General features: G+C 51.2%; 2 protein-coding genes and 1 pseudogene across 4 annotated transcripts; 2 read left to right on the forward strand and 1 right to left on the reverse strand.

The window, feature by feature from the left end:
* Positions 1–20,631: 20,631 nt before the first annotated feature.
* NDST1 (N-deacetylase and N-sulfotransferase 1) lies at positions 20,632–47,892 on the forward strand (the record flags this gene model as incomplete). 2 transcript variants are annotated; one of them, XM_080698900.1, is made up of 14 exons in its annotated part: positions 20,632–21,144; positions 27,134–27,628; positions 33,080–33,167; positions 34,776–34,930; positions 35,572–35,757; positions 37,155–37,283; positions 37,968–38,150; positions 39,160–39,256; positions 40,352–40,475; positions 42,270–42,444; positions 45,078–45,248; positions 45,938–46,047; positions 46,983–47,085; positions 47,773–47,892. In XM_080698900.1, 14 exons carry the CDS (start codon positions 20,632–20,634, stop codon positions 47,890–47,892), a joined length of 2,649 nt encoding a protein of 882 aa, XP_080555026.1. The 2 variants fall into 2 exon arrangements, with proteins under 2 accessions (XP_080555026.1, XP_080555027.1); XM_080698901.1 differs by lacking the exon at positions 45,078–45,248.
* A 9,709-nt stretch (positions 47,893–57,601) lies between these two features.
* Positions 57,602–60,953, forward strand: LOC308265060 (S-adenosylmethionine decarboxylase proenzyme-like; annotated as a pseudogene). Its single transcript has 4 exons — positions 57,602–57,606; positions 59,543–60,183; positions 60,506–60,673; positions 60,860–60,953. The product of its transcript is annotated as an S-adenosylmethionine decarboxylase proenzyme-like (transcript).
* Positions 60,954–61,553: 600 nt separating this feature from the next.
* On the reverse strand, positions 61,554–62,416 carry LOC308265478 (26S proteasome non-ATPase regulatory subunit 8-like; the record flags this gene model as incomplete). The annotated part of the gene is given in 2 exon segments (XM_080699224.1): positions 61,554–62,365; positions 62,368–62,416. Coding segments are annotated over 2 exon segments (861 nt in total).
* Positions 62,417–70,207: the final 7,791 nt, after the last annotated feature.

The following is a 70,207-nucleotide window of genomic DNA, read 5'->3' on the forward strand; positions in this document are numbered from 1 at the left end:
AGCCGTGTAGGTTGGAGGGAAGGGCAAACTGCCAGAGGGCTGGGGCTGAGGACTGACTTGCCTCGCCCTATATTTAGAGGCTTCTTGGGGACTACTGTATGGAGAAGAGACTGGAAGGTGGCAGAGGGGATGTGGCATCAACCTGCCAGGAGTAGCAGATGAGAGAGATGGGACAAGAGTGTGGGCACCAGGGATTGGATTTTGGATTTATTTTGCTGGATGAGCTGACGGGATTTGCTGAGGGATTAGATGCGGGTGCAAGAAGCCGGCTGGAGGAACTGGAAAGACAGCCAGGGTTGCAGGACAAGCAGGTTTGGGAGAGAAATGGAGACTTGGGTCCAGCTGTTAGTTGGGGTATACACTGGTGGGGGGATCCCATGAGGATAGGACCCTGTCTGGCTCTGAGATTTAATTCTCTGAGAACAATTGTTTCCTGGCCCCTTTCATGTTCTTTTCTCTCTCTTCCCTCTTCCTCTGGACAGAGGGACTCACTGTCCTGGCAGAGGTCCTGGCCTTCCTGCCTGGCATGACTCGTGGGTGGGAGGTCCTCCTGGGCTGGGGCCTGGGGAGTTGGAAGGGGAGGCTGGAGCCTCAGGTCTTACTCTGTCTTTGCTGCCAGCAGAGAGCTCTGTGCCTTGGCTTGCCCTCCAGTGCATAGGAGTGTTGAGCCTGGCTTGAGGGGAGCAGGGAGCACTTGAGAGGTGGCGTAGCACAGTGGTTAGGAATCTGTGCCCAGAGCCAGTCATATAGGAGTCCTGCTTGCTTGTGAGACTCTGGGTGAGAGACACAACCTCTCTGAGCCTCAATTTCTCATCCAAAAAAAAAAAAAAAAAAAAGAGCCAATCAAGCCGGGTGTGGGGGCACACGCTTGTAACCCCAGCACTCGGGAGGCTGAGACAGGAGGATCTGGGTTCGCGGACAGCCTCAGCTACTTAGTGAGGCCCTCCGCAACTCAGTGAGACCCTGTTTCCAAATATAGAATAAAAAATAGGGCTGGGGGTATAGCTTGGAGGTAGAATGCCCCTGGGTTCCATCCTCAGTACCAAAAAAAAAAAAAAAAAAAAAAAAAAAAAGAGAGAGAGCCAATCCTAGTGCCTGCTTCACAGGGTCACCCTGAGGTTTAAATGAGAGATGTTCCGATAGCACTGGACAAAGGCCTGGGCATGTACCACTCCCAGTTAATAGGTTCTGTGGTCCACCAGGTTAAGGGGCTTTGCCCAGTGGGCGGTGGGAGCCAGGGATGTTACTGAGCAGGAGCATGTTAAGCATGTGGTTTGACAGGCAGCTGTGAGCATAGAAACTTGGGCTGAGTCTTCTTAGCAAGTCCCTGGCCCCTTCCAGCTTCCAGAGTAAGGCTCTAATGGGCTCTCTGCCTCTCTCCTGACTGAAGGTCTTCACTGACTTGGCCTGGCAGCCTCTGTCCTGCACAGGTGCCTTGGGGATGAAAGCAGTCATTTTCTTCCTGGTCTCCTATATAATTCCTTGTCTCTACCTCCTAGTGGTGAGCCTTAGGGAATTGTGAGTAAGGGTCTTTGGCAGGTAGATGTCTTTCAGGGGACTTAAGTGGCATATAGGGTTCTTTTTTTTTTTTTGCGGGTCTGGGGATGGAGCCCAGGGGCATTCCACATCCGAGCTACACTCCCTGCCCTATTTTTTATTCTTTTATTTTGAAACCGGGTCTCACTGAGTTGCAGAGGGCCTCACTAAGTAGCTGAGGCTGTCCGCGAACCACGATCTTCCAGGTCTCAGCCTCCCGAATGCTGGGATTACAAGCGTGCGCCACCACGCCCAGCATATAGGGTTCTTTTTAAAGAATCATTTTCATACTGAGGATTGAACCCAGAGGCATTCTACCTCCCGTCTACACCCTATGCTCTTTTTATATTTTATTTTTTATTTAGAATTAGGACCTCGCTAAGCTGCTGGGGGGGTCTCTCTAAGTTGCTGAGGTTGGCCTTAAACCCACAATCCTCCTGTATCAGCCTCCCAGTTACTGGCATTACAGACATGCGCCACTGTATCTGGCATACATAGCGTTCTTAGCCAGGGTCGGTGATGCAAACCTGCAATCCCAGCTACTCCAGAGCTGAGGAAGGAGGGTTGCTTGAGCCCTGAAGCCTAGACAACAAATGGAGACCCTGTCTCAAAAAAAAAAAAAAAAAAAATTAAATAAAGTAACACCTGAGGTTCTGGGCAGGCCTGGCAGGGCAGGGCCTGGAGTGGCATTCCACTGGGCACTTGGATGTGACTTTGACTCCTGGTCTGGGTCCAGGCTGGGTGGTGCCTGCTTCCGTGGAGCCATGGAGAGGTTGACAATGGTTGGAATGTGGCCCCCCAAGGACCCACACTTCACTGGTGCCCAGGCATGCCAGCCAGGCCCTTTGCTTCTGTGGGCCTGTTTTCTAGTAGTCGAGCTGTGCCAGGACAGCCAAGGACATATCAGAGTCCCCGGGGCGCATAGCCAGCGTGTCACTGGGCTTTGCTTGTTTTCCCAGGGTCCAAGGGTCAGTAGGGATGTCAGGAGCTCTGGAGATACTCCCGGGACTTTCCTTAACAGCTGGGTTAGTTAAGGGTTGGAGAGAGCAAGGTACTTGACCAAGGTCTCACAAGGCCCTTTCCTCATATCTCGTCACCTCTTCTGTTCCCATGTCCCTTGATCAGACTCCTGGCCTGCTGCCCGGCCAGACGCTTATACTAGCCTCCCTCTCGTGGGCTCTCCAAGAGCTTTGTTTGTCCTCCTATTATCGTAATCTTGCCAGGCACACACGTTATTTGATGTGTCTGGCCGCCCATCCCCTTCCAGTGACTGCTTGGGACAGAGCCTCCCAGATAGAGCTGAGCATCCCAGAGGTTCAGGCCGCAGGCTCTGGAGCCAGACGGCCTGGGTTTCAATGCCAGCTCTGCCACTGCCCAGCCGAGAGACCCTGAGCTGATGGCCTGCCTTCCTGAGCCTCAGCGCTTCCAAATGGGCAAGGAGAACAGCAGCAGCACTGATTCATGGTGTCAGAAGGGGCGACCAAGACGTGTGCCTTGTGCTGGCCAGGAGTGAGCTCCCCAGAGCGGTCGCTGCTGCCACTGAGGCCACCAGCGCCAGCACGTGGAAGGCGTGGGGTAGACCCCGGCCCACACAGGATGGCAGCGGAGCTGGGCTCCAGGTGCACCCTCAAACACTGCCTCCCTGGGTGCCCTTGGGAAGTCACTCAGTCTCTGGGAACCCTACTTCCCTTTCTGAGAAAGGGAGAAGAAAGCCCTACTATGCTTCTATAAAGCTGCCCCAGGCACCAAAGCTCTGCCTGTGAAAGAGCTTTGGGTGTGTGTAATGATTTAAAAATATCAGGTGGGGACTGTGGTGGGCTGATGGCCACGAGGATGTTGTAACAACAACGGTGGGTAGCTGGCGGCTGCAGGCTGGTCAGTCAGTGGACTTCCCTGTCCCCGCCTACCTGCTCCTGCTGCCTTGCAATTAGCCTGGGCATTAAGCTAGAAAATGTGGGAAGTGCAAAGATCCAGCCTCTGATGGGTTTTGGGTCTTCTGTGGCTGCTGCGAGGGAGTGTGGGGATTATGAGTCAGACAGACGCTGGTTCGAATCTCAGCTGAGCATGAGCTTGACCAACTTGCCAGACCTCCACGAGCTATACTTTCCATGCTTGCAAAATGGGGGCCAAGCAATTAGCAAGGGCCCAGTGCCCAGTGGGGATTGAACCTAGAGACATTTTACCTCTGAGCCACCCTAAGCCCTTTTAAAAATTTTAATTTTGAAACAAAGTCTCACTAAGTTGCTGAGGATGTCTCTTAGCTGCTGAGGCTGGCTTTCAACCTGCTATCCTCCTATCTCAGCCTCCCAAGTCTTGGAATTACAGATGCGCACCATTGTGCCCAGCTTTAGTTACACTTTCTACAGAATCCATCTTAGGGTTAGGAGGGTCTGCGGACTCTTCTGCAGTAATTCTGTTCCACAGGTGTACAGTGCAAGGCCCAGCAAGGGGCAGCACTTGCTTGAGGTCACAGGCAGTTCATCCCAAGGCAGATGGGGCATCAGGGGCAAAGACAGGACCACTCTCAGTGCGCCGTGTGCAGCTGTGGAGGGTAGAGCCTTCTTACTGTCCCTCCCCGACTCCTGGCTCAATCAGTGTGAGCACAACTCTGGCTCAGTGCCTGGTTTAGGGCTTATACTCAGGCCTCCTGACCCTGTGAACTGTAGAAGCTGGAGGCACCTTCTAGAGTCTCACCAAACCCCTGATCCCCTGTGTGAAGTAGGTCACCTGGGGCTTTGGTGCTGTTTCCTCCCTTGAGCTATCTGAGTTCTGGAGCCTCCTACCCTGGCCTGGCCGCCCCTCCCCCGCCGCCGCGCCTGCCCCCTATGTTGCAGAGCCCCCTCGCACCCCAGGCGCGTTGTCAACAGGCTCTTGTGTGACAAGCACCAGCAGGTCTGGAGGACAGGCTGCTTTTATGTGAGCCCTTGGTGGCGCCGCCTTGGTCTCAGCAGGCCCGTGTTGTGCCCACCAGGCCTTCGGGGGATTAGGGGGTCTGTGGCTCCGGATGCCTCTGAGCTCTTCCTTTCCTCCCTCTCAGCCCAGCCCACCTGGCTTCCCTTCGCTCTGGCCACCGGGTCTGGGGGTTTTTAGTGTTCCCAAGGCTTTGGTGACTTCGGAGTCAGCTGGTGTTGGGGTGTCCTTCTGGGTCAGTCTCCAGGTTACCACTGCTGGGCCTGACTCCCAGGCCTCAGGTGACTTCTTAAGAGGCTGCCAAAGCTGCCAGTCCCTGGAAGGAGCTGCCAGGACTCACCTGTGGCTGGCGGGACCCTGGGCCACCCTCGTGGGGTGACACAGAGGCTGGCAGCCCCGCCCTGTCTCCGTTCCAGGGCCCACACATATGAACACACCATCTTGTTTGGTTTACAGCCCTGTGTCTGGAGATTCTGCCACTAGCAAGGCGCCTTGTGCTCTCCTTTGGCATCCTGTAAAAAGGCAAATACCTCTTCAGGGGGACACTTATAAATGCTGCCAAGAAAAGGAAACCCAGGCTGGCCTGTCGTTTTCTGTCTCTGTGTGACCAGGGGTGAGTTGTTTTTCCTCTCCGGGCCTTGGCTTTGGAAGACAGTTTTCAGCTCCCACATTTTGACACTATCACAGACTTTAACACCATAACACCATAGGTCCCCTTTCTTCCTCCTCTGCAGCAAGGTGAGGTGGCTGAGCTGGGGCCAGGGCAGGGGCCAAAAGCCAACATTGTGGATGCTCGGACCACTAGCTCTTCTCAAGAGGGGATGTCAGTCTTTCCTCCTCTTCTTCTCTGGGCAGGTGGGGAACTGAGGCCTAGAGGAGCCAGGGCCTCGCCCTTGGTTATGTGGGAGTCGGACAGAGCTGAAACCCAGTTATCCTTATTGTCAACAAGAGCTCCTCTGCTCCTGGCTGCCTCCTCCCTTGAGAAGGACCAGAGGGCCCGCTAGTATAGGGTCAGGACCTTGCCTGCTGTGGGGATCCCTGGACCCGGGCACCCCTGGGAGAAGGCCTCCTCACTGAGGTCCAGGAGGGAGGGGCTGGCAGCCCTGGCAGGGGAGGTGAAGGGCGGAGGGTTTTGGGAATGTGGTTGGTGGCTCAGGGAGCCCTGGGGCCACGTTCCTCCCTCCCTCCTGGGGAGGAGACTGGGCTGACAGTATGCCATTCGTCCTGGCTCTGGGATTAGGTACAGCCTTGTTAAGTGGGAGTGCAGAGCCACTGCGAAGACGAGGGCGCAGCCAAGTTTGGAGGAGCGGAGCAGCCCTGCTCTGGACTCCTGGCGCTTTGGTGGGTCTCGCTTTTCTCTCTCCCTGGCTCCCAGTCTTTCTGGACCCTCCAACCACTGTTCCCCGTGCCCTGCCTGGCCAGTCCTTCCAGGTCTGTCTGAATGTGTGTGCGTGTGCGGCGTGTGTGCGTATGTCCCTGTGCAGGAGGGCCTGGGGGCACAGGCTGGCCCCTGTGCCAAGAAGAAGCAGGTTACTCAGGCGTCCCAGCTCCCAGGGCCGCTCCAGGAGCCCACTGCATGTGTGTAACAATTTCAAAATGACAGGTGGTGGCTGTGGTGTGCTGATGGCAGTGAGGACCTTGTAACCATGGTGGTGCATAGATTGCTGAGGACAGGAGGAGGAGGCTGAGGCGTGGGAAGGAAGGAAGGGCTCAGCTATCCTGAAGCTTCCTGGGACCCTAGGCAAGTCCATAAGTCCCCGGTCCACCTGAGGTCAGCAGGCCTAAGAGTTAAGACCTACTCCAGGGTCCTGGGGAAGGCTGGATGCCGTGCCCGTGCTACTAGGATGAGACGTGTGTGGCTTCAGTCCTTTCTAGACTCTGAGAGCCTGGGCTGTCAAAGACCAGGCACCCTGGGAGAGTTCCCATGTTCTTAACTTGGCTTTTGATGGGGGACAGTCTGATTTTGTATGTTTGGATTTGTATGCTGGGACCGGTCATTAGCTTCTCAAAGGTTCTGTAATTCCCAGAAGGTCACAAACTTCTGGTCCATATGCCTCTTTGTGCAGTTAAGGAAGCAAGGGCTCAGAGAAGGGAAGGGGCACCTCCCTTTTCCTGTGGCACGACCTCACAGAGCCTAACTGCAGGGCTGCACTATCCTCTTACCCCAGCCCCTGATGCTCAGAGCCTGGGCTGGGGCTGGGAAGCTGAGGTGGCTTGCACACTTTGCCTTTCACATCCACAAGCTATGAACCCCCCAGAGTGTCTGCTTCTCAAAATTTCTCTGGGGGTGCCTGGCAGCCCAGAGCTGGGCACTTGAAGCGGCAGGTGGCCAGCCCCTAAGGCGTTCTGCAGGCATAAAATTATTTTTCCTTCATTGGGAATAGATGATAAATAACGAGGTAACGATTGGGAAGTGCCTGGGATAGTGCCTGACTTGCCGAGCCCACGGGGCATGCTGGTCACCACTGCTCTCTGCCCCTGGTCTGCACTCTGCTGTCTCCTCTTCCTCTGTGTGAGGCTGCTGAATGGGCATGGAGGTGGCTCTGCTTCTTAGTGGGGCCCTGGGCAGGGGAAGGTGAGGACCCTCTGGCCGGTCCTGCCTTTCTGGAGGCCATGGTGCCCGCTCTGCCTGTGCCAGTTTTCCTGAGGTGAAGCTCACCATCACTGGACAGGCTGGCCCTGCAGCCCTGGGCTGGTCACCTGTGGGCACCTCCTCCTGGGTTGCGCACCTGGCTGAGGAATGGTATGGAGCATTGGGCAGCTGTACCCATAGGAGTTAAAACAGGGGCTCTCGGATGGGCTGGGCTGGGCCGTTCTAGCTCTATCTACACCCAGTTTTGTGCCTTACCCTCTCTGAACCTCGGATTCCTTGTCTGAAGGAATTGAAGGTACCTGAAGCAGCGTCGGCGCAGGGTGTGAGGATTGGGTGTGTAAAGCAGGAAGACCCATCACAGGCTCCAGCGAGTGAACTCAGCTCCTGCTGGTTGCTGTCAACCAGGGAGGTCCTGACAACTCTAAGGAAACGTTCATTTCCTTTGGAGTGTCTGTGATCAGAACCTAAGAAATAATTTGGGGTGGATTTGACTCTGTTGTAGGCAGCTTTAGGTGTGGTGGCGGAGAGAGCTCTATATTTGGAAGCCTCACGGGCCAATGCATAGCCCTCTTGCTGGCCTTAATCTGGCTGGAGCCTCCGTGGACCTGGTGGCAGCTTGTCCTGTGGTCTGGGCGGCAGCCAGTCCTGGCTTCCTGGTTCCCCGCGCGCCCCTCCCCCAGGTCATGCAGTTTGTTTACCTGGTAAACCCTTTCTTCAGAGCCGGTACAAAGGTAAACTCCCAATGTGGTACCTGTTGGAGGAAAGACAAATTCTCAACAGGTGGGGTTTTTAGTTCCTGAGGTTTTCTTGTGGGCCTTCTGGGCCTGCAAGTTCCAAACAAATCCCTAGGACAAGAACAGGTAGTATGCTCGGCCTTATGCTCTGGGTACTCCTTGATTCTTTTTTTTTTTTTTTTTGGTACTGGGGATTGAGCCCAGGGACATTCTAACTCCAAGCTACACCCCCCAGCCCTTTTTCAGCTACACCCCTCTCCCAGCCCTTTTTATTTTGAAACGGGGTCTTGCTAAGTTGCTGAGGCTAGGCTCAAACCTGGGATTCTCCTGTCTCAGCCTCCCACTGGGATCACAGGTGTGCGCCACTAGCCCGCCCTGCTCCTTGATTGATGCAGGTTTGTAGGGGTTGCTTCCAAGGGATCATTAGCTGCTGCTTGTGATGTCAAGACACACTCAGAATGGATGGAAACAAAAACAGAAAGTGAACCATTGAAGGGAAGCAGAGAATGGGAATGGCACACCTGGCACGCGACTGTTGTCTCTGGTGAACAGAGGAGCCCAGGCTTTGTGCTGAGATTCCTGGTCACCCACTCACTGGTGCCGGGGGCTTCTGTGGGCCTCAGCCCCTCATCTGTGAAATGGGGGAATATAGGTTTTCTGTGGGGTTAGAATAATAGCATGTGATGTGCTAACACATGCTGGCTTAGACATGGGGGTGACTGTTATGAACACATTTATCTTGGAGATTCCTTGAGGTGGATTGATTCATAAAGGGGAAGGCAAGTGGGTCTTGAGCACCTCCTGTGGGTGGGAGGCTTCTCTGCCTTGGAGAGCCCTTGTGGGGTCAGGAGGCCACCTTTCCAGCTAGAAATAGTGAAAGCTGGGCTTGGTACAGGCTTTGCATGCAGAGGAGTGCTCAACAGGACTTTTTTTTTTTTTTTCTAGTACTGAGCATTGAGCCCAGAGGCATTCTACCTCCAAGCTATACCCCCAGCTCTACTCTATTTTTTATTATTTTCTTTTGAAGCAGGGTCTCACCAGGTTGCAGAGGGCCTCACTAAGTAGCTGAAGCTGGCCATGAACCTGCGATTCTCCTTTTTTTTTGGTGGTACTGGGGTATCTGGATACCCTTCTACCTCCGGGCTACACTCCCAGGCGTATTTTATACCTTTTTTTTTTTTTAAATTTGGAAACAGGGTCTCTTAAGCCAGCATGGGTGGCTTCGAACCTGCGGGATCCTCCTGTCTCCGCCTCCCAAGCACGGGGATGACAAGAGTGCACCACCACGCCCGGCTGCAATTCTCCTTTCGCAGCCTAAGTATTAAGATTACTAGTGTGTGTGCCACCATGCCCAGCTCAACAGGACTTTTTTTTTTTTTAATGAAATAAGTATTTTTTTTTTATTCTTTTATTTTTATTTTTGAAACAGGGTCTCACTCGTTAAGTAGTGAACTGCGATCCTCTGGTCTCTGCCTCCTGAATGCTGGGATTATAAGCGTGAGCCACCATTCCCAGAATTCAGCAGGACTTTTGAAATCCTCAGCAGGCAGAGTCTGACACCCCCATGAGCTGGCCTTGGAGGAGCGTGGGCTGGGGTTTAATGGCCAAGAAAAAGGGCTGAGGCAGGTCCCGGCCTGCACGTGCTGGGGGTCCTTTCCATTTACTTTCTCTGGCTCTTAGCCTCTGAGTACTCCCTGCGGGGTGGACTGTACTCGCTGTGGCCTGGGACTCCTAGCCAGACTGCTGAGTCTCCTGCTGGTGGTGGCCCTGGTGGCGGTGGGGTGACTGACAGGAGGCAGCCTGGCCCCTGGCCAGGCGGCACTGCAGGGCAGTGGGGGATGGGCAGGCAGCTCGTAGAGAATCCAGCAGAGGAAGGGATTTGCTTCTGGTCTGGCCTCCCAGGGGTGTAATTGCATGGGAGAAACATCTGCACAGCTGGGAAACAAATGTGAAGGATTTTCTGTGCTGCGCCCAGGCGTGATGGGTGGTTCAGGCCCTGCCCGGGCAGCTGGTGGAGCTGGGTGGCTGTGGGGTGTGGCTGGGTGGTGCGTGGTGGGTGGTGGCCTGATTGTGCTGGGGGTGTGGCAGGCTGGGAGGGGCTGGGGCAGCTGTGGGAGTGGCTCTGGGTGCTTGTAGGCTACCAGCTTCCACTGCCTCTTCCCAGATTCCTTTCCAAACCCCAGGACCCATTTTTTTTTTTTTTTTTTTGGCATTAGGGATAAAACATGGAACCCGGGGGCATTCTACCTCTGAGCTACACCTCCAGCTTTTTTTTTTTTTTTAATTCTTTATTTTGAAACAGGGTCTCACTAAGTTATGGAGTGCCCCACTGCGTAGCTGAGACTGGTCACGAACCTGTGATCCTCCTGTCTCAGGCTCCCAAGTTCTGGGATTACAAGGGTGCACCACCACGCCCGGCTCACGTGCTTTTTGTTAATGCTGTTGTACTGAAGATTAAACTCAGGGTCTCACTCATGCTAGGCAAGTCTCTGTCATTAAACTATATCCTCAGCCATTTCATTTTATTTTGAGACAGGATCTTGCTAAGTTGCCCAGGCTGGCCTCGAATTTGAGATACTCATGTCTCACCTGTTTACATACTTTCAAGCCTGCCTGCAGGGCTCTTCCTGTACTGACCTCTTGTGAAGTGTCTTGTGGCCCAGAGGCCTGTGATGATGCCTTTTGTACATGTCAGTGTCGTGTGAGTTTGCTTGTGTTGTTCATGTATGTTTGTGTGTATGTGTGTGTGGGGGGGAATGTGGTTTTTAGGGAGCATTGCCATGAAAGATCCAGGCTGGCGATAAGCTGTGTGATGGGAGGGAAGACCTGGGGCTGAGAAGATCTTGCCACATTTACCCTGAAGTAACATCTCACCAAGATATCTGAAGGCCTTTAGAAACCTTAGTTTGAAGGTCTGGGTCACTACCGCCTTTGGTGCCTCGTGCTGTGTTTGTTGCCTAGTGGTGCTCAGTAAACACAAACTGAGGGAACAGGGAAGACCACCTGCTTTTGCAATTCCCGTGGTGATAGCAAACCTAAGAGTCCTTCCTGGAGCCCATTTTCTTGCTCATTCCCTCTGCCCCGAACGCCAGCTTTCCCTCTTTCTGGATCCACTATTCACATGTGGCTGTGAGCCAGTTCCTTTCTGAGCCTCAGTTGTCAAATATGTTAAATGGATAACCACTTTAGTAGCCTGTATTATCATGAGCTAGGCTCTGAGCTGAATAATTTCTTTTTTCTTTTCTTTTGGTACTAGGGATTGAACCCAGGGGCATTCCACCTCTAAGCTGTACCCTCAAAACCCTCTGCCCCTTTTAAATTCTGAAATAAGATCTCACTAAGCTGCAGAGAGACTTGCAGAGGGGTTGGCCTCAAACCTGCGATGCCCCTGTATCGGCCCTCGAGTACTGGGCATTACAGGTGTGCTTGGCTGAGCTGAGTGTTAAACATGCATCATCTCTCTTAGTTGTGGCAGCTGGTCCTCAAGATAGAGAAGCAGTATAAGCTGGGCGTGGTGGCGCACGCTTGTAATCCCAGCATTCGGGAGACTGAGACCAGAGGATCATGGTTCTCAACCAGCCTCAGCTACTTAGTGAGGCCCTCTGCAACTTAGCGAGACCCTGTTTCAAAATAAATAAGGCATGGGGTGTAGCTCAGAGGTCAAAGAAGCAGTATAAAACCATTTTAGCTGGGCATAGTGGCGCACACTTGTAATCCTCGTACTTGGGAGGCTGAAACAGGAGGATCACAGGTTTTCTGCTAGCCTCAGCTACTTAGTGAGACCCTGTTTCAAAATAAAGGATAAAGAAATAGGGATTGGTGTGTAACTTAGAGGGAGAATGCCCCTGTGTTCAATCCCCAGTATTGCAAAATAAATAAATAAATAAATAAATCCCATTTTACAGTTGAAGAAACTGAGGCTCAGAGAAGTTGGGAGATTTGGGCAAATGTCTCAAGGCTAGCAAATAATAGAGCCAAGATTCAAGCCCAGGTGCTGGGTCCAGGCCAAATCTTAACAGACACAGCACTGTGGTCTCCTGGGATGTTAGGGTCAAACAGGATGAGCCTGTAGCCCTTCCCAGGAGCCCGTCAGCACACAGTAGGTGCCAAGCACATGTGAGACAGGCTGTCAGGCACACTTCACTGTCACACGCAGAGCTAGCTCAGTCTCCGTGTTACTCTGAGGGTGCTCTCAGTCTCACTCCTGGAGCCTACTCATTTGTCCAGGGCCCGGCCCCAGTCTCTGGACAGAGACTCTATAAGAAGAAGGCCCCCTGAGGGGCCTTAAGGTCCTGAGCAGGACTGTGGAGATCAGAGCACTTTGGGGTAGGGTAGGGAGTGACTTTCAACTCCAGAGCAGTGGCCACGGTTACCGTGGTATTTCCCGAAAGTGCAGCGTTGCCATGGTGTCTCCATGACAACCAGAGCATCTCATTTATTATCCCCAGCACCTTGGCAGGGAAAGCTGGGGTTAGGGCTGGGAGAGCACAGTGGGAGCCCGGCTGAGGGCTAGAGGCCTCAGTGGCTGAGGGTCCCCTTCATACTCCCCAGCCAAGGTCCCCTTGCTGGCTCCGGAACGCTCCTTCTCATGGGGTTTGGGTTCAAATTTCAGCTCTGCCTCAGATGAGCTGTGTGACTTGGGCAAATGAGTTAACCTCTCTGATCCTTATTTCCTTAACTGTAAATGTGGATAATGACAGTATTGGTTGTAAGGATTTGATGAGATAATGTATGAGAAGTGCTTAGCATAGTGCTAGGCTCATAGCAAATGCTCAAGATGTGGTATTAGTATTAATACTGATGATAATTATACTGGTGTTGTTGTTATTATTACTTTATTATCGAAAACCCCTGGGTTTATGGAGAAATAAAAGAACAAACTCAAAACCAGGAAGGAAAACCATTTGAACCAAGATTAGTGTTTTTCATGTGACCATGCAAGTCAGTTTACCTTGGAATCTTCTTTTAATCTAGAAATTTGGTATAATAGCAGCTGTCTACTCATTTATATCCTGAGTCCTCTATAAGAAGCTGGCTCTAGGGTCAGTGGGAGCTTTTGTGATAAATCAGACTTGGTTCTAGCCCTTGAGTGGCACCCAGGGCTCAGGGAAGAAGGAAAAAAACAACATTGTTTGCTGGGGACCTCTGTGTTCTGGGTGCCTGGCAGACCTGTCCATGCAGAGGTAGTGAGTCCTGGGTCTGCCCTGGGGATCTGTGGGCTGTGGGAGGCAGAGTGGTATGGAAATGCCTGGGTTTAATCAGTACAGAGAACAGGCCCTTGTGCCCCTGGGCATTGACAGGAAGCTGAAAGAGGGAAGGTTGACTGTGAGACCGTAAGGGAGATGTTGACTGTGTTAACTGGGAGACACATGGCCCACCCGAGGCAGGAACTGCACCTGCCTCAGGCCACAGCAACTATGGGGATGTGAGCCTTTTTTTTTTTTTTTTTTTTTTTTTAGTGGTACTAGGGTTCCTGGAAACCCTTCTACCTCTGGGCTACACTCCCAAACCTATTTTATATTTTTTATTTGGAAACAGGGTCTCTGAAGCCAGCACGGCTGGCTTCGAAACTGTGTGATCCTCCTGTCTCTGCCTCCCAAGTTCAGGGATTACAAGCGTGCACCACCACGCCTGGCTGATGTGTGCCTTTTTTAAAAGAGAAGTTAGAGCCAGGCATGGTGGCACACACTTGTAATCCCAGCATTCAGGAGGCTGAGACAAGAGGATTGCGGTTCGAGGACAGCCTCCCCCACTTAGTGAGGCCCTTTGCAATTCGGTGAGACCTGGTTTCAAAATAAAGAATAAAAAAATAGGGCTGGGAATGCAGCTCAGAGGTAGAATGCTCCTGGGTTCCATCCCCAGTACTGCAAAATAAATAAATAAATAAATAAAATGTTAAACTTGGTGGCGCATGTTTGTAATCCCAGCATTCGGGAGGCTGAGACAGGAAGATCATGATTTGCGGACAGCCTCAGCTACTTAGTGAGGTCCTTGGTAACTCAGTGAGACCCTGTTTCAAAATAAAAAATAAAAAAAATAGGGTTGGGAGTGTAGCTAGGAGGTAAAATGCCCCTGGGTTCTATCCCTGGTACCACACACACACACAAAGTTAAGAGTGTGTGCAGTGGCACATGCCTGTAATCCCAGTTCTTGGGAGGCTGCAACAGGAGGATTGCAGGTCTAAGGCCAGACTCAGCAACTTAGCGAGAACCTATTTGAAAATAAAAAATCAAAAGGGCTGGGGGTGTAGCTAAGAGGTACAATGCTCCTGGGTTTTGTTCCTAGCACCAAAAAGAAAAAAAGAAAAAAGAATTAGAAGTTCTGACTTTAATATGAATTCTCCTCATTTTAAAATGTCAATAACTAGCCAGATGTGGTGGCGCACTCTTGTAATCCCAGCATTTGGAAGGCTGAGGCAGGATGACCCAGGTTCCCGCCAGCTTCAGCTACTTAGGCCCTTTGCAACTCAGTGAAACCCTGTTTCAAAATAAAGAATTTTAAAAACAAATAGGGCTGGGGGTATATCTCAGAGGTAGAATGCCCCTGGCTTTCATCCCCAGTACTGGAAAAAAAAAAGTCAATAAATCCCAAATTTAAAAAAAAGCCATGCAAACCAAAGAATGCACATCAGTATTCAGCTTGGCCCCAGGGTCCTGGTTCGTCCCCTTGCACTGTGAGTAGATTGGGCAGGAGCCTGGGGGTGAGACGGGATGGAAAGGGGCTGGAGATGACTTCAGAGAGGTGATGACGTTGGAACTGGGTTGGTGAAGACTGTGTAAGTGTCCTGGGGGCTTGGGAAACATCCTGAAAGCCTAGGTGCAGGACCAACTGGGGACTGGTTGGGCACAGCTATGGTTTAGGGGAAAGTGATGGTATTTCACAGCCCGGGGTGATGGGGGATAAGGCCTCAGCCAAGCTCCACGGGATTGGAAGCGCCTGGTCCTTCCCCCTCAGAGCTGCGGGGCTCTGGAATGTGTTGAGTGGAGTGCACACCTATAATCTCAGCACTTGGAAGGCTGAGACAGGAAGATTGCAGGTTCAAGGACAGCCTTAGCAACTTAGCAAGACCATCAGCCACTTACTGAGAGCCTGCTTCAAAATGAAAAATAAAATAGGACTGGGGATATAGCTCAGAGGTAGAAAGTCCCTCGGTTCAATCCCTAGTTCCACCAGCAGGTCAAACTAGCCAACCAAAGAACTAACCAACCAACCACCAGAGAAGGGCCAAGACAGGCTGGCGGAGGGCTCTGTGTGGGGTGGGGAGGCTGTGGGAGGCCCCCTCACCAGCCAGCTGGGTGGTTGGTGCTGTGTTCACAGAGCCTTCCCCCACCCAGGACACGTGGCTTTCTCGGGGGGGACAGGGCTATTCGGCCTGCTCTAGGCCTGGATTTGGCTATGGCTGTATCCCAGCTTCTCGGGAAGGGCACACCCTGCAAAGATGGGATTCTTCTCAGGTGCGCGGTGACGGGAGGCGGTGGTGTTGGAGCCGCTGGGGCCTTCGTTATGCTCGGTGACATCAGCCTGTGGCCACTGCCTGGTTCCCACTGTCGGACTCGGCCGGGAGGTGGGCTCTGAGGCACCTCGTGAGCTAAGTTGTCCACATTGTGAACGAACCACAGGGTCCAGGGTATAGCAGCAGACAGGTCACCAGTGCTTTGGGCATCAACTCGCTTGATTTTCACAATCTTAGGAAGTATGTAAAACTGCTGTTTCACAGCCTAGGAAACTGAGGCACCATTAAATAACCTGCCCCAGGTGCACAGTTGCTAGGTGGTGGGGTGTGGGTTGGACAGAAGCCACCTGGCTCCAGCCTGCCCGGGTAGCCAGCGGGCTCCACTGGTTACTCTTATAGGACTCTGAGGCCACGGATGGGCTTGGGGACAGGGTCTGAATTCCTTGAAATGGTCACATCTTCCAGATATACACATATGTATTTTTAAAAAGAAGTATTTTTTTTCGTGTGTGTGTGGGGTACTGGGAATTGAACCCAGAGACATTTTACCTTTGAGGTATACCCCTAGCCTGATTTTATTGTTTTTTTGGAAACAGGGTCTCACTAGGTTGATGAGAGTCTCACTACATGCTGAGGCTGTCCGCAAACCTGCCATCCTCCAGTCTCAGCCTCCCAAGTACAGGGATCATAGGTGTGTACAATCACACTCGGCTTCTAAAAAGAAGTTTTTAAAGAGCAGTTTTAGGTTCCTAGCAAAATTGAGAGAAAGGTTCAGAGAGAGACAGAGAATTCCATATCATGTCAACACTGCCCACCAGGGTGGTCCATTGTTACGCTTGGTGAGTCTACATGGACACATCATTGTCGCCAGACCCCATAGTTTATTATAGGGCTAACTCCTGGTGTTAAGCATCCTGTAGGTGGACAAATGCTAAATGACATGTATCAACCATTCTGACTTCATACAGATAGCCTTAGTAATCCTGTGTTCATCCCCTCAACACTTAGCGTCTGGCAGTTATATAAACTTCATTTTGTTTATTTTTATTTTGGTACTGGGGACTGGACCCAGAAGCATTCTACCTCTGTAGAGGTATATCTATACCCCCGGCACTTTTTTGTTGTTTATTTTGAAACAAGGTCCTGCTAAGTTGCTGAGCGTCTTGCTAAGTGGCTGAGGCTGGCCTCAAACCTGCACTCTTTCTGCCTCAGCCTCCCAAGTACTGGGATTACAGCAGGCCTCTGCTGCTGTGCCTGGCTAACCATGTATTTTTTTTTAATGTACATATTTTCATATCTGAAAATGTTGTCATATTCCCACAAGGGTCCTGACCCCCAGATGCCGGAGATTCTATGGACCGCTTTATTAACACGCTGAAAGGCTGTTAGTGTGATGGAGGGTCATTGGCCGTGGTACTCAGGCTCTCCTCTTCTGTGCGCAGGGCAGCACTATGGCATCCCTACTCCTTATCCGCTGTGCTTCTGTCCTGGCCCCAGGCCAAGGGGTGGGGATTGGCGCGGCTGCAGGCAGCTTCCTTATCAGTGGTAAGTGGGACACAGCGCACCCTGGGAGTAAACAGGACCAGTCACTCCAGTCTTCCTGGCTCTGCCCAGAACACCTGCCCTTTCTTGCCCTCCTGTCACCCACATTGCAGGGAGTCCCTGGAAAGTACCCCACACTTCCTTATCTCCTGATAGTGTGTGGCAGGGCCAGTCCCTCTTACTTCATGTTCTGCAGTGCAGGCTCGGCACCACTTCCTTCAGGAAGCCTTCCCTAGCCCTGCTCTCGCCACCAGAGAGCTCAGGTACTTCTCAGTTCTCCAGATACCTCTCCTCCTGGCCCCACGCTGTAGATGCCTGCGCTCTTGCCTTTGGTTCCCCTGGGTGCTGGCTGGCACCCAGCTAGTACCCAGGTAGTGAGTGCTACAGTGTAGAGCGTCAGAGGTGGAGGAGCCCCAGAGATCATCTGTCTGGGAGAGGGATTGTGATCACTGGGGATCACAGTGGGACCAAGTGGGGATCGGCACAGCTGGGACCAAACGTGCTGCCCATTCCTCTTTTCAGAAACAGAAAGCAAAAACCAAAAACCACCCAGACAAGCGGGTGTGGTGGTGCATGCCTGTAATCCCAGGACTGCAGGTTCAAGACCAACCTAGCAGCTTAGTGTGTGTACAATCACACCCGGCTTCTAAAAAGAAGTTTTTAAAGAGCAGTTTTAGGTTCCTAGCAAAATTGAGAGAAAGGTTCAGAGAGAGACAGAGAATTCCATATCATGTCAACACTGCCCACCAGGGTGGTCCATTAGTCAGCAACCTAGCAAGACCTTGTTTCCAAACAAAAAATAAAAAAGGGCTGGGGCTATATCTCCGAGGTAATATGCCTGTGGGTTTAATCCTCAGTAACAACAACAAAAACAATCTCCCAGACATATTCACTTGTTAACATGTTTTTAATTTTATATTTAGTAGTAGCTTCTTTCCTATGCATAAAAATGTTTAGCAGAAATATGACCATACATACAAACTGTTTTATAAATGTTTCCCGCTTCAATAATATATATGGTAAATGTCAGTAATGTCCTTCTTTGACATATTGTAAGTGGATTCTGTCATATGCTTGCATTATAATTTACAGTCTCCCATTGTTGGACATTTGCCGTTATAAACAGCAGAGGGATTTGTAGTCTTATGGAGAAATCTTTATATACTTCTGTGATTATCACTTCTAGGATAAACTGCTAGCCGTGCAGTGCTGGATCTCGGTCACATCATATAGTCTTGGGACTGGGAAGGGTTCAAAGATCTTCACCCCCAAGGCCCTACCTACCTAAGACTCAAATCCCCTCGCTGGCTGCCTCAGCCCAGGGGCTCATACGTCCCTGGGGTTTGGGGAGCACTCTTGCCAGCTCTCACCGCTGTGACTGACAGAGGCACTCCTTGGGTAACTGGGAAATCTCACTCTGTATGTCATCAGCTCATGTTTAGGGAGACTGGCGGGCTGTTTTGGGGTCACTTCTGGGCAAGGACATCAGTTTAAATGGAGCATGTGGGTCCTTCTCTCTGCGAGACGGGGCAATGGCATGACCTATGTAGGGCCTTTTTGCTGAAGGAGGAAGAGGCTGGAACTCAGAGTGCTGGCTATCTTGGTGGACACAGGCCCAGGGTGGGAAGCCTCCTCGCCTATCCCTGGGCAGCATGGAGTCCTAGGCAGGGGTTTGCTCACTTGGTGTCCTGGGTTGCTGTGCACACCTGTAAGCATGTGCCCAAGGGGAAGAGATGTATAGTTGCATCAGGAGCAAATGATGACATCTGCCTTTTCTGTGTGTTTCTTGTGCCAAGCCCCCTGGACACATTGGGTCAATTCACCCTCAGCCACTGCCTTGTGCAGCGGGGTGCTGACTCTACAGAGGGGCACCTGGTGCTCGAGGCGAGTGATTCCCCTGGGTTTGTCTCACACAACCAAGGCACAGAGCCTCATGGCCCTGGGTTTGAGTCTTGCCTTGGCTGCTTCTGCTGGACACTCAGTCTTTTTGTCTGTTGGATGGGGCTGCTGGAGGCTTTCGGAGGGAGAGAGAAATGGATGGGGAAGGGAAGGATGTGCTATTTGGTTCTGATTGAGAATTCCACTTTTTTTTTTTTTTGCGGTTCTGGGAATGGAACCCGAGGCATTCTACCTCCGATATACACCCCAGGCCTGATTTTTTTTATTATTTTTTATTTTTTGGTGGTACTGGGGTTCCTAGAAGCCCTTCTACCTCCGGGCTACACTCCCAGACCTATTTTTACATTTTTATTTGGAAACAGGGTCTCCTAAGCCAGCGCGCACGGCTGGCTTCAAACCTGCGCGATCCTCCTGTCTCTGCCTCCCAAGCACGGGCATTACAAGTGTGAACCACCACGTCCGGCTTATTCTTTATTTTGAAACAGGGTCTCACTAAGTTGCAGAGGGCCTCACTAAGTAGCTGAGGCTGTCTGTGAACCGCGATCCTCCTGTCTCAGCCTCCCAAATGCTGGGATTAGAAGCGTGTCCACCACGTCCAGCTAGTAATTCCACTTCCTGCTCTTAGGCTTTGCAACTGTTTAGTGTCTCACACTGTACTTATTGCTTCTCTGTTTTTCTCAGTCTAGTCTATTTTTGTGTATGTAGAACTGAGAACGGAACTCGGGGCATTCTACCTTTGAGCTACACCCCAGCCCTATTTTTTAACTTTTTTTTTTTTGTGTGTGTGTGTGTGGTACTGGGGTGGAACCCAAGGGCCTTTTACCTTTGGACAATACCCCCAGTCCTATTTTTATATTTGATTTATTCTTTTTTTTTGAAACCGGGTCTCACTGAGTTGCAGAGGGCCTCGCTAAGTAGCTGAGGCTGTCCGCGAACCTCAATCCTCCGATCTTGGCCTCCCAAATGCTGGGATTACAAGCGTGCACCACCACGCCCGGCTTCTATTTTTATATTTGATTTAGAACCAGGGTCTCACTAAGTTGCTGAGAGCCTCACTAAGCTGCCAAGGCCAGTTTCGAACTATGATCCTCCTGTCTCAGCCTCCCAAGTACTGGGATTACAAGCATGCACCACCATGCTGGGCTATTAATTCTCTTTTTGAAATAGGTGTCAGTAAGTTGCAGAGGGCCTAAGTAGCTGAGGCTGGCTGCACCCTGCAATCCCCCTGTCTCAGCCTCCCGAGTACTGGGATTACAAGCATGAGCCACCACGCCTGACTCAGTCTGGTCTTTGACTCAGATAATAATGAAGCACAAGACCCACCTGTGGATACTGTGTGTTAGGCGCTTCTCTACGTGACTGATAAACATTGTTGGACTAGATCCTCTGACCCCTGATGAAAGGGGTGCTATTTATTGTCTACCCCATTTTACGTATGGGGAAACTGAGGCTCAGGGAGTTTAGAGAGCCTGCTTGCCTTACATTGTACCACCAGTTGAGCTGCAGTTCTTGCATTTGGGCCCCCCTGGTCAGGACCTGTTTGTCAGCTCACCCCCAACGTCCCAACTCTGACTCTGTGTTTTCTCCACAGCCTTCGCCCCGTGGGCCCTACCGAGTGAGCGGCATGTGGCCTTCCTGGGGCTGCCTGATGTCCTGCAGTCTGCTGCCCAGCCCCCCCAGGAGGCCCTGACGTCCTGGGGCACTTCTGCTCTGTACAGGACCACGTGGGGGTTTGCCATGGTGACATAAAGGGGCGCAGAGGAAGGAAGGAGCGAGACCAGCCTCTAGACTGCGCCCCTGGCTGGGAGGAAGGCCGGGGCCGGATCCTCAGCTCCTGCAGCCCACCGAGGGCCTCGCTTCCTGAGTCTCCGTGAATTGTTGCCGGTGGACATCTCAAGTCTCCTCTGTGAGCCTTGGGGTGGCCGGGCAGGCCGGGCCTCTGGTGGCTGGGTCTGGGGGCCAGGATGCCCGCCCTGGCGTGCCTCCGGAGGCTCTGTCGCCACGTGTCCCCGCAGGCTGTCCTTTTCCTGCTGTTCATCTTCTGCCTGTTCAGCGTTTTTGTCTCGGCCTACTACCTGTACGGCTGGAAGCGGGGCCTAGAGCCCTCCGCCGATGCCCCTGAGTCCGACTGTGGGGACCCGCCTCCCGTGGCGCCCAGCCGCCTGTTGCCGCTGAAGCCTGTGCAGGTGGCTGCCCCATCCCGCACGGACCCACTGGTGCTGGTGTTCGTGGAGAGCCTCTACTCTCAGCTTGGCCAGGAGGTAGTGGCCATCCTGGAGTCCAGCCGCTTTAAGTACCGCACTGAGATCGCGCCAGGCAAGGGGGATATGCCTACCCTCACCGACAAGGGCCGTGGCCGCTTTGCCCTCATCATCTACGAGAACATCCTCAAGTACGTCAACCTGGACGCCTGGAACCGTGAGCTGCTGGACAAGTACTGCGTGGCCTACGGCGTGGGCATCATTGGCTTCTTCAAGGTATGCAGGGCAGGGCCCGGGCCACTCACAATCTGTCTGCGTGCTCACAAGTGGGCATCAGACTTTGCTCACCTGAAAAGTGGGGTGCAAGCTCCCTGCTTGTCAGGAAGGTTAAGTGGTGAGTGCCCAGTGCCTCAAGAGTGCCTTATAAACATTAAGATGCACAGCCGGGGTACTTCCTGCTACACTTGCCTAAAGACAGCCTGGGGATGGAGCCAGGTCAGGGGAGCATGCTCTGCTAGGGACTCTGAAGCCTGTCATGGCACCCTCTCAGGTAGGGGACGTGCCCCTGTTTGGGTTTGGCAGACACATGAAGGCTCAGGGGGTGGAGCCACTTACTTGAGGCTATGCAGCCTGGGTGCTGGGAGCCAAGATCGGCACCCTGACCTTGGCAGTTTGAGCTCGCGCTTGCATCTCTTTCCTCCTGGCTGCTCTGGGGGTTTATGTGCCTCTCCAACCAGAGCCATTTGCATTGGGAAGAAGAGGAGAAAGAAATCCCAGTGGCGGGGGCTGGGGGGCTGCTGCTCTGGGCTCTGGGCTCGCAGAATGACCACTGGGATTGGGCTCCTTGCTGAGAGCGTGTCATGGAGAATCTGCCCCTGGAGAGGGAGGAAGGAACAGTGGAGGGATCCAGGCCATGGTTAGGTAAGATGAAGGCGAGCACTGGCTGGGATCTTAGTTGGGTGTTTGGGGGACATTTGTTTCTTCATTCAACAAATGTGTACTGATCACTTCAGGGCTCCAGGTCCCGTGCTGAGCGCGGGGTGGAGTGGTGGTTAGAGGGACAAAGCTCTGCTCCCGGGAGCTGACATTTCCCCTCAGTGGGAATGGGGCGGTGGCTGGTACTGGACAGGTAAACACAGAACTCAGTGGGTGATGATGAGCACAAAAAGCAGCAAAGCCGGTGTGGGGATGGTGGGGGCATATCCCTGATGGCCGGCCTGGAGTCGTCTTGGTAAAGCCTGTGGCTTTCTCTGGGAAGAGGCCTGCAGAGACAGCACCCGTGTGTCCTGTGTGAAGAGGGGGGCGCAGGGCATGGTGGGGAGCAGCCGTGCCCGCCCTCCCTGGCACCTCTGTGCTGGGCCCCGCGCTGCGTGCTGGGAGGGGCAGGCTGGCCCTGCATTTCCCACGGCATGTTCTTTCATGCACTAATACAGCAGGAGGCTCTGCCACTAAAAAGGCATTGTGAACCGAGAAACAAGGCCCTTGGAAGTCCTGCAGTAGAGCAACCCGGAGAGATTTGTCCCCAGCTGGCTCGTTCTCTTTCACAGCGTTCCCCTCTGGGGAATGCTGGCCTGGTTTATGGCTTTACAGAAGCGTAAAGTCAGACTGCTTCCATTGTCTCCATTGTCTGGTTTTTTTTCTTTTCTTTTCTCCTGGACTTTGTACCCTTTCCTGCCACGAACTTCATTAAGTTTGATTCAGAGCCCCAGGCCTGAAAATTGTCAGAATGTCCGACATTTATTGAGAGTTGCTCGGTGCTGTGCGGCACCTAATATGCTTTACACAAATTAACTCCTTCACACTAATAACCCATCTTCCAAGCAGGTGGACAGTATCCCCGACTTAAGAGGGTAGGAAAGTGAGGCAAAGAGAGGTTAAAAAACATGCCCAGCCTTGCACCTCTAACATGTCATCTAGGATTTGAACCCCAGAAGTCTGACTCCAGAGGCCTTGGTCTCAAGCTCTGTGCAATGACCCTGCGAACCGCACTACACTTATTTATTAGAAGTCTGCATCAGGGGCCACATGCAGAACACAGAACTCCTGAAGTCTCTGGCCGCAGGTGGTGGGTGGGGGTATTGGACAAAATTAGTCCAACAGAGCGTGGACCCTATTTAGCTTCAATTTCCTACTCTACAGAAGGTGGACACAGGGTCAGTGAGCGGCAGGAACATGCTCGGCATCCCCTATGGGGTCCATGGCCATTCGGGCCTTCATGTGCTCCCTACCCTATTGCATAAGATGAGTTGGGCCTGGGTTTTGGGCAGACGCCTGTGATTTTTCTGCTCAGGTGTATGCCCCCTGCTGGCTGAGGAGCATCTCCTGGCTCTTTCTGCAAGGCCAGCTTCAGTGCCGTGCCCTGGTCTTGTCAAGCTGGGAGGGCTGTGGACTGCAGGGCTCTGGAGCCTGGTTCCCTTTCCCATCGAGGCTCCAGTCCCAGTGCAGTGTCTTAAAGCCCCAGGCCCAGGGTCAGATTTTCCTAACACTGAGAAGCAGTGTGCCCTTAGGCAGGGTGCTCGATGCACCGTAAAGCGCAGCCAGTTCCAGCCGCTGTTTCCCTGGGCAGTGTTGGAGGTAGGACAAGGCTGCGGCGGGAAGGAAGCTCGAGCACCTGGCAATGGCATGGGGGCCCCACAGTAAAGGCAGCCAGCACATTTTGTAGTCAGGTTTTGTGAACAGGGCCGTGGCGGTGCTGGTGTTGTGGCTCTGACCAGCGTGTGCTCCTTTGCGGTCTTCTAGTCTGGCGATGGGTCCTCTTCAGCTGCAGCCCCCCCAGTTCCCAGTACTGCCATGCCTCATGCGAGCACGCCTGGCATGGGTCTGGTAAAGGCTGCCCGGCCACCTTTTTCCCTTTCTCTCCTTCTCATTCCCCTCCTTCTCGTCCACTGGGAATTGGGCCCAAGGACATTGTATCTCTGAGCTATACCCCCAGCGCTTTTAATTTTTTATTTTGAAACAGGGTCTTGCTAAGTTGCTGAGGGTTTTGCTAAATTGCTGAGACTGCCCTTGAGCCTGTGATCCTCCTGTCTCAGCCTCCGGAGTACTGGGATTACAGGCCTGTGCTGCCGCGCCCCGCTCTGCCTGACCTCTTTTACTTAGCACTCAACATGTTCCAGACGCTGAGCTCATTGCTTTTCAGGCATTATCATGTTTAATTTCACAACTGCCTTGTGAAGTGGGCACTTTATTTTCAGATAAGTACCTGAAGCTTGAAAAGTTAAATGGCTTTACAGAGTAGCATAGCTGTAAGTCATAGACAGAGCCAAGGTTTGACAACCAAGCCCATTGCTTTTTTTTTTTTTTTTTTTTTGGTGGTGGTACTGGGGTTTCTGGAAGCCCTTGTACCTCCAGGCTACACTCCCAGACCTATTTTATATATTTTTAAATTTGGAAACAGGGTCTCTTAAGCCAGCGCGGCTGGCTACCGGGGATTACAAGCGTGCACCACCACGCCCAGCAAGCCCATTGCTTCTAACTCAACCACAGGAGACCATGTAAGAGCAAACCAAGCCAGGCATGGTGGGGCACACTTGTAATCCCAGCGTTTGGGAGGCTGAGACAGGAGGATCACGGTTTGTAGACAGCCTCAGGTACTTAGGCCCTTTGCAACTCAGTGGGACCCTGTTTCAAAATAAAGAATAAAAAATTGGGCTGGGGGTGTTGCTTGAAGATAGAATGCCCCTGGGTTCCGTCCCTAGTACTGCAAAAAAAAAAAAAAAAAAAAAAAAAAAAGCAAACCCACTAATGAGGGACCTGGGACCCGGAGTGGAGATGTGGGGTCTCCAGGGCAGCATCCAGTTAAGGATTAAGTCCCATCCCTGGCTCAGGGTTTCATCCCTTCTGCCTTCTACCTGGGTGACCCCTCCTGAAGGGCTGGTGTCTCTGAGAGGGTCCTCAGTGCTGAGGAACAAGAGCGCCTCCACCTGTGGATGGGGCATGCCCTTCCCCTGGTGCCACCACGGCGGCGTGGGTGGGCAATCAGTGGCCTGGCCCTCGTCCTTCCTCCACGTCTGGGCAGCTGGCGGGGCTCCCCACACCTGGCACTCAGCTCAAGGTCGGGGCTTTGAAATGGGATCCCTCAGCGCTCCTGGTCTTGTGTGGCTTCCAGGGCCTGGAGTGTCTCCGTCACCTCCCACATAGCCTGAGTGGTTCCCGTCCCAGTGCTCTGGGGCAGTGGGGAGGCTGGGGCTGGGAGGCAGCCTCTGAGGATGGGCCTTAGCACAGCAGCACACCCGGGGCTGGCTCAGGGCAGGGGGCACTGACAGGTGCTCCTTGCATGCGGAGCATCCAGTGTAGGCTCTTTATTGCGATTTATAAGGCCAGGGCCCTGCAGAGCCCTTGTGGGAATTAGAAAAAAGTACGACTATGGAGGAGATTAGCCAGAGGCATCTTCTGGGCAGGCACAGCTCTGCAGCGGGGACATGAGGTGCAGCTGAGACTTTCCCTCCACGTGGCGCTCTGCTGTGGCCTCACATGTGCTCACCTGAGCAGCCCCAGGTACACTGCAGGACCCACCTGCACTCACGGTGTGCCCCTCGCCACTCCTGCTTCGTCCCACCCACTCCTTCTCCATGAGACCGACACATAGGGGTTTGCGTCACTGGGGATTGAACCCAGGGACATTCTACCACCAAGCTACACCCTCAGCACTTTTTAAATTTTGAAACCGAATCTCACTAGGTTGTTGAGAGTCTTGCTAAGTTGCTGAGGCTAGTCTTGAACCTGCAATCCTTCTGACTCAGCCTCCCAAGTACTGGGATTACAAGCGGGCGCCACCACACCCGGCCTACATAGGTATTCTTAAAACATAGATTGGTACCCGTCATCTCTGTGCATTGCACAATGATTAGTTGTAGAATGACCAGACGAAACCTATAATGAAAAGCTATAATATGCTGGGTACTGGATAGCTGTCTGTTCCTTTTTCATTTTTTAAAAATCGAATTACTCATCCAGCATGTGCACTTTCCCAGGGCGTCAACCCCGTGCTGGGCACCAGAGATCCAAGGTGGAAACAACATAGCGCCTATCCTCATGGGGGTCCAGGCTGGTGGGAAAGAGACCCCGAATAGGCAACGTAGCACGTGAGAAGTGCGGCAGTTGAGGCTTTAATGTGCTCCTAGGGAGGTCAGTGCAGAGAAGAAGGTGTATGCATTGGGTTTTGAAGGATAAGCAGCTGTTTTCCAGGCCAAGAAGATATTCTATCTCAGGCTTAGGAGCAAGGACTGATTGTGTCATGTCCAGAGTCTGGTGGCTGGAAGGGTGGGGAAGCATGAAGCTGCTGGGGCTGTGGGCCTAGGGAGGAGGAGCAGGGCTGGTATGAGCCCTGTGTGCAGGCCCCAGCGGGCTGGGCAGTGACAGGCTCTGGGAGAGGAAAGGAGAGGCTTCTCCATCACCACAGTGCTTGGCTGGGCACAGGAGTGGGCTCCTGTGAGAAGCTGGCCTGGGCTGCATGGGAAGCTGGAAACGTTGTGTGGCAGAGCGTCTCTGCTTCCCACCCCAGAAGACACCTCCTCTTTGATCCTCCACACTGGTGGCCGTGGGAGCTGTCTCCAGAAGAAAGGGCTGCGTGGCCAGAGCCAGGGTGGAAACCTGGCCACTGAACCTGGTGCTAGGGTGCGTGGACCCCAGGGCCAGACCTCCCAGCTCAGAACTGCTCTCACTGTGCCTCGGGGCTGGGGTGAGGGTGGGGGTGCACCCCTCCCAGCCTGGGCTTCCCGCCTGTGGAGTGGGGTCACAAGGCTGACATGAGGCCTGGGTGAGCAGGGGCTTGTACCGCGGGCCTCGAGTGGAGCACTTTGCTGGTGTTAACACCGACCCTCCTCCGCCTGGAGTGCCCTTGATTAGCTCGTCTCCCAGCAGAGGATGCTGGGGCCTGGAGAGGTGACAGAACTCGCCAGGCAGTCTAGTAGCAGAGTCCGTTCTGTCAACTGCTAGGCTTTCCTCCGTGTGCCCTGGGCTCGCTGTCCTCAGTCTCCCTGTGTGTGAACTGAGTACAACGGCATCTCCATCGGGTGCCGCCGGGGATTAGCAGCATCCGGCACACAGCGCCCTCAGCACCCGCCAGCTGGTGTTGGCAAGCGAGTCACGCATGTTCAGCGGCAGATTATTGTGGGGAGAGTGGAGCACAGGGCCGGGGGTACGGCGAGCCCCACAAATGCTGTGGATATTGTTGGTGTCACTGTTATCAGTCCACGTCTGGAATTGCATATCCCTCGGAGCTCTGCATCTGACAGTTTCCCCTCTCTGCCTTCCCCCGCCGTAGGCCAATGAGAACAGCCTGCTGAGCGCGCAGCTCAAGGGCTTCCCCCTGTTCCTGCACTCGAACCTGGGCCTGAAGGACTGCAGCATCAATCCCAAGTCCCCACTGCTCTACGTGACGCGGCCCAGCGAGGTGGAGAAGGGCGTGCTGCCCGGCGAGGACTGGACCGTGTTCCAGTCCAACCATTCCACCTACGAGCCGGTGCTGCTGGCCAAGACACGCTCGTCCGAGTCCATTCCGCACCTGGGCGCAGACGCTGGCCTGCACGCCGCTCTGCACGCCACCGTGGTCCAGGACCTGGGCCTCCACGACGGCATCCAGCGTGTGCTGTTTGGCAACAACCTCAACTTCTGGTTGCACAAGCTTGTCTTCGTGGATGCTGTGGCCTTCCTTACCGGCAAGCGCCTCTCGCTGCCTTTGGACCGCTACATCCTGGTGGACATTGATGACATCTTCGTGGGCAAGGAGGGCACACGCATGAAGGTGGAGGATGTGAAGGTAAGGCGGCGCCTCCCCCAGGCCAGCTCTCTGTGGCCCTGTCATGACTTCCCTATCTGCCTTTCCCCTGTGCTGTGGTTGACTGATTGATACTGGGGATTGAACCTGGGGTACTTTGGGCTACCCCCAACCCTTTTTATTTTTTATTTGAGTCTGAGTTGCTCTGTCTGCCCTTGAACTTGCAATCCTCCTGTCTTAGCCTCCCGAGTCCCCGGGAAGCCACTGTGCCTGGCTTCTGTTGTTTATTTATATTTTGCAGAACTGGGGGTTGAGCCCAGGGGCATTCTACCTCTGAGCTGCACTCGCAGCCCTATTTTTTATTCTTTATTTTGAAACATCTTATCAAGTTGCAGAAGGCCTCACTAAGTATCTGAGGCTGGCCTCGAACCTGTAGTTCTCCTTGTCTCAGCCTCCGAAGTACTGGGATTACAAGCATGCACCACCACACCCAGCAGGCTCCTGTTATTTAATTAATGTATTTCTGATACTGAGGATTGAACTCAGGGGTATTCCACCTCTGGTTTACAGCCCTGCACTTTTTTATCTTTTATTTTGGAACAGGGCTCTGAGTTGCTGAGGGCCTTGCTAAGTTGCTGAGGCTGGCCTCTAACCTGCAATCCTCATCTCAGCCTCCCATGTACTGGGGTTGCAGGTGTGCGCCACCACACCTAGCTTTCCATTAGTTATTTAAAGCATAGTCCCATCCCCTACCTCACCACTTAGTTTATATTAGTTGTCTTATTAGAACCAGGTCATTTAAAATTTTGTTAATAAAAAGGAATTTTGCATCTGGGGGGAATGACCCAGTCACCAAAACTGTAGTGGTATTTATCTGTCTTTTAATCCAGATGTAGTTGTTGTTTTATACTGGGTATTGAACCCAGAGGCATTCTGCTCCTTGAGCTATACCCCCAGCCCATTTCATTTTTTATTTTGAAATAGGGTCCCACTACCCTCTAAATGGGGAGGACCTCGCTAAGTTGTTGAGGCTGCCCATGAACCTACGATCCTCGTGTCTCAGCTTCCCAAGTATTAGAATTACATGCATAACCACTGCACCTGGCTCAGATATGTGTTTTTTCTTTTTTCTTTTTTCTTTTGCGGTACTGCGGATGAAACCCAGGGGCATTCTATCACCGAGCTACACTCCCAGCCCTATTTTTTTTATTCTTTATTTTGAAACAGGGTCTCACTGAGTTGCAAAGAGCCTCACTAAGTAGCTGAGGCTGTCTGTGAACCGCAATCCTCCAGTCTCAGCCTCCTGAATGGGATTACAAGTGTGCGCCACCACTCCTAGCTTTCAGATATGGTTTTAAACTTTTAAAAAATGCTTATATCAACATCAAAATCCTTATAAAAATTGTTTTTGGTGGTACTGGTGGAACCCAGAGGCTTTCTACCTCCAATCTATACTCCCAGACCTATTTTTTACACTTTATTTGGAAACAGGGTCTCACCAAGTTGCTGAGAGCCTCACTAAGTAGCTGAGGCTGGCTTCGAACCTGTGCGATCCTCCTGTCTCAGCCTCCCAAGAACCGGGAGAGCTTGAGTTACACACATGGTATATTTTAACAGGTATATATAGATAGTGAATGCGTACATTGAATTAGAAATTGTTTGACAAATAAAACTATGTGAAAGCACTTTGCAAACCACAAGATTTTACACACATGTGAACCATCACCTTGAAAGGGAAGCCTACAGTTGGGTGTGGTGGCGCATGCTTATAATCCCAGTGCTTGGGAATCTGAGACAGGAGGATCACAAGTTCAAAGCCAGCCTAGCCTTTGCAACTTAGCGAGGCTCCAAGCAACCTAGTGAAACCAAACCCTGTTTTCAAATAAGAAACAGAATTGGTCTAGGGGTGAAGCTTGGAGGTAGAATGCCTCTGGGTTCAATTCCCAGTACAGAGAGAGAAAAGAGAGAGAGAGAGAGAGAGAGAGAGAGAGGGGGGGGGGGAGGCAGGCGCAGGCGCCTGCAAATTGTAAACAATCTTGAAAATGCAGTTTTCATCTGCTCACTATTTTAAAGCTACATGCAAAGGAGACAGCATCCTCCTCTAAATGAGACCAGCATTAGTTGCCATGCATAGAGGGCAACATGGCAATAAATCCCAGGAAAACAAAACAGGATTACATTCTCCAGAGAGCCTGCTGCCTGCTGACCGGGTGTCCTCTCTCACAGCAGATTAGCAAGCGTTAGAAACATGTAGCACGAAGCCAAGACTTCTCTTTGATGCTCCCAGCAGGTTTCAAGCTTCAAAGAGGCCAGAGGTGCACCTCTGGCCCTGAGCGGCACTGGACGGTTGGTGCTGTGTTCTCCATCCACCTGAGATCTCTATGGGGTTGGCCAGGGTCTGCCAGGAAGCTCCTGCAAGATCTGTGCCCCTGTTCTGATCAGAAGTGAACTTTCTGTCTTTTCCACCCCTAAAGGGGACCAGAGTACGCAGTGGGCACCCTGTCAGGACTGGAGACCTGAGTCCCAGAGTCACCCTGACTGACTTGGTGACTCAAGCAGGTCTCTTCTCACTGCTGAGCCTCAGCTGTGAAATGGCCAGGTTTTCGGGCTGTTCCACAGTGCCCAGGGTTCCACCGAGGTGCCTGGCTAGTTGGGGCGAGAGGCGTGTTCAGGTGGCCAGGGGCCACCCCCAGGCTGCCCACACAGCTGTGTGGAAAGAGCAGTGTGGCTTTTTTTTTTTGGTGGTACTGGGGTTCCTGGAAACCCTTCTAGACCCATTTTTTATATTTTTATTTGGAAACAGGGTCTCCTAAGCCAGCGAGGCTGGCTTTGGACCTGCGCGATCCTCCTGTCTCCGCCTCCCCAGGCGCGGGGATAATAAGCGTGCACCACCACGCCTGGCGCAGTGTGGCTTTTTTTTTTTTTTTTGCAGGTCTGGGGATGGAACCCAGGGGCATTTGACCTCTGAACTACACCCCCTGCTCTATTTTTTATTCTTTATTTTGAAACCAGGCCTCACTGAGTTGCAGAGGGCCTCATTAAGTAGCTGAGGCTGTCCGTGAACTGCAATCCTCCAGGTCTCAGCCTCCCAAATGCTGGGAATGCTGGGATTACAAGCGTGCGCCACCACTCCTGGCTGCAATGTGGCTTTCTGATCCGCCTTTAACACATTGTGTTTGCTCCTGAGACTTCGTTTCCTCAAAGGCTCTTGTTGAAAGAAAATTTTAAGATGATCCTTGTTGATCCTCCCATCTGCATGTCTCCATGCGATGCCCTGACTGACCTCTGGTGGAGGAGATTGTCCTGTTTCCTGCTTAGGATGCTCTTCCAGTGGCTCAAATGTTAGAAAGTTCTGTGGTGTCGTAAGAAAAGACACATTTTTGAAAGCAGCTCAGCCAGGCGAATTTTACTTTTTGCAAAATGGGATCCTGCCACTAGTCAAGTCAGGCGTGTGGGAGCAGAGTGGTGGAAAACTGCTGGTATTTTACTTCCAGCACAGGCTTCTGTTCTGTGCTCCTATTGGTGGGAGCCTGGCCTCACAGTCTTTATGCCATTGGCTGAAGGGGATACCTAGGGAGGGGTTAGCATTCACAATTTCCAGGAAATGCTATCCTTTTTTTTTTTTTTTTTTGTGGGTCTGGGGATGGAACCCAGGGGTATTTGATCTCCGAGCTACACCCCCTTCCCTATTTTTTATTCTTTATTTTGAAGCAGGGTCTCACTAAGTTGTGGAGGGTCTCACTAAGCAGCTGAGGCTGTCCACGAACCGCGATCCGCTGGTCTCAGCCTCTCAAATGCTGGGATTACAAGCATGTGCCACTACCCCCGGCTAAGAAAATGCTATCTTTACAAAAAATTGGAAGCACACACAAGGTTACACATGGCAGTTCTACATAAAGGAGCCTAAGTCAAGCCATTCCTTTGATAAACAAGATCTAAATATATTCCCACACAACCTTACTCTCTCCTGCTCCAACCTAGGTCCTTGCCGTCTGTGTAGGGAGTCCTTGTGTTACTGTGGTCCAGGGTTAGCCCATGAGGAAGTCACTGCATCTCCTGTGAGCTCTGGATTGCCTACTTTGGTTTCTTATTTTCCCCGTTTCTAAAATGAGAGTTTGGAGCAGTTTTTCTAGAACAAAAATCAAGGTGTCCTCTCCTGTGCACTGAGCTGAACACAGACTGTCAAGTGCTTCTCCAGCCAGGGTCTTGTCACCCTTAAACATCCTTGTGAGCAGGGAAGGGCAGAGCGGTTTCGTCTTTAGTGCCAAGAACAGGCGCCCACTGCACCCTTCTTTCAGGGACCTGCATGGCGCCTTATTACCTTGCCCAGTACTGGCCCTGAAGCAGTTTACATAACACCTGCAGGGTCTTCCTGTTGGGGCTTGGTGAGTGCTGGCGCACTGGCTCTGTGCTCAGCCCTGTCTGTGCATCACTTCATTTCGGCCTCACAGTGACCTGGCAGGTGTTATTGTGAGTGTCATGAGTCACATTTTACAGAGGACTCAGAGAGGTGAACTTGCCCAAGGCCACAGAACTGGAGCATGCGTGTCTACCAAATGGTGCTCGGCCTTGGTCACATGCCAGTGGTAACAGCACTGTCCCTCGCACGACAGGATGTTTAGTTTGCAAGATGTTCTGAGAGCAGGCTTCGTAGGTTTCTAGCAGCCTCGTGAACCCCACAGCCCTGAGCCTGGAGCGCAGCTGCATGTCTTTGTCCAAGGGCCAGCATCCCTCACTGACCTGCAAAGCTCCGAGTGTGCGGGGAAGGAACCACACAGCGCCGGCACTGGGGTCCCTAGAAAGGTCACGGTCTTTGACGTCAGCCTGCATCCTGCCGAGGAGGAGAAATCCCTCCCGCAGACACAGCGAGGCTCGCGGTGGCAGTGCCCGCAGGGCGGCCATGCTGCTACTCTGCATCATTCCCGAATGCCGGCCAGTTTTATATGCACTCTCTCATTTAATTCTCCCAAGAACCCACGAGGGAGAGAGGTTCACCCCCATCTCACAGTCTAGGAAACCGAGGCCCAGAGAAGTTACGAAGCTTCTCGAGGACATCCGGAGTCCAGGAGTCCAGTCCAGTCGAGGAGTCCAGGTCTTTTGGTACCGCGGCCTAGTGGAGGCTGGCCTCGCCGTGTGGAGGCTGGCCTCGCCGTGTGCAGCCTGTGCACACGCGGGCGCTCACGTGGTGGGGCACTGCTGCCACCTTCTAGGTATTCTTTATCACTTTAAAAATAGCTCCCACACTTTTACTTATTTATTTATCTATTGATTGATTGGTTGCTTATTGGCGGTGCTGAGGATGCACCCAGGGCCTGTGTGCCAGGCAGGATCTCTCCACAGAGCCGCACCCAGCCTCAAGCATTTTCACTTTTCACTGGTTGTAGGCATTGTAGTCTGTCTTGCTGCAGCAGGACACTGGCTCTCAGCAGGAGGAGCAGGGGGCCCCCCGGCTTCCTCTTACTTCTTCCTTTCTTTCTCCTCTGCTTACCCTAGGCCCTGTTTGATACGCAGAATGAACTACGCGCACACATCCCAAACTTCACCTTCAACCTGGGCTACTCAGGGAAATTCTTCCACACAGGTACGCGGGCCTGCCCCTACCCCCATTAGCAGCTGCCAGGGGCTCCCCATACCCCATCCTCAGAGCTGGTGTCACCAGGACAGCAGCTGCCCTTGCTGGCCCACGCTCCAGCCACAATTGACCCTATTAGTCTCCCACAGCCAATAGCCCGTAAGAGCAGAGATTTAGTTCTCCTAAGAGCCCCATGGCAGAGGTCACTGGGGGCGACAACAGCATCCCCATGTCAGTCCCTGGGCTTTTGGGCTGCTGTCCTAGGTAAGTATCTTTCTCCTTTCACCTCCCCCCCCCCCGCCCCAGCTTTGAAAGTTACTTGTATTATTTCTGCTTATAAGAAAAACTGGTTGGATTGCAAGAACATTGCATGAGTATATGGCACAGAAAGTGAAATACCTTGCACTTGGGACTGCCACGGCGTGACCAGGGTCCCGAGCTTAGTGTGGAGCCGAGGTCGGGGTGGAGGCTGTGGGCTGCTGGGCTCATGGCTTGTGTCCTTTCTCCTTGGGGCCCTCCGAGTTCCCCTCCTGCTGCCCTTCTGGGAGTACAAGAGAGAAGAAGCACTGAGCAGCAGTGAGCACCCCTGCCCCCTGCTTTCTGCTCAGGCCACATGGAGGACTGCCTCTCTGGACTTCCAGGCAAAACCATATGAGTTCACAGTTGGGGATGGAGGGGAGATTGTTCAGCGCAGCCCCAAAGCCAAGGAACAGTAACACTGATTGTCTCTCTATTCTTTCTTTGGCTTATTATTTATTTATTTATTTTGTGTAGTTCGGGGGATTGAATCAAGGGTATGCTACTTCTGAGCTACCTCTTCAGCCCTTTTTATTATTTATTTATTTATTTATTTTATTTTTTTTGGTGGTACCGGGGGTGGAACCCAGAGGCTTTCTACCTCCGGACTACACTCTCAGACCTATTTTCTATTTTATTTGGAAACAGGGTCTCACTAAGTTGCTGAGAGCCTCACTCAGTAGCTGAGGCTGGCTTCGAACCTGTGCGATCCTCCTGTCTCAGCCTCCCAAGCGCGGGGATTACAAGCGTGCGCCATAAGCGTGCGCCACCACGCCTGGCAGCCCTTTTTATTTTTTATGTTGAAGGGTCCTGCTAAGTTCCCCAAGTTGGCCTTGAACTTGCGATCCTCTTGCCTCGGCCTCCTAAGTAGCTGTATCACAGGTGTGGGCCATTGCACCAGGCTTTCTGCCTTGTTAAATATTTTTACCCTTTAACATATCAGGGGTTCTTGTATAATACCTCTGAGAGAGAGGGTTAAACAAAGATCTCCTACAAGTCAGGAGGTAAAACACAGAGGCCCCAGTCTGGATGGCTGGAATAGGATAAGAGTGGACATGTCAGAGGTGGAGGAGCCCTGGAGGTCACTGGGCTCAAGCCCAGGGTACAGGGAGATGGCCTTAGCCAAGGCCACTCACGGAGTCAGAGACACACTCCAGACTGGAATCAGGGCTCTCACAGCTCCGGTGCTGCCCTCAGATAACCTCCGCAGCAGCCGGGGGGGACCGTGGCTGTGCGCTCCCCTCCCTGGGCACGGGCCAGCTTGGAGGGCCTCGTGGCTCTGTGGGCCGGGCCGGGCTGAGCTGTGTGCTGGGGCTGCAGGTACTGATGCCGAGGATGCGGGGGATGACCTGCTGCTGTCGTACGTGAAGGAGTTCTGGTGGTTCCCCCACATGTGGAGCCACATGCAGCCCCACCTTTTCCACAATCAGTCCGTGCTGGCTGAGCAGATGGCCCTGAACAAGAAGTTCGCTGTCGTGAGTAAGATTCCCTGCAGGGCAGAGCCGGTGGGCTCGGGGGTGGGCGAGGGCCTGGACTGCTGCCTCTTGCTGCTTTTGCAGTTCAGTCTGACAGATTTTTACTAACATGTCTGCACCAGGGCCCAGGGGAGCTGCCTTTATAGCCTGTGTCTCCTGGGAGTCTCCAGAGAAACTGCCCACTTTACAGACAAGAAACTGAGGCTCAGGGAGGTGCGGGTCTTAAGCCCAGCCCTGCTTGTTTCCCTGGCCCAGGCGATCACCTCCAGGCCAGGCTGGGAACCCCAATAAGCTGGAAGAGTTGCCTTATGAGGTGGGGAATGTGCGTGAGCCTGGCCTTTGTTAACTGGCCACCGAGAGGCGAGAGAAGGCAAGGGACAGTGTCCGTCCTTGCCCCTCACCTTGGGGTGCACACGCCCTCTAAGCTAGAAGGATGCACACTGGGCCGAGAGTGAGACCTGGGCTCCAGGCGCAGCCCTGCCGGTCTCCTTTCTCTCCGACTCACCTTCCTCACGTGCACCAACAGGGCTTGAGCCAGCTGCCCTGCCATGGTAGCCCTGGCCTTTCTCTCACGTTCTACAAAGGGGGAAGAGTCCAGGGGGAAGACCCGTGCTGATCCTGCCCTGCCTCCCTCTTCGCAGGAGCATGGCATTCCTACGGACATGGGCTACGCGGTTGCGCCCCACCACTCGGGCGTGTATCCTGTGCACGTGCAGCTGTACGAGGCCTGGAAGCAGGTGTGGAGCATCCGAGTGACCAGCACGGAGGAGTACCCCCACCTGAAGCCGGCCCGCTACCGCCGGGGCTTCATCCACAACGGCATCATGGCAAGTGGGCCTGGCCTGTTGGGAGGGCGGGCGGGTGTGCGCTCCTGCGGTGTCCTGGGAAGCCTGCCGTGGTTGGCTGGCCTGGGCGTTGGGCTAGTGTCTGCGACCAGACTGGCATTTGAGGCACCATCCTGGGGATGGTGGCTGCAATGTGTCCCTCTTCAGGAGCTCCTTAGCCTCTGTGACAGAGGCTCAAGGAATGAGCACTCTTCTTTTGTGTGGTACTGAGGACTGAACCCAGGAGCATTCTACATCCAAGCTTCAACCTCAGCCCTTTCTGTTGTTTATTTTGAGTCAGTCTTGCTGAGTTGCGAGGAGCCTGCGACCCTCTTGTCTCAGCCTCCCAAGTACTGAGATTGTAGGCGAGTGCTGCTGTGCCTGGCTCTGAGCACTGTTCCACCGGGTTCTGATGAGGCTGTAGGACAGTCCTCTGTTACACTCACTGGCTCACTTAAAAGCTTCTCTTGAGCTTCTATTATGTGTCTATACCTCTTCTTTCTCCTCCTCCTCCTCCTCCTCTTCCTCCTCCTCTTCTTCATTCTTATTTATTTATTTATTTATTTACTGTGGTCTTGGGGGTGGAACCCAGAGGCTTTCTACCTCCAGGCTATACTCCCAGACCTATTTTATATTTTATTTGGAAGCAGGTTCTCACTAAGTTGCTGAGAGCCTCACTAAGTAGCTGAGGCTGGCTTCGAACCTGCCAGATCCTCCTGTCTCAGTCTCCCAAGCGTGGGGATTACAAGTGTGCGTCACCACGCCCGGCTTTTTCATTTTTATTGTTCTGGAGATTGAACCCAGGGGCATTCTACCTTGAAGTTACACTCACAGCCCTTTTTATTTTTATTTTGAAACAGGGCCCCACTAAGTTGCTAAGGGCCTTGCTATCAATCCTGTGATCATCCTGTCTCTCAGCCTTACAAGTACTAGGAATACAGGTGTGAGGAGGAGTGGAGGGTGGCTCCAGGGCTTCGGCCTGAGGCGTGGGCAGCTGGGGGAAGCCTGTGCATTGTCCGCCTGTCTGGCCAGCTGCCCATTCACCCATTGGCCTTCTCAGTACCACGGACTCGTATTAACTCTGGGCGTGAGGTGGTGACGAGCCAGGACTGTTCGCTGCTCCCTGGGAGCCCGGCTTCCTGAGGGGAGACAGGTGACCCATGCGCGGCCAGGTGAGGTCCCGTTGAGAGCGTGGCTGGATAGCTGCTTCACAGGGTCAGAGACCCTCACCGCAAATGATCCAGAAACATTCTTACTCTGATAAGTCGGGACCCGCTTATTTTGTGCAGAGAGCAGCAGTGGAGTATAGGATGCAAGGCTCCCTGCGGGATGTGGCCTACAGGAGGTCCCCCACTGCCGCCGCCTAGCGCTGCCATGGCTCCTCTCCCCGCCCCTCCCAGGTCCTCCCGCGGCAGACGTGCGGCCTCTTCACACACACCATCTTCTACAACGAGTACCCTGGTGGCTCCAGTGAGCTGGACAAGATCATCAACGGGGGCGAGCTCTTCCTCACCGTGCTCCTCAATCCTGTGAGTGCTGGTGGGAGCGGGCGGGGCAGCCGCTGGGGCGGAGGAGCTTTTGGCCCGGGCTGGGACAAAAGAGCCACATGGAGAGCTGTGGGGGGGGGGGGCAGGAGTTGGGCACCTGCCCTCTAGCAGACTCAGTCCCCTGCCTCACGGCTTTCACTAAAGGATCCGGCTTTCTTTTTCTCTCATGATTGTGCACTTTAACACAAAAGTATTCATTTTTTTGCACATGTTCTTTTTCCAATCTTTGTCTGTGTGTATATGCACACGTGTGCAAAAACTCTTTCTCTCTGCCATTCTCTCCTGTTTATTTGACCTTTCTGGGCCTTTCTTTCCTTATCAGTAAAATGGAAATAATCATCTATACTTTAATAAAAATAAATACATGTCAGGTGGTTGTTATTCAGCCATATTATGGGCTGAGAGCTTTTTCTCTCATGCACACCCCCCCTCCAGTTATAACACAAAACACAAATAGTGCCTGCATCAGGTCAGCGTCCCACCTTAGGGTGGTAACGCATGGGGCCAGCAACCCCTACACTCACCCCTGTCTGTGCCCAGCCCAAGGTCACAAGGTCAATAGCGAGTGTGTAGATGGCCCCAGCACGTGTCACAAGGTCAGAGTGGTGTGAGGGTGGCTGAGACGCTGACCCGGCCACGCCCTCCTTCCTCCCCTGCCTGGAACAGATCAGTATCTTCATGACCCACTTGTCCAACTACGGGAACGACCGCCTGGGCCTGTACACCTTCAAGCACCTGGCGCGCTTCCTGCACTCCTGGACCAACCTGCGGCTACAGACGCTGCCCCCTGTGCAGCTGGCCCAGAAGTACTTCCAGATCTTCTCTGAGGAGAAAGACCCACTCTGGCAGGTGGGGACGGCAGCCTGGTGCCTTGCTGCAGGGCGGGGGCCATGCTCACAGGCACACGCTCCAGGCATGGGCACAAGCTCCCCCTTTGCTCCCCCACACTCTCTGAAGGGAAACCCAGGGCTGCTTGCTCTCTGGTGTAGGCATGCTTGCTTCTGAGCACACATATGGTCCACATGTGTGCACATTTATACACCTCCACATTCAGACCTGCACACACACACTCATGCACAGCTTCAGACAAGTTACCACTAACTTGTCTCCCACTAACAAGGTCTGGGCGAACTTGGTATAGACGATGTACAGAAAGCACCTACCCTACCTTGGTTAGGCTCTCGGGTAACCTCTCATGCCCCTTCACTGAGTGGGCTCTGAGCCCCTAGGCAGGGGCTGTCGGGAGGTCTTGAGGGTACAGTTCTTGAGAAAGTCTGTACCTGGGGACTATTAAAATTGGAAGCAGGAGGTGAAATTGGCAGCAGCCTCAGTGCAGAATAGCGGTCGACAAACCGTGGCCCATGGGTCAAATCTGGCCTGTGGTCTGTTTTTGTAAATCAGATTTCTATGGTGCATAGCTATGCCTGTTTCGTAAGTACTGCCTGTGGCCACTTTCCTGTAATAGCAGCAGGGTTGAGTGGTCACAGCAGGAATTAGATAGTGCCCAAAGCCTACGATATTTACTGAACACTCATCAACATATTTACCAAAGTTTGTAGGAAGAGTTTGCTGACCCCTGGTCCAGATCCTGCTTGTCCAATTCAACTCACCACGTGCTTGTGAGTTCCCAGTGTGTGCCGAGCACACAGCTGGGCATTTTGCCTGGCTTCAAGGGAGACTTGGGCTAACTAGAAATGGCCCTGCCTGTTGTCGCTCCAGTGTCTGGAGGTGGGATCGACAAGGGCACGGGGAGGTATGTCCCCTCCATTGGCACCAGAAGAGCATGTGTCCATGTGCAGCGGGAGTCCATGTGCTGGGTTCTTGGGCCTCTCTCACATCCCTTTCACTGTTGTATTAGGACCCCTGTGAGGACAAACGCCACAAAGACATCTGGTCCAAGGAGAAGACGTGTGACCGCTTCCCAAAGCTCCTCATCATCGGCCCCCAGAAGACAGGCAGGTTTCCCCACCCTCAACCCACCTCCCACTCCCTGCTGCCTCAGCCACAGGATCCTGGGACCACCTTGTCCTGGTCCCCTTCCGACCACCGGCCCCCTTTCCCCAAAGGTACAAGCAGAGTTGGAGTGAACATGAATTGCTTGTCAGCACAAAGATGGAAAAAGGGTGGCAGGTGGTTGTGGCACTCTCCTGCTTGTCCTGAAGGAGAGGGTTCAGGCATATTCCGTGTGTCCTCCTGGGAGTCTCTGAGACTAAGCAGAGAAATAAGCTCAAATCAGCTGCTCTGCAAGTACATGAGCAGTGCCAGGCAAGACTGGTTTGGTAACAGGGGTCGTTTAGTTATGTCTGCCAGGGGTATAGGAGGGAGAAGCAGTGACATGTGCTTCTACCATCCCCATAAGCATTTGCTGTCCCCATGACCTGTGCAGCACAACTGGGCACTCCCACTTCCAGACCAGAAACTCGAGGCTCAGAGAAGTCAACCTGGTCTGTGACCCCAAAGTTTATATTCTTATTTTCAATTTAAGTCTATGTTTTTAGTCATCAAACTATAGCCTTGTTCTCTTCTGGATCTTTTCATGAGAGCATATGAACCATAAATCATACCGCAGGGAATGAAGTGTCTCCATAAGCAGGAGGGAGGGAGCCTGGAAGAGGAGACATCAGAGCTTGAGTTTTAGTTCTTTGCGGAGGACCAGAGCTCCCTTTCCCTGGGGTGCTCCCAAGTGCCAGAGTGAACAGAGGCCCAGAGCTGGAAAAGGCCAGCAAGAAGCATCTAGCCCTGTGACTCAGAGGATACAACAGTCAGTGGGACACGGTTGTCAGAGTGCTGTGATGAGAAAGATTCTGAAGTCAGGTCCTTGTTTAGTGATGAAGAATGCTGTGATGGATTAGTGATGTCTGCAAGGGCTACAGGAATTGGGCTGTCTGCGTGCATGTCCTATTTTGCACCCTAGATATAATACAATTCCCTGTACAGATGAGGAAACTAAGACCCAGAGACAGGAAGGGACTTTTCCAGGACCTCCCTAGGCCCAGACTCCATCTTGCTGGGGGCTAATCCAGGCTCTCAGCTGCCTCCCCTCCCTGCAGGCACCACGGCCCTCTACCTGTTTCTGGGCATGCACCCAGACCTCAGCAGCAACTACCCCAGCTCAGAGACCTTCGAGGAGATCCAGTTTTTCAATGGCCACAACTATCACAAAGGCATCGACTGGTGAGTGGAACAGGAAGGCCACCGTGGAGGCGCTGGCCCGGGGGTCGCTGTGGTCGAAGCAGGAAGCAGCTGGTGCTTGCTCACACGCAGCTGAAGTTCCTATAAACAGGAATGAGGCCTAGTGACCCCTGAGTCACGGTGGGAGAGTGTTGTCACAGGCAGAGCACTCCAGGTCAGAGCCTGCAGAAGGTGAAGTCCAGCCTCCCTGGCCTGCACAAATCGTCCTGAGTCCTGGAGGAGGGGAGGGACACACACAAGGTCCCACTGTGTGCTGGTGACCAGCGGGGGTAAAATCTGGCTGCTCTACCTGGGAGCTGCCCCTTCCATGTGTGGGGCCACCTGGGGAGGGAAGGGGCCTGTGCGCCTGGGGCTGGCTGGCCTTCAGGGGTCCCCTGGGGAGGTGGTGAGAGCTTCCCAGCAGGACCTTCCACAGAGGTTACTTTATGTGTGTGGTGGGGCGGTGTGGGGTAGTCTTACTCTTCAGTTTTTCAATTTGCATCTTTCCCTACTTTTAAAACTTTTTATGTATTTGGATTACCATTGTTTATTATTCTTGTGTTGATAGGTTCCCTGGGTGGAGAGATTATGGGCCTCCTGCTTGTTAGGTTTTGGGTAGTTTTCTGGTTTTTGTTTTTCTTCTCTTTTACCTATCATCTCTCTGTCTCTCTATCCTCTCTGCCTCTCTCCATCCATCCATCCATCCATCCATCTCTGCATCCCTGACACGTGCAGTCTCTTACCTAAACCCTTTGTGGCTAGATGTATTATTGTAAGTCGATGTGTTTTGGATTTTAGGATGGTAATGTGTGGGAAGCTATAGATTTAGCATCATCTTCAGCTCCCTGCCAGGAGTACATTAGCACATCTGTAGCAAAGGAATGTTTACACCAGGTAAGATAAGGAAGTCAAATTTTCTTGCCAAGTGGCTTTACTAGGAGCTTATAAAACAAGGCTCTGTTTTCTGAGTTTTTTTGAGTTAGTCATCACAACCCCCTCCCCAAAAAAAGTTGCAAAATGAGAAAGCGATTACTTGTCCCCATTCCCAAGATTTTAATTTTGTAGGTAAGTCTTAGGGGGGTTCAGGAATCTAACACAGTCTTAACAGTAATCTGTTAAAGGGGTCCTTGGGACCACTCTGGAGAAACCTACTTCATAGAGTAGGATTCTGTACCCTCAATCAGGGTACACATTGGTACCCTGATTTGCATAAGTAGGTGCTCTTGAGAGGTCAAGACTGCATTTAGTTTCTAGAGGGGTCCTTAACACAGAGGTGGTGGTCATTACTCGGTGGGATAGGGGTTGTTAGTCTGGAGAGCTGTCCTCTCTCACAGCCCCTTGTTCTCCAGGTCCACAGTGATGGCTTGGAGAGGGCCATCTCAGACCAGGAAAAAAGCCTGCTCTTTGGAGGCAGCAGGCAGCCTCCCCTCTGGGCTGGCCCAGGCTGTCCTCTAGAGGCAGAGAGAGTTAGGGCCTATCAGTTGAGCTGCAGGAACACCCCACAATGATTTAGGAAGGACACAACTCCTTCCCCATGTCCTGCCCCCACATCACACCCACGAGCCTGTAGATTCTCCTGACTCCACAGCCTCCCCTGGAAAGGCACACACTCAAGACGGGGAGACTGCCAAGTGGCCATTCCCTAGAAGCCTGCCAGCAGCCTGACCTGGTCAAGCTAGAGCAGTGTACTTGCCTGCTTTCTGAATTCTCCCCCATTGGGGTACACCACACTGCACTCTGTGGGCCCCTTCCTGATGAGTCCTGCCTGCGAGCCCCCCCTCTCTGGGCTTCCTGCAGGTACATGGAGTTCTTCCCCATCCCTTCCAACACCACCTCCGACTTCTACTTTGAGAAGAGCGCCAACTACTTTGACTCAGAAGTAGCACCCCGGCGGGCAGCAGCGCTGTTGCCCAAAGCCAAGGTCCTTACCATCCTCATCAACCCAGCTGACCGGGCCTACTCCTGGTACCAGGTGAGCAGCAGGGCGGCGAAGGCCTGGGCCGTGGGGCATGGCTTCTGACTGACACTCATTCACTCAACACATACCAACCAGGCAGCCCCAAGCGGGGCACCAGAAACGTGCTGATAGATGAGGATAGCGCCCTGCCTCCAGCACCTGCAGCCTGGTGGAGGTGACAGGCAGAAATCGATGGTGAATGCCAGCCACCGGGTGACTGTCCCACCATTACCTGGGGTCCTGCCTGGCCCTGATGTGGGCAAGATGTGGAAGCCAATTAGACCTGGATCTGAGAACCGGTGATCTGGGCTCTCACTGACTGGCTTCCCCACTGGGTGCCAGCGTAGGGGGTGGATGTGGGAACCCAGAGGACAAGACACAGGACCTTCCTTTTCTCTTTGTTTTTTCTTCTGATATTGGGGTTGAACCCAGGGGGACTCTACCACTGAGCAATACCCCAGCCCTTTTAAATTATGTTTCTATTTTGAGAAAGGGTCTTGTTAAATGGCCTGGGCTGGTCTTGAACTTGGTGATCCTCCTGCCTCAGTTCCCTGAGTAACTGGGGTTGCAGGTGTGCCTCACCCAGGACCTGCCATTATTTATTTATATTTTTGGTACTGGGGATAGAACCCAGGGGCATTTTACCTCCGAGCTACTATTTTTTATTTTTTTATTTTTTGAAACAGGGTCTCACTAAGTTGCAGAGGGCCCCACTAAGTAGCTGAGGCTGGCCGCGAACTGCGATCTTCCAGTCTCAGCCTCCCAAATGCTGGGATTACAAGTGTGCACCACCACGCCTGGCAGGACCTGCCATGCTTGGTGAGAAACGTAAGGGTCTGATAAGGGAAGGCAGTTACCTGGATTGCAGTGTGTGCTCTAGAGACGTGAAGCCTTGCCTCTACTCGAGATGGACCCAGAGCCAGAGCTTTCTTTTGTTTCTGTGGCCTGACTTAAGTTCTGAGTACAGGCCTCTGCAGGGGGGATGGTGAGGTCCTCCCCTCTTATTGGTTTTCCTGAGATAATGCCATATACCAAGTACTTTGCTTCAGAAGTGGCCCGGGTGACCAAGGCCAGGGTTCTGACCACCCTCACACCTGCATGCCGGGTGTGCTCCTGGTGTTGGGAGACACCTGGTCTTGGCATGTGCTGACTGCAGCCATGCCCACCATCCTGGCCAGGGAGGCCTCTTCTCCCTGCCACCTCTGGGCCTTTTCATTTGGAAGCCCCTGTGGCTGCTTCCTTGGGCCTTGCCATTCCCCGCAGCACTAGCAAGAGCCGTCCTCCTCGCTCCTGGTCCCTGGGAGCTCTCACCCTCCTGCCATTCCCGAGACGGGAGTCGTGCTCTGCCTCCTGTGCCAGGACGTTTGCTTATACCCTAATATCCTCATTTCCTGTGGGCTTTGTCCTCAGGGGTAACTCAGATACACTGTAGCTCTGTCCTGCTGCGCCCTGTGCTGCCACCTCCTGCCGATGAGCAGGCAGCTGGCTGCTTCCGAGAGGGACATGTGGGGGCTTCGAAGACGCTGTCGTGGGTCAAGCCAGCCCCCTGCTCTGTACTAATGACAGAGCTCTGCTTCTGCCAGTTGCCTGGAGCTTCACTGCAGTTTCTAGAAGGCAGAGGAAGGCTGCATATGTGTGTCCCTTTCACACAGATGAGAAAACCAAGGTTCACCAAGTTCCATGTCATGCATTTTGAATCCAGGTCTTCTAAATCTTAACTATAGCTGGGCATGGTGGCGCACGCTTGTAATCCCAGCATTAGGGAGGCTGAGACCAGAGGATTGCGGTTTGCAGACAGCCTCAGCTACTTAGGCCCTTCGCAACTTAGTGAGACCCTGTTTTAAAATAAAGAATAAAAAAGAGGGCAGAGGGTATAGCTCGGAGGTTGAATGCCCCTGGGTTCCATCCCCAGACCTGCAAAGATAAAAAATAAAAATAAAAAATAAGTAAATCTAAGCTATTCTTTCTCCTGTCCATGATCAAGATGGGTAAAAGAGATAAAGAAAAGGGAGGCTAATTAATACCAGGAAGATCCCACAAGTAACTGGAAGGAGAGGAGGGATGGTAACTTGTCTAAGTAGGGTCATGGTGAGGAGGAAGAGGGTACTGTGCATCATTTACCTCGCCACCCTTCCCTACCCTGCACTGCACTGCATGTGACCCTCGGCGGATCCCAGGGGCCGCCTGTGAGCAGGTACCCAGCAGATGGGCACCTTTGAGTACCCCGCAGATGCCAGCAGCCCACCGGATCCAAGCTACACCCCCAGCCCTATATTTTTATTCTTTATTTTGAAACAGGGTCTCACTAAGTTGCAGAGGGCCTCACTAAGTAGCTGAGGCTGGCTGTGAACCTGCGATCTTCCTGTCACAGCTTTCCAAGTACTGGGGTTATAAGCATGCACCACTATGCCTGGCTTTGAGTTTTCTTTTGAAATAAATTTACATGAAAAGGAAAGGGAGCCATGGAGACAGGGACACAGGTTGGTTTGTGGATATGGCAGAGATCTCAGAGGTGAATCACCAACACTGGGAAACCCTGATCCGGTTCAGAGGGAAAACTGGGGCTCTGGGACAGCAACGAGAGGCAGAGAGGCTCCTGTTTCCGGTGCGCTCCGTGTGACACGCTCGCCCCCTCCACTCGCCTGCAGCACCAGCGAGCCCATGATGACCCAGTGGCCCTGAAGTACACCTTCCACGAGGTGATCACAGCCAGCCCCACAGCGTCCTCAAAGCTGCGCGCCCTTCAGAGTCGCTGCCTGGTCCCCGGCTGGTACGCCACCCACATTGAGCGCTGGCTCAGCGCCTTTCATGCCAACCAGGTACCTGCCTGCCTCCACCCCTGAGGAGCTTCAGCCCAGACCTTGGGGGCCTGGGGTGGCCACTGGGGGGAGAGACTGGGCATGCCGAGGGAAGATGAACCCATCAGAGGCATACTCGGGGTTAGTTCTCAGGAGCTCTTGTAGAGAAAGCCTTGGCGTCTAGAGTAGGATAGTGGGGCATGGGACAGAAGCTGGGGAAGGGGCTGGAAGGCAGATACCTTTGGGATACCACAGGTAGGCAGTGTGTGTGTGTGTGTGTGTGTGTGTGTGTGTGTGTGTGTGTGTGTGTGTGTGTTACTGGGGCTTGAATCTAGGGCCTTGCACATGCTGGACAAGCACTGAGCTCTATTTCCAGAATTTTTTAAAATTTCATTTTTAAACAGTCTTGTTTAGTTGCCTGGCAGGCCTGGAACTTGTGGTTCTCCTGCCTCAGCCTCCCCAGTAGCTGAGATGACAGGCCTGCATCATTGTGCTCAGCTTGGGCAGTTTCATTGGCAGCCTAAATCCCAGGAGAGGGTGACATGGGTCAGGGGAAGCTAGCTGAGCAGCGGCCACTCAGAGGAGGAGGAGCCAACCTGAGAGCTCAGGTCCCACTTTGCAGCCGGCCCGGCCCCGCTGCTGTGGCTGCTGACCGAGTTTGCTACTGGGGCGAAAGCAAGTCCAGAGTGCCTGTGTTTCTTTCTTTCCAGATTCTGGTCTTGGATGGCAAACTGCTGCGAACAGAGCCTGCCAAAGTGATGGACACGGTGCAGAAATTCCTCGGGGTGACCAACACCATCGACTACCATAAAACCTTGGCGTGAGTGTCGCACCCTCCTTTTAGCAGGGTGGTTTCTCCAATCAGGCACGTGTGTGGAAAGAACAAAGGCTGGGATGCTGGGAAGGCACGGGGGAAGTCAGCGAGCCCGGGCAAGTGTGAGCAAGCGCACGGCATTTCCACGATGGCTATTTAGCAGGAAAGCTAATATCAATATGGTTTAAGACATATTCATAAAGGGTTCAGCTTACCAAAAAAAAAAAAAAAAAAAGGCTCAGGCTGGGGAGACACTGCTTCCCAGAACTGTGTCCCAGAAGGGGGCCATGCTCAGCTGCAGGAGGCGTGCCAGGAGAGGAAGAATGTAGTCACCCGCCCTGCTTGCTTTCATGGAAATTCTTGCAGTGAGAATATTCTGTCCTTACTGCGTTGGAAGTTGAAAGTGGAGAAGGGAGTCAGGTGTGATGGTGCACGTTTGTAATCCCAGTATTTGGGAGGCTGAGACAGGATAATCACAAGTTCGCAGCCAGCCTCAGTACTTAGGCCCTTTGAAACTTGGAGTAAGTAGTTGAGGCTGGCGCAAGACCTGGGTGCTGCCCGGAGGAGGGCAGGCCTTTTTTTTTTTTTTTCTTCAGTACTTGGGATGGATGGAACCCAGGGGCATTCTACCTCTGAGCTACACTCCCAGCCCTATTTTTTATTCTTTATTTTGAAACAGAGTCTCTCTGAGTTGCAAAGGGACTCACTAAGTAGCTGAGGCTGTTCGCGATCCTCCTGCTCAGCCTCCCAAATGCTGGGATTACAAGCGTATGCCACCACGCCTGGCTAGGGCAGGCCTGTTTTGATGGCACACATGAGTGTGTGCAGAGGCACTGGCGTCCCTGAGCTCCGGGCTGTGCTGTCCCCACATCTATGGATGTGAGCTCGGGCGGGATGGGGCAGGTGGGCCGCTCCACTCACAGGCTTCCCCACCTCCACAGATTTGATCCAAAGAAGGGATTTTGGTGCCAGCTGCTTGAAGGAGGAAAAACCAAGTGTTTGGGCAAAAGCAAGGGCCGGAAATACCCAGAGATGGACTTGGATGTAAGTGGTGGGTTCCCCTTCAGTGGCTTCTGGGTAGGTCGGGGGCCCCGTGGTTGGCGTCCCCTCTGCCCTGCTCTAGCAGCCAGTGACTCCTTGGGCAGTATGCTTAGGAGGAAACGCAGCTGGGCCATGGCAGGTGAGGGCTAATTCAAACAAGTGTTCAGTGCCCTGCCCTTTGACTAAGGGCTGTCCTGTTGGATGCTGAGGAGTCCTCTACCTCCAGGGAACCTAGTCCAGGGCAGCGAGTCACACGCAGGGGGCTCTGGCAGGAAGGGGTGCACTTGGTGCTGTGGGTGTGCTGAGCCGGGGTGGCCCTGGAAGCTGGGGGGCAAAGAGGCCTTCTCAGAGGAGGGGTAGGTCTTGGAATTGGGTCCAGCCGCAGGGTGTGGGCCTGTGGAGCAGAGGGTAGGCCGTTCTTGGAGGAGAGAGCACAAGTGCAGAAACAGACAGGGAAGGGTGACCTGTACGTTCCACGCCTCTTCCTGTTCACCTGTGGTTTTGATGGCTCTTTTCTCCCCATCATGAGTTTCCACCGTGAGAGCTGTTTTGGAGCTCCTCCTGGACAGGAGTGTGCTACGGAGGCCACTGTTTAGAGTGGGCTGGGACTAGATAAGAGTTGTCTGGATGGGGCGCAGAACTGCGGGGTTAGCGGGGGTCACTGCGCTCTGAACGCTCCTTGTGTTGCAGTCCCGCGCCTTCCTGAAGGACTACTACCGGGACCACAATGTGGAGCTTTCCAAGCTGCTGTACAAGATGGGCCAGACGCTGCCCACCTGGCTGCGGGAGGACCTCCAGAACACCAGGTAGCTGCGGCCCTACAGTCTGACCGGACGTTTGTGACGGCAGGGACATCTTGCCGCACGCTGAGCCAGACTGACCTGCAGAGAGGGGAGCTGGGCCCAGCAACCAAGCGCCTGCGAGCAATACTCTGCTGAGGCCCACGCGGGGCCGGGAGATCCCAGGCAGGCCCATGCGCACCGCCCAGCACCCACTGCTGGGCCCGAGGCCACCGGACCTTCCTAGCACCAGAGGTCTGGGCCGGGCACAGCCTGCCCTGGGCAGGCCGCCCCCTGTTGGTGGGAGGCCACTTCCTGGTAGGAGGGAGTCCGTGAAACTCTTTCCTGCCCCTCACTGTGTTCTGCCAGCCCTACCCCCTTTCCAGTGCTGCCTGCTCTGGCAGGGTATCCCCTCAGTGTTAGCTGCCGTGTTTTCCCCATCCTCCACACAATAAGGGAGAAGAGCCCAACTGGGCCTTTATCCAAACCAGGGAGCAAGACTGGACATTTCCCTGAGTGTTTCGAGCCAGCCCCTTCACAGGGATCAGCTGGGTACCCACGGCAGCCTCCTGGCTGGATGTGAGGGTGGCCACCTCCAGAGCGTGCTGGCCCTCCACATCTGGGTCCCCACCTTCGCGTTTCACCTGCCCTTTGTGGGGAAAGAGTCCCTGGTCTTACAGTATCACCCGACACTCAAGGCTGCCTTCAGGGCCCAGGGGCACCGCCATGCCATTCGGGCCCAGAGACTCGGGCCTCCACCTGCCCCTTTCTTCACCTGGGATTTCACCTGGGGTCTGACGCGTGTGGTGTTTCCTGTGGTATGAGACAGGCAGTTCAGGAGTCTGCAGTATACACGTTCCCATGTACAGACATCGTCCCCATCCCCACCCCACCCCACCCCCTCGGCCCCGCTGTCGTGGCAGAGTTGGCAAGACTGCTGCCCGCTGCTCTCCCCTTCCCTCGCCCTCCCCCTCCCCGCGACCCATGGCCGAGGGCTCCCAGAGACCCCCTAACCTCTCAAATACTAAGAAGCTAAAGTATTTTAATATTTGGGTTTTTTTTCTTGGTGCCAGAGTTTATACCCTGGGTGCTGGGGTCGCACTGTGTTTTATATATATATATATATAATGTGTATATATATATATTATATTTTTTTTGGTTGGGTTTGTTTTTAATTCAGTCATACACAATGGTGGTAAGCCCCCGTCTCAAAGGGTGTCCTATCTCCATGCTAGAGAACAAGGAGGAAGGGAGGGAGGCCGCCTCTTCGTGTGTCTGGGGCCTCAAGGAGAGACGTGTGTAGGTGTTCTTGGAGGGGTCCCTGCCCCCTCTCTCAAGTGCTGTGGCTGTCCCGGCTGCCACGACAGGAAGACCAACTCTTGAGGAAGTCTGGCCTCGGAAAGCCCAGTGGCCCTGGGGGTTGTGGTCAAGGAGACAGCTGGGGCTGGGGAGGGAGCTGGCTGGGAGATGCCCGCCCTCCCCTCACATGGTGCTAGGCTGGAGCCGCCTTGGGAGCGGGACGCCCACTGGGACCCACGGAGCTGTCTCCAGACCCCCTGTAGACACGGGACCTCTGGGTTGTTTGCTGCCTGGGTTCCGCTCCTGCCCCCCTTCTTTTAATAATGTGAAGTGACTGAGGCTGGGGTGCCTCTCCCCGGCTCCTCCACTGCCAATTCAGCTTCCACCTGACACCCAGGAGCTTCTTCCTGGGGAGCCTGGTCTTATTCAGAAGACTCCAGCATCTTGGGGTTGGCGGTCCTTCGCCGGGTATAAAGCGGGTTCGGGAAGGGGAGGTGGCCTGCTTGGCCTGCGTCCCAGGGCTGTTTGGAAGCAGGACAGAGAGTTGCACTCAGGGACCCGGGTCTGAGTCCAGTGCTCTTCCTTCAGGGCCACACTGCCTCCAGCCTTGGGGCGCTGCTCCGTGCTGGGTACCTTTCCTTCCCTCAGTCACCGTGGTCATTCCAGGATATGGGGACAAACCACTCCTTCCCAGCCAGGTGCCTTTGACCTTCTCATCAGAATCTGCTTCCCTGCCTTGCCCTCCCCACTGCATGGTTCCTTCCTCGCCTGTGGCTTGAGTCTGTCTTTGTTCTGAACTGATGCCTCCCCTACCCCCACCCCCAGGGAAGAGGCAAGTGGGATACTCACAGGATCAGCTCATTTTGTGGTTTGGTGCGTACCCACAGCGTCAGCTGGAGGACCCTGGCCTGGGGCCGGGGGGCTGGGAGTATGGGACGTGCCCACTCCTGTGCTCACGAAGATCAGCCTGCAGGCCAAACCCAATTTAGAGCAGGCAGACACTCACGTCCCATCAGTCACGAGGGGCCAGGCCTGACCTGGGAGGGTCCATTCCAAAGCTCCCACACCGGGCTGCCCTGGAGGCTAGAGGCCCCCTAGGGGCAGGGGGCTCTGTTTCTCTCCACTTTTGGAAGGAGTCTGCCCCTGTTCTGTCTGGATAGGTTGCTGCTGCTACGTCCCTCCCACTCACCTTTCTTGCATTCGGGCCTCGACAAACCCGGGACTTTGGGTGAGGGGAGAGAGAGGTAAGTTGTACCAGGGCTCAGCTAATAGGCGCACAGATCCTCCTTTCTGAGAAAAGAAAATAGCTGAGAAGCATCATCAATCTTCAAGGTCCATGACATGCTGCAAGCATTTGGACAGAAAATAAAAATAAAATAAAAAATAAAATAAAAAGAGGAGAGGGAAATAGCTTAGATTGTGCAGGTGATTCTTCATCCCGTCTGCAGTCCCCCACACTGCCTCCTCCCCAAGGAGGTACAGGTGGGGGTGTCACCTGCAGCCGCCTCAGTCACTGAGGGACCTAGGCCCTCCCGTGTCACGGGCGTCTTACTGCTTGGACGATCAGTCTGAAGTTCAAAGATGGGCCTTTTCCAAGCTCCTATATATGAACAGCCAGTGCTTCTGGGTCCTGCCGAGGAGGCGGCTGTCAATTCCCAGCAAAGGAAAACTGCAGCTGGGCCCATAGAAATGGGGTCCCAACAGTTCTGCAGGCATGTAAGTGGGAGGAACAAGTATAGAAATGCTTTCTCAAACACTTGATTATGGGACTGCCCGCGCACTTTAACATCTGGCCACATTTATTTCTCTCTCTACACACACATAGATGTTTTCCTCACCAAGTTTAAAAGTAAGTTGCAAACATTTTGAGACTTGATCCTAAAATGCTTTGGCCTGCATCCCTTCAGCCTTTCTCCGCACAGGCCTAGGCCACAGCAGGCCATAGACATTTCCTAATAGTATCTTCTGTCCTCGACCGTCCCCCAGATACCGTATACTTGGTCTTGGAATTGGACCCAGTCAAGGTGCACACGATGCATGTGTTTTTCAAATCTCTTTGGATGCTGGAAAGTCTTCCCTTTGCCCATCTGATTCTGTTTCTGAGGCCAGCCAGCCTGCTGTCAGGCAGAGGTTCCACCCTCCGGATCTGTTTCTTCACTGTGCCTCTCCTGCATTTTCAAGGGTATCTTTGCCCTCTGTGCTGACTTGGCAGTTCTCCTGCCTCCTGTGTGCCTCCATGGTCACCTGTAGCAAGTGCCAAACCTGCAGAGGGGTGATGGGGCTGCAGGAGTGGGAGGGCCGGCCCCCTGGAAATGCAGCACCCCTCTGCCTGGGAGGAAGGGACTGCACACTTGGCCGGGCATTGCACCTGCTGGGATGAGATATCCTGGCTCTGGGGGAGCCTGGCTGCCCCGTTGACCTGGGGATGGGTGGCAGGGCACCAGACACCTCACCCCTCTTTGTCTCTGTTTCTTTCTGTCTCTCTGCTTTGTGGTCCCTGGGTGTTCGCTTCCTAGAGGTCCCAGAGCCTGTGTGCGCTGGAGAAGAGTCTCCCCAAGCTGTGGCGAGGAGGAGAGCACTGGGCTGAGGCAGGAGCTCTGAAATGTCCCAACCGCTTATGATGACTGCGTGACAGTCTTCCCCAGGGGCCTCGATTTCCCCATCGACAGAAGGAGCAGATGGGGAAATGTCCAAGCAGGAAGCAGCTGTGCCCTAGTTGGAGTAGGGAGGGGGTTCAGACCCACCCCAGGCCTTCCTGGGCTCCTGTGTGCCATTCGGCTGGACGCCCTGGTTGCTCAGAGGGCCGGCTCCCCTGAGGGCCAGCCGTGGGCTTCCTGTGCGGCCAGCGCCACGGGCCTGGGGAGGGCCGGGGAGGCTCCGGCTGTATTTTCTCTAAGCTCTTCCCTCCTGCTGCTCCTCCTTTTTCTGGCCCTGGAGGAGGCTGAGGGTGGAGGGGGTTTTCTATGACTGGACTAGCTTTTCTCATCAGCAAGAGGGCTCCTTTTGTAATTTGTGCATGAAATTCATGTCATTCTTGGGGAGAGGAAGAGGGCTGACTGGAGTGGGTGGGGGCACGTTAGGGGACCAGGCAGCGGTTTCCTTCCCTTCTGGGGGTGGGGAGAGAGCTGGAGGGGAATGCTCTCCAGCTCACCTGACGAGGGCTCTCGAACCAGCCGTTTTGGGTTGTGTTAAAAGTGGGAACCTTCCTTCATTAATGTATAATCTCGAACTAACTGCTAATAAAGTGGGGTTCTGTTTGTACACATTGGTCCTGTGTGTCTATCTGTCTGACTTTTTTTGCAAGGCTGCAAGGGAGGGTAGAGATAGGGATATGTGTATGCATGGTCCAAATCCCCCTCCCACACACACAGTGATTTGGTCAAATTGATTCTTTTCCATTGGATTATGAATTGAAACTTTTCAAACATAGCAAAGGCCTATCCCTAGGACAGCCATGCGGGGATCTCAGATGACCAAGAGACTCGGGGTGCTTTGGTTTTCAAGTGCAGAGGGATAGGCCCTGGACCAAGACTGGGAGGCTATGGCTATTTCTGCCTGTAGTGTATCATGACTGGGGACAAGTCACTTTCACTTTTTTTGGTGGTATTGGGAATTGAGCAAACGAGTCCAGGGGCATTCTGCCTCTCAGCTATACCCCAGCCATTTATTATCTATCTATCTATCTATCTATCTATCAGTCTATCTATCTATTTATTTATTTTTGTGTTATTGAGGATTGAACCCAAGAACATTCTACCTCTGAGCTACACCTTTAGTCCTATTTAATTTTTAATTTTTTTGTGGTACTAGGATGGAATCCAAGAGCATTCTATAGTCTCTGAGCTATACCACCAGCCCTGTTTTATTATTTTTTATTTTGAAACGGGGTCTAAGTTGCTCAGTCTGGCTGTGAACCTGTGATCCTCCCCTCTCAGCCTCCTTAGTGTAGGAATTACAAGTGTGTGTCACCATGCCCGGTTTCATTTTTACTTTTGATCCTCAGTTTCTCTCCTCTCTTGTGAGTGAGTGTGTGAGTGTGTGTGTGTGTGTGTGTGTGTGTGTGTGTGTGTGTGTTACTGGGTATAGACGGGCATCCTACCCCTGAGCTACATCTCCAGTCCTATTTTATTTTTTATTTTGAAACAGGGTCTTGCTAAGTTGCTGAAGTCCTAAGTTGCTGAGGCTGGTCTTGAACCTGGGATCCTCCTTATCTCACTTTCCCAAGTTCAAAGGTTACGGGGCCACCACACCAGGCTCGTCTTTTAGGGATGTGGAGGGAGTTGGACTCAATGGCTTCACCTGGAGAACATGCCTGAAGTGCAGATTCTCAGGCTCCACTTCCAGAGACTTGACTCATGTGTGTGTGTGTGTGTGTGTGTGTGTGTGTGTGTGTGTGTGTGTGTGTTGGTACTGGGGATGGAACCCAAGAGTTCTACCTCTGAGCTACCCCCTCAACCTATTTTTTTGTTTTTATTTTGAAAATGGGTTGATGAGAGTCTCACTATTGCTGAGGCTGTCCTCCTATGTGATCCTCCTGCCAGCCTCCCAAGTACTGGGATCCCAAGCATATGCCACCTGCTCAGCTTAGGGTGGGGCATTTTTTTGAGATACTGGGGATTGAACCCAGGGGTGTTCTACTTCTGACCTATACCCCCAGCCCTATTTTTTATTCTTTTTTTTTTTTTTTTTTGCAGTACTGAGGATGGAAACCAGGGGCATTCTAAATCCAAGCTATATCTCCAGCCTTATAGTTTATTCTTTATTTTGAAACAGGGCCTCACTGAGTTATAAAAGACCTCACTAAGTAGCTAAAGCTGTCTTCGAACCGTGATCCTCCTGTCTCAGCCTCCCAAACGCTAGGTTTACAAGCATGCACCACCACGACTGGCTTTTTATTCTTTATTTTGAAACAGGGTCTCACTGAGTTGCAGAGGGCCTCACTAAGTAACTGATGCTGTCTGTGAAGCACAATCCTCCTGTCTCAGCCTCCCAAATGCTGGGATTACGAGGGTGTGCCATCATGCCCGGCTGGGTGGGGGTGATGAACAAGCTCTCTGTTCATATTGAAGGCTCTATTTTGGGGAACCCTGGCTCAGATAGAAGGTTCCTGCAGGTTCAAATAAATTCAGAGAGCCCCACTGTCCCAGAAATAAGTGCCTTTCTAAGCCTCCCAACCTAGTGAGGTCTGGTCTCCAAGACTTGCCTGGGGAGATACAGAACCTAGACAAGCAGAGAGTCCCTGGCCTGCTGTCTACAAGGCAGGAATCTGGACCTGTGCACTTGGAAACTTTAACAATGCATGTTCCTGGGCTTTCCCCAGCTCCACTCATTCAGAACCTCTGGGAGCCGGGCGTGATGGTGCACGCTTGTAATCCCTGCGCTTGGGAGGCAGAGACAGGACGATCGTGCAGGTTCGTAGTCAGCCTCGCTGGCTTGAGACCCTGTTTCCAAATAAATAAAAAAATATAAAATTGGTCTGGGAGTGTAGCCCGGAGGTAGAAGGGCTTCCAGGAACCCCAGTACCACCAAAAAAAAAAAAAAAAAAAAAAAAAAAAAAAAAAAAAACCCAAACAAACAAACAAACAAAACAGAATCTCTGGGAGTTGGACCCAGCAATGTATATTTCTCAAACTCCTTGAGCCAAGGGTGAGCCAGAGAAGATCCTACTGCAGAGAGTTCTTGAAGAGCAGAAGAACGGAGCACTGGGGACATAGTGGGGAATTCCTGGTTCCCAGAACCCAGGAGAAGGGACTAAGGGGTCAGAGTGAATATACCAAAATGCCAACCCCAGTGGTAGAAGGGCAGCATCTGCAGAAAATCTCTTCGGGTTCAGCAGCTGGGAGCCTAGTATGGGTCCCAGAGCACTGCCATTGAGAATGGAGCTAGAGGCCACATTACCAAGAGCAGATCCAGAGGGCCAATGTGGAAGGGACACCTGAGTCAGATACACTTGTGGATTTGCAAACAGCTGGGATTTTTTGAAGAAGTCATTTAGTAGAAAAACAGGTAAAGGCAGAGGCACGCTGGGTGGAGTAGGGGTGAGACTGTGTATCCACCAGCTCAGTTCCTCCATGTCTCCTGTCCTATCTTGGAACCCTAGGATTCCTTTGAAAAGCATCACAAAAACCCAGGCCTACTGCTCCCACAGGTCTCAACAAAGCTTCTACACTACCCGTAGGTTCAGTGAATAAAAGCCCACCAGGTCCTCCTCTCCCCTGGCAGGGAGTCCACGCAAGGACTCTGGTACCTCAGGAGTGGTCCAGGCTTCTAGGGATAGGCGGCTCCCTGGAGAAGCCCAAGATCGTGTGCATCGCGTGGTGTGTTTCATAACCAGATGCCCATTGATGGGGGATGAGCTAAATGACCTCTTGTGCATCTACATGCTGGAACACGATGATGTCAAAAATAATTAGCTCAATCTCCCAAGTCCTACCAAAGAAATTTATGTAAGACTAATCTACACAGTGGCCATTTGTGAAAAGAGAATGCTATACCTTACACATTTTTTTTTTCCTGGAGGTAAACAGACATCTCCAAAATAGTAAGTGTGGTTACTTCTAGAGGGAGAAAGAGGAGACTAGGAAGAGGAGTTTTCAAAGGGGACATTAGTTTCAGATGAAACTATGTATATGTGTGTGGGGGGGTAGGTACTGGGGATTGATGAACCCAGAGGCATTCTACCTTAGAGATACAACTTCAGCCCTATTTTTTTTTTTTTTTTGAAACAGGTCTTCCTAAGTTGCTGAGGCCTTAGCTAAATTGTTGAGGCTGGCCTCTAACCTGCGATCCTTGTCTCTGCCTCCCAAATACTAGGATTACAAGTGTGTGCCACCACACCTGGCTGAAATATTTTTTAAACAAGGGTAATCATGGATCAACTATGGAATAAAAAGCCTTAAAGAAATGGAGGAAGCAGAAAGGGGAGCCCCAGACAGCCCTACTTGTCAGGAGGAAACCACGAGCACAGGCGACATGAGTGTCCCCACCTTTAGGCTCCTACCGGAGTTAAGGTCTCAAGGAAGCACTGGGTGGTGGTGAATTTCGTGCAATATTTGCCGTGAACTGAGGGGCAATCTTCCTGTGACTATAGGCAAGTCTCAGCACTCTTGTGGACTGAGCTTAAGTTCTCCATGCTCAGAGAGGTGGCAGTTAGAGTTAACACCACCGGTGTTGGGCCAAACTGACATCAGGTGCACCCTTGATGTGACACCTTGAGGACCCAGCCTGACACCCGCATGGGAGATTCCTGGCTTTTTTATGTGCCATGAATCTAGCCAAGAGGAAACACCAGACAGGTCCTTATCAAGGGACATTTTGCCTAACAATTGGCCTAAGTCTAACGATGTCAAGGTCATGAGAGATACCGAAGGCTGAGAAATGGCTCAGGATGAAAGGATGCTAAAACGGCTGGTAATCAAGTGGTGCCTGGGCCTTGGAGAGGTCTTGGACCCTGAGGCAATTATGTGTAAAAGACAGTCCAGGCCGCTGTGAATGTGGACCCCGTGGATTAGATTACAGTATTCTCTCAATGTAAAATGTTCTCGTTTAGATTGTGCACTGTTAACACTGTTAGGGTATATCAATGTTCTTAAGTACACACTGAAACATTTGGGGATAACAAGAAATTTTTCTCCAGGAAATTTTATTTGAAGGCACTTATCAAATGCAGTCTAAATTTTTCCCACCAGAGGGCACTATCAGCTCAGTGTTTCACTGGCTGGTCAGTGGGTACCTTCCTCTCGAAAGACCGGGTTTGTAGTAAACGATGGTGAGGTAGTGAGTGATATTCTAAGAATCACACGAATACTCTAAGGAAACATGAATAAATAAAAAGTGTCGGCCAGGCACTCTGCTGGTCAGGGCTGCCTTTCTAACCCTCTAACAGCCCCCCGCAGCAGATGATAAATCAGACAGGCTACTGTAAATGCTAGGATCACCTAGTTGGTCCTTGAAGCTCAACAGCCTGAAGTCCTCAGCCTGAGGCTGGGCACAATCCCTGGCTTTGAGAGCTGAGACACCGTGCCCCAGAGTGCCCCAGAGGCCGGGTGGGGCCACCCACAGAGCCTGGCCCTGCCCCTGCCCCTTTGGGAGCTGCCTCAGGCCCTTAAAAGTGTAAGCATCTAAGGTAAGGGAGGGGACCAGGTGCTGCACACCTGCGGTCCTAGTATGTGGGAGATTGAGACAGGAGGACTGCAGGTTGGAGGTGAGCTTCAGTAACTTATTGAGACCTTGTTTCAAAATTTAAAAAAAGGGCTGGGAGGGGGGGGGGTGTAGCTCAGAGGTAGAACACCCTGGATTCAATCCCCAATTCCAGAAAGAAAAAAAAGAAATCCCCAATTCCAGAAAGAAAAAAAAGAAAAGAAAAAAAAAAGAAAAGAAAAAAAAGAGAGAAAACACTAGGAAATCAAAGTCAGTGGCGTACTAAAGAATCATATGCCATGATGAAGTGAGTTTTGCCCCTGGAATGCAAGGGTGACTCAGCATATGAAAGTCAGTCCAGATGGTGCACCACATTAATAAAATGAAGGGAGGGACAGGGCTGGTACAGAAAAAGCTTGACAAAATCTAATATCCTTTCATGATTAAAAAAGAAAAAAAAAAAAAAAAAAAAGCCGGGCATGGTGGCGCATGCTTGTAATCCCAGCATTCAGGAGGCTGAGACCAGAGGATCGCGGTTCGCGGACAGCCTCAGCTACTTATAGTGAGGCCCTTCACATTTTAGTGATACCCTGTTTCAAAATAAAGAATAAAAAATAGAACCGGGAGTGGTGGCTCATGCTTGTAATCCCAGCATTTGGGAGGCTGAGACTGGAGGATCACGGTTCACGGACAGCCTCAGCTACTTAGTGAGGCCCTCTGCAACTCAGTGAGACCCTGTTTCAAAATAAAGAATTAAAAAAAAAAATAGGGTAGGGGACGTAGCTCGGAGGTCGAATGCCCCTGGGTTCCATCTCCAGACCTGCAAAAAAAAAAAAAAAAAAAAAGAATAAAAATTGGGTCAGGGGGTGTAGCTCGGAGGCTGAATGCCCCTGCGTTCCATCCCCAGACCTGCAAAAAAAAAAAAAAAAAAAAAAAAAAATTCAATAAGCCAGGTGTGGTGGTGCATGTTCATAATCTTAGTACTTCGGAGGTTGGGACAGAAGAATTACAGGTTCAAGGACAGCCTCAGCAAGTAGTGAGATGTTCATTAACCTCGTGAGACTCTGTTTCAAAAAATAAAAATAAAACTAGGGCTGGGGGTGTAGCTTGGAGGCAGAATGCTTCTGGGTTCAATCCACAGAAACACACACACACACTCAACAAACTCATACTGGAAGGAAGTTTGCTTAACAGGATAAAGGTTATATGTGAAAAACTCACAGCTGATACTGTGTGTGTGTGTGTGTGTGTGTGTGTGTGTGTGTGTGTGTGTGTTGCTGAGGATTGAACCCTGGCGCATTCTACCTCTGCATCACATTTCCAACCCTATTTTTTATTTGGAAACAGGGTCTTGCTAAGTTGCTGACAGCCTCACTAAGCTGCTGAGGCTGGCTTTGAACCTGTGATCCTCCTGTCTCAGCCTCCCAAGTGCTGGTATTACAGCCATGTGCCACCATGCCTGGCTGATATCATTCTTCATCATTTTTCCTAGGTTCAGGAATAAGACAAGAATGTCTGCTTTCATTACCCTGTACAGGAACTTCTTTTTAATGTTTTAGTAGAAGTTCTAGCCAAAGTAATTAGGCATGAAAATGAAATAAAAAGCATCTAATTTGGAAAGGAAAAAGTAAAACTCTCTACTTACAGATGACATAATTTATCTTTAGAAAACCCTACATACCCATGCATAGTGGCACACGCTTGTAATCCCTGTGCTTGGGAGGCTGAGACAGGAGGATCACACAGGTTCGAAGCCAGCCTCAGCTACTTAGTGAGGCTCTCTACAACTTAGTGAGACCCTGTTTCCAAGTAAAATATAAAATAGGTCTAGGAGTATAGCCTGGAGGTAGAAAGCCTTTGGGTTCCACTCCCATTACCACCAAAAAATAAAATAAAATAAAAATTAATAAAGCCAGGCGTGGTGGTGCACACTTGTAATTACAGCATTTGGGAGGCTGAGACAGGAGGATCCAGGTTCACAGATAGCCTCAGCCTACTACTTAGTGAGGCCCTTTACAACTCAGTGAGACCTTGTTTCAAAATAAAGACTAAAAAATAGGGCTGGGGTGTAGCTCAGAGGTAGAATGCTTCTGGGTTTCATCCCCAGTACTGCAAAAAAAAAAAAAAAAAAAAAGGAACCTAAACTTTAGTAGCATTGCTGGAATAATCTGCAGTGGCGGCGGCAGCAGTGGAAAAAGAGATTAAATTTAGTTGATTTTCTGTGGTTGTTGATTGTTCGCTAGTCTCACAGTGATAGAAGCTGCACATTTTTTCAAAGGGTCCAAGAAGCTGCTGGAGGTTTGGTTTTCCCAGCAGCAACCCGATGCAAAACAAGGGTCCAGGGATCTCCGCACTATCCCAAGTGAGAGTAGCATGTTTGTCTCCAAGAGATGTTTCATAGCACCCTTTTGCTGAGATCACCGATTCCTCTATTGAAGCTTGCTAGAGATTACAGTGGGTTTGACTCAATTCAAAGCTTCTTTTATTCTCCTAAGAGTTTCAAGAAGCCTTCTCACCAAGGGTACCCACACCGAAATTTCCAGGAAGAAATAGAGTTTCTGAATGCAATTGCCCTAAATGGAGCAGCCTATTGTATGGGACGTATGAATTCTGACTGTTGGTACTTGTATACTCTGGATTTTCCAGAAAGTCGGGTAATCAGTTAGCCAGATCAAATCCTGGAAATTTTGATGAGTGAGCTTGACCCAGCAGTTATGGACCAGTTCTACACGAAAGATGGTGTCACTGCAAAGGATGTCACTGGTGAGAGTGGAATTTGTGACCTCATACCAGGTTCTGTCATTGATGCCACACTGTTCAATTCCTGTGGGTACCAATGAATGGGATGAAATCAGATGGAACTTATTGGACTTTTCACATCACTTCAGAACCAGAATTTTTTTTCTTTTCCTTTCCTTTCCTTTCCTTTCCTTTCCTTTCCTTTCCTTTCCTTTCCTTTCCTTTCCTTTTCTTTCCTTTCCTCTTTCTTTCTTTCTTTCTTCTTTCTTCTTCTTTTTTCTTTCTTCTTTTTTTGGTGGTGGTACTGGGGTTCCTGGAAGCCCTTCTACCTCCAGGCTACGCTCCCAGACCTATTTTTTATATTTTTATTTGAAAACAGAGTCTCTTAAGCTGGCTTCAAACCTGCACGATCCTCCTGTCTCCGCCTCCCAAGCACGGGGATTACAAGTGTACACCACCACGCCCAGCTGGAACCAGAATTTTCTTATGTTAGCTTTGAAACTAACTTAAGCCAGACCTCCTATGACGACCTGATCAGGGAAGTTGTGGAAGTCTTCAAGCTAGGAAAATTTGTGAGCACCTTATTTGTTAATCAGAGTTCTAAATGTCCCACCGTGCTTTCTTCACCCCAGAAGATTGAAGGGTTTTTTTTGTTTTGTTTTGTTTTGTTTGCGGGCCCAGGGATGGAACCCAGGGGCATTCGGCTTCCGAGCTACACCCCCTGCCCTGTTTTTTATTCTTTATTTTGAAGCTGGGATTCACTGAGTTGCAAAGGGCCTCACTAAGTAGCTGAGGCTGTCAGCGAACTGCGATCGACTTAGATTGAAGGTTTTAAACATCTTGATTGCCAGAGTGCTATGTTCAACGATTACAATTTTTTTTTTTACCAGTTTTGCTAAGAAGCAGCAACAATAGCAGAGTTGATTTTTAAAAAATGAAGAAAAAACGCAAAAAGAGAACACAAATAGATGGTGATGGCTGCTTTCTCGATGTCAATACTGGGGGCCGTGCTTTCCATGACCACCACCGTGTAGTTGCAGAAAGCCCTAGATGTAACGATAGTGTGATCATTTTGGAGTGCAGTTAGACATCTTGCATGAATGCTCTCTTCTGTGTTTAGGTATTCTATGCCACTCTTGCTGTGAAATTGAGGTGCATGTAGAAAAAACGTTTTACTATATGAAACTTTACAAGACTTGTGAAAACAACTCAATTTGGTTTATACACAGGATAATATTTCTGCAGGTATCATCTAAAATTCCCCACGGACAAGGCTTTCGTCCTCATTAGGTGTGACCTCAGCCCAGCCATCTGGGACTGTTTTATTAAATTGCTGCCAGAATTTTACATCCAGTTACCTCTACTTTCTAGAATATATTCTCTACTAATGTTATTAAAAGCAATTTCTACTCCATACTGATTTTTTTTTTTTTTTTTTGGTCAATCTACCTTTATTGGAAGACAGCTGTAATGTTTTAAATAACCATGCCCTGCCCCACCCCAGAGCCTGGTGGCTCAGACAATCATCTCCAGCTGCCGGGCATACTCGATGACCTGTTTGGCCAGTTCCGTAGAGGGGATGGTTGTGTCTTCTGGCTTCTGCTGCTGGCTGGCAAAACTGTAGTAGTTGCTGGGGCCCAGGACCCACCCTCGCTTCTTGGCGTAGTCTGTCATCTTTTTGGGTGTGTTGAAGAAGAGGATCCGGGTGGCCTCAGAGAAAAGGATTTTCTCATAGGCCTTCTCAATGCATCCAGCAATCTCGTCCCTGATTGTGTCCAGCAAGATGTCGATGAAGAAGGTGTAGCTCTCAGCAGGGATATTACCCTTGGCCAGGAACACTTTGTTGTAGCTGCCCTCCATCAGGTATTGCTCAAGGGACACAGGGTGCTTGATGCAAACATTGGTCTGGATATCCTTGGCGGGCAGGCGCTCCAACTCTGTATGGAACTCAGCCACTTGGTTCTGGGACAGCAGGAAGAGGAGGTTGAGTCCCAAGAGCTGGTGCATATAGGCTGACTCGGGGAGCTGCTCCCTGTAATCAAAGTAGTAGCATTTGAGCTGAGCCATGTAGCGCTCGAAGGATGGGATGTCCTTGCGAAGGATACTCCATTGGGCCCCAATCTCCAGTATGTCACGAGCCAGAATGAGCTGCTGTTTAGTCAGCTTGGTCCCTGTGGTTGGCAGGAAGTTGAGCTCCAGCAGAACTAGCTTGAGGCGGCCCAACTCTTCCCCGCACTTGCTCAGATTGGGGCTCTTCCGGTTCCACTCGCCCTTGAGCTGCTCGTACATGCCGGCCGCGGCCTGCAGGACAGCGCCCGAGGCCACCGCGGCCCCGAGCTCGAGACGCTGGTGGCCCCGTTCACCGCCGCGGCCGCCATCTTTTTTTTTTTTTTTTTTTTTGCAACAGCAATTAAAGTTTTTCTTTCACAAAAAAATGAAGCTGGGCATTTGCTTTATACCAAAAGCATAAATTAACTCAAATGGATCAAAGACCTAAATGTCAGGGCTAAACTATAAAACTATTGGAAGAAAACATAGGTACAAATCCCTGCAACCTTGGATTTAGTAATTTTTTAAACAAAATATGACACCAAAAGCACAAACAACAAAAGAAAAAATTAGATAAATTAGTCTTCATTAAAATAATAATAAGCTGGGCATGGTGGTGCATGCCCTTGTAATTCCAGCATTTGGGAGGCTGAGACAGGAGGACTGTAGTTCATGGACAGCCTCAGCTACTTAGTGAGGCCCTTTGCAGCTCAACTCAGTGAGGCCCTGTTTCAATATAAAGAATAAAAAATAGGGCTGCGGGTGTAGGTCGGAGGTAGAATGCCCCTGGGTACCATCTCCAGCACCACACACACACATACAAAAATAATAAACCTCTTGTGCACAAAGGATGTTGTAGAGAATGAAAGAGAATACACAGAAAGGGGAAAAATAGCTGGGCATAATGGCACATACCTGTAATCCAAGTATTAGAAGGCTGGGATAGGAGAATTGCAGGTTCAAAGCCAGTCTCGACAATTTAGTGAGACTTTCAGCAACTTAGTGAGAATTTGTTTCCAAATAAAAAATAGAAAGTCCTGATGGTGTAGCTTGGAGGTAGAATGCCCCTGGGTTCAATACACGGCACCACAAAAGAGGGGGGTCTATTTGCATATCATATGTTTAATATCCAAAATATGTTAAGAACAACTCAACAACAAAAATATGAACAATCTAATTCAAAAATGGACAAAAAACTTGAATGGCCATTTCTCTAATGGCCAATAAGCATGTGAAGAGCTACTCACAATTAGTCAGTAGGGAAATTCAAATCCACTTCACACCTACTAGAATGATTATAATTTTTTTAAAAAGAAAAACAAAAAGCTGGGCATGGTGGGGAAGAAGTGTAGACTTGGGACTCTGAGACAGGAGTATTGCAGGTTTGAGGATGACCTCAGCAAGTAGCTAGACTCTCAGTAACCTAGTAAGACCCTGTTTCAAAACAAAATTTTAAAAAAGGACTGGGGGGTGTAACTCACAGGGAGAATGCCCCTGGGTTCAATCCCCAGCACCAAAGAGAAAAGAAGAAGAAGGAGAAGGAGAAGAACAAGGAGGAGGAGGAGGAGGAGGAGGGGGAGGAGGAGGAGGGGAGGAAGGGGAGGAGGGGGAGGAGGAGGAGAAAGGAAAATAAATTTCAGCAAGGATGTCTTCATACCCGGGGATTCCAATTTGGCAAGGATGTAAATGGTGTTGCTGTTATGAAAAACAATTTAGTGGTTTTCCAAAAAGTTAAACATTAGTTACAGCAGCAGCCAAAAGCTGGAAACAATCCAAGTGTTCAAAGACAGATGAATGCATAAACAAACAAAAATGCGGTCTATACATATAACAAAATGTTATTTGGTCAAAAAAGGGCATGAACTTCTGATACATGGCATGACCAGAATTAAACTTGAGATGATATGCTAAGTTAAATAAGACAGACACGAGACTATTGTATGATTCCATATGTACAAAACATCTAGGATAGGCAAATACATAGAGGTTGGAAATAGATAAGAAGTTTCCAGGGACTGAGGGGAGAGGGGGGATGGGAGCTATTGCTTCGTGGTTCTTCATGGTTTCTGTTGGAGTGGTGGAAAATGTTGGCGATGGATAGCAGTGACAGTTATCCAACATTGTGAATGTACTTAGGCCCTCTGAATTACATTTCTAAGCATGAATTACATGCTTAGAAATGGTTAAAATGACAAAATTTGTTCTAGTTTACCATAATAAATACATATCTACAACATTTTTTTTTTTTTTTTGGTGGTACTGGGGTTCCTGGAAGCCCTTCTACCTCTGGGCTACACTCCCAGACCTATTTTATATTTTTGAAACAGGGTCTCTTACGCCAGCGCGGCTGGCTTCGAACCTGCGAGATCCTCCTGTCTCCGCCTCCCAAGCGCGGGGATTACAAGCGTGCGCCACCACGCCCGGCAATCTACAACATTTAAGTAAGGTGTTTTAAAATGGACATATAACTCACATGCATAAAATAATGCTTAAAGCATATAATTCAATGGCTTTTTAGTAGATTCACACGATTGTATAACCATCAGCAATACCTAATTCCAGAACATTTCATCTCCTCAGAAAGAAATCTCACATCCATTGGCAGCCATTCCCTATTCCCCCTCCTTCCTGGCCAATACCAAGCCACTTTCTGTTTCTATAGATTGCTTACTCTGGACTGGACTTTTTTTTTTTTTTTTTTTTTTTTTTGTGGGACTGGGGTTCCTGGGAGCCCTTCTACCTCCAGGCTACACACCCAGACCTCTTTTATATTTTTTTATTTGGAAACAGGGTCTCTTAAGCCAGTGAGGCTGGCTCCGAACCAGCACGATCCTCCTGTCTCCACCTCCCAAGTGCGGGGATTACAAGTGTGTGTCACCACGCCCGGCTACTCTGGACTTTTTATGTAAATGGAATCCTATAATATGTGGCCTTTGGATGTGATTTCTTTCATTTAGTATCATGTTTTTCAAACTTCATTAATTTTGTAGCCTCTATCAATACCTCGCTTCTCCCCCTCCACTCTCTTTTGTGGTACTTGGGGTGGAACCGAGGGGCTTTCTACCTCCACGCTATACTCCCAGACCTATTTTATACTTTATTTGGAGACAGGGTCTCACTAAGTTGCTGAGAGCCTCACTAAGTAGCGGAGGCTGGCTTCGAACTTGTGTGATCCTCCTGTCTCAGCCTCCCAAGTGCAGGGATTACAAGCCTGTGCCACCACGCCCGGCCTTTTATACTTTATTTGAAAACAGGGTCTCACTAAATTGCTGAGAGCCTCACTCAGTAGCAGAGGCTGGCTTCAAAACTGTGAGATCCTCCTGTCTCAGCCTCCCAAGCATGGGGATTATAAGCATGCACCATCACACCCAAGTAATACCTACTTTTAATGGACAAGTATATTCCCTTGCATGGCAAATTTTATTTATCCATTTACTGGTTGGTGGGCATTGGGGTTGTTGTCCCTTAGGTTATTGTGAATAGTGAAGCTATGAACATTTATATATAAGCATCTGTTTGAAAATTTGTGGTTTATACTTATGAGGGGAATTGCTGGGCCATAAGGTAATTCTATATTTAACTTTTTGAGAAACTACCACACTGTTTTCCACAGCAATCAATTCAATTTACTTTTCCACCAGCAATGTATAAAAGTTCTAATTTTTCTACATACTTAACCAAAACGTTATTTTCCCCTTTTTTGGTATTATAATCATCTTAGTGGGTGTAAAGTAGCATTTCATTGTGGTTTTGATTTGTAGTTTCCAGATAAAGAATGATATTGATCATCTTTTTGTGTGTTTGTTATTAATTTGTGTTTTGCTTTGGAGAAATATTTATTCAGTTTGCCCTAAATTGCACTGTCTGTCTTTCTGTTGGAAGTACTTTCTCCTCCCCCTCTTCCTCTTCCTCCTCCTCCTTCTTCTTTCCCTTCCTGCCTTCCTTCCTCTCACTTTTGGCAATGATGGGGATTGAACCCACTCTACCAATGGGCTATGTTCCCATTCATTTTAATTTTTTATTTTGAGATAGGGTTTTGCTAATTTGCCTAGGCTGGCCTGGAACTTGTGATCTTGTCTCAACCTCCAGAGTCTTGGGGATTGTAGATAGGTGCCACCACACCTGGTGTCATTTAGGTCTTTGATCCAGTTTTAGTTTTAGTTTTGTTTTGTTTTGGTGGTACCAGGGACCAAACCCAGGACCTCAAGCTTGAATTAATTTTTATTCTTTTTTTCTTTTTTTTGTATGTAGTACTGAGGGTGGAACCCAGGGGCTTTTCTGCTTCCGGGCTATACTCCCAGACCTATTTTATACTTTATTTGGAAACAGGGTCTCACTAAGTTGCTGAGAGCCTCACTAAATAGCTGAGGCTGGCTTCAAACCTGTGCGATCCTCCTGTCTCAGCCTCCCAAGTGCAGGAATTACAAGCGTGCGCCACCACGCCTGGCCTGAATTAATTTTTGTATATGGTGTGAGGTAGGGGTCTAAATTTTATTCTTTTGCATATGGATATCCAGTGTCCCAGCATCATGAGTTAAAAAGACTATTGTCATGGCACTCTTGTCAAAAACCAACTGAATTTAAATATATGTATATAAATATACTCTCAATTTTATTCTATTGATCTAATTTCTATTCTCAAGCAAGTTTCATAGTCTTGATTACTATAATTCTGTAGCACTTACTGAAAGGGGGATGGATGAGTCCAGTAGACTTTTCCTTTTTAAGATGATTTGGAGCCAGACACAGTAAAGCACACCGGAAATTGCAGGATTTGGGAGGCTGAGACAGAAGGATTACACATTCAAGGACAGCCACAGCAAGTAGCAAGATTCTCAGCAAACTAGCGAGACTCTGTTTTGTTTTTTTATTTTATTATTATTTTTTTGTGGTACTGGGGATGGAACCCAGGGGCATTCTATCTTCGAGCTACACCCCCAGCCCTATTTTTTATTCTTTATTTGGAAACGGGGTCTCACTGAGCTGCACAGGGCCTCACTAAGTAGCTGAGGCTGTCCACGAACCACGATCCTCCAATCTCAGCCTCTCAAATGCTGGGATTACAAGCGTGCACCACCACGCCCGGTAAGACTCTGTTTTTAAAAACAAAACACAAAACATAAAAAGGGCTGGGGGTGTGGCATGCAAGTAGAAAGCCCTGGGGTTCAATCCCCAGTCTGTCTGTCTGTCTGTCTGTCTGTCTGTCTGTCTCTCTCTCTCTCTCTTCTCTCTCTGTATGTCTCTATCTGTCTCTCTCTTTTCTCTCTCTCTCTGTATGTCTCTGTCTCTCTTCTCTGTCTCTCTCTGTCTCTCTCTGTCTCTCTCTCTCTCTGTCTCTCTCTCTGCATGTCTCTGTCTCTCTCTTTTCTGTCTCTCTCTTCTCTCTCTCTCTCTCTCTCTCTCTCTCTCTCTCACACACACACACACACACACACACACACACACACACACATGTGATTTGCCTATTTGGGGTTCATTGCATTTCCATGTGAATTTTAGAATTAGCTTGTGAATTTCTGCTCAAAAGGAACTGAGTTTTTTTTTTTTTTTTTTTTCTTCTTTCTTTTTTGGGTACTGGGGATGGAACCCAGGGACATTCTATCCACAAACTATACTCCCATCCCTTTTTAAGTTTTTGTTTTAAAACAGAGTCTTGCTAAGTTGCCAAGTGTCTTGCTTAGTTGCTGAGGCTGTCCTCAAATCCTGATGATCCTGCCTCAGCCTCCCAAATACTGGGTTTATAGGCATGAGCCATCATGTCTAGCTGGCAGCTGGGATTTTTTATAAGGAATGCGATAAATCTGTAGCTCAATTTGGAGAATATTGGCATCTTAACACTATAAAGCCTTTCTGGATGCATGAAGAAGGGAAGTCTCCATTTTTATGTCTCCTTTGTTTTCAGTGAGACTTTGTAGTTTTAAGTATCTCCAGTCTGGCTCTGTTGTTTACATAATAACATGGAAAATATTTAGAGTGTAACAAAGGGGGTAGAAATAGCCATTGGAACTGATTGGCTTTGGGATGTGCCTTGGGTCAAGAATGGAAAAGGAGATCTTGGCATGGAGGCAGTCTTGGAATTGCCACTCACACCTACCCCAGGGGGTTCCACATGGGGGAAATGGAAGAGGGGGTCAGGCTCGTAGGTGGGTGCTGGGAGCCCCTGGCCTGGGCTTTTCACCTGGGCGCCTGGGCCAGCTGCCTGTGACATGGGCCAGGTGCCTCCAGGCCTGGGCCCCGGGCCAGCCAGGGCACCACCTTCCCTCTGCGCCCTGCGGTTGGGTGATGAGGCATGGGGCAGGTCATGAAAATCATAGGCGCCCCCCCAAATCAGTCAGTTTTTTTTTTATTTTTCAAAATAACTGGTAGAAACCATTTAGAAAAGGGTTATTTTGCCTCATGGTGTCAGAGGTTCTGTCCATAACCTGCTGACTCCAAGACAGAAACATCATGGTGAAGGGGTGTAGGGGAGGAAAGCCGATGGACTCATGGCATCTCATCTGAGAAGGAGAGAGAGAGAGAGGTGCTTTGGAGGGAATAAACCTTCCAGCAACACTCCTAGTGACCTACTTACTCGCTTTGACTAGGCCCCATCTCCCCGTAGTCCATCTAGCTATCAATCCACTGGGTAGATTGAGGGATTGATGACATCTGACCACCAACGAGGTCGGAGCTCTCGTGATCCAGCCATTTCCTAAAGCTCCGCCTCTGAACCTTGCTGCATCGGGTACCATACTTTGACTATACAAGCTTTAGAGATACACGGCAGATACAAACCATCACAGCCTCTTACCCCATATCCTATCCACAGTCCTCGGGAACCTGAGCCAGAGGCTCCCAAGCCTTGCCTGTGTGAGACTCCTAGGGGCAGAATTCACCAGGCAGTCATTACACATTCACGCAGGTCCTGCTGCCCAAGAGTCTGACTCAGACGCTCAGGGGAGGCCAGGAATCTATGCTTTAGCTGGTTCCCCAGGGGTTCCGCAGTTAGAAGCTCTTGGGGCTAGATCTCCATCACTTTAGTCCATTATGCTTGAAGACCACCCACCCAAACAGCCCTGGGAATCCCCTTACTCTCGAGTCGCTCCCTCCCCCCACTAGGACCTTTCTGGAGCCCATGTCCCCTCCTGTCAAACTCAAAACCCTTAAATCTCCTGCCCTACGAGAAGTTCTCCTGGCTTGCCTCCACCTACACAGATACTCCAAGATGATCACTAGAAAATAATACTGAAGAGTATGATCCCATCACATATACGTATGTATGTTATATTACAGATGATCTTATTATAGCATCTGTTTGTATTATTATATGGCATCTATATTTTGTTATATTCTAGAGCTATATTGTTTATATGGCTATATTTATTGTATTGTATATTTTGTTGTATTCTAGAGCTATAGTGTAGGCATTAAGGCCCAGTGTATATTTTTATGAATTAATCATGATGTGAAAGAGCTGGGAAGGCCCATCATGCTCATTACTTCCTGTCTCCCCCATTTTACAGACAGGTAAACCGAGGCCCGGGTACCTAGGTAATGGGGCTCCGGTGACTGAGAGTCCTTGGCTTCCACCCCCACTCTCTTGGATGTGCGCTCATTCAGATCTGCTAGACTTCCCGCTGCACGCCCTAGTTCTCATGGTGCCTGCCCCGGTCATGGCCGCTCCTGCTCTAAGGAGGAGAGGCAGAGCCACCCTCAGTGGCCAGCTCGGCCCTCTCTGGCCCCAGTGGGAAGGAGGCCAGGGCCCATCTGCACAGCTGGAGCTGGTTACCCAGCTGTTTATGGGTCTCTGCCTTTGGTGTTTATAGTTCCGCCTTTGGATTGCCTTCAAGTCCCCACTAATTGTAACAATACCCCAGGAGGTGGTATGGGGGGGACCACTGGATGGGGAGTGGTGGGCTGGGCCCAGGCCCTGGCTTCTGCCTTGCCTGTTTCCAAAGATTTCAGGCCTTTGACAAGGACACAGGAAGGATAACAAGATGGTGCAAATTAAAAGCGGGCGAGCAAACAGACACAGGGGAGGGGAGAGAGCAGAGGCGAGGCTTAGGGTGCTGTCACCTATGACTCAGGCACCCAGCTCGGGAACCACAGGCCCAAATCCATCCTTTTAACAACACACACAC

This window comes from Muscardinus avellanarius (assembly GCF_963383645.1).
Source record: "Muscardinus avellanarius genome assembly, chromosome: 7".
NCBI classification, from domain to species: domain Eukaryota; kingdom Metazoa; phylum Chordata; class Mammalia; order Rodentia; family Gliridae; genus Muscardinus; species Muscardinus avellanarius.